This window comes from Henckelia pumila, chromosome 1, assembly GCF_033568475.1.
Source record: "Henckelia pumila isolate YLH828 chromosome 1, ASM3356847v2, whole genome shotgun sequence".
NCBI classification, from domain to species: domain Eukaryota; kingdom Viridiplantae; phylum Streptophyta; class Magnoliopsida; order Lamiales; family Gesneriaceae; genus Henckelia; species Henckelia pumila.
Window position 1 is genome coordinate 19,747,559 of NC_133120.1, and position 72,089 is coordinate 19,819,647.

Sequence of the window (72,089 nt, forward strand, 5' to 3'; positions counted from 1 at the left end):
ACAAACTAACCAAAACAAATTCATAGCACTTATGCAATCAACAAGACTCATCAAGAAGTACTATGGATCAATGGCCTCAGCGTTGATTTAAAAAAAAATCAAATCCAATCCCATCTAACCTACTAACACTTGAAAAATTATGTAACAAGAAAAATATGTCAACCTCATAAATTTATAAACTCCGCAACTCACGTTTCAAAATACTCTTCTCCGAATTCAATTCAAACATTCACAGATCATGAGAAATTTTCAAGGTAGCATAGGACCAAAGTTAAAGAAATTCAATCAAAAACACTCACAATCAGGTTAATTCAAATAAAAATAGTGTGTGCATGTTTCGATAAAAAATTCATACTCATTAAGAGTGTCAATCGACAGTCCATAGGCTAAACTCTCGCAACCCCTCTCCACTAGTATATTGGGCGACTGTGACTCGGTCAATAGGACTCGATCGGCTTGTAATGTAAGGTCTGGCTTATGGCTACAAACGAAGGAATATGAATTCAAAAGAGGGAGTAAATTATTTTCTATCTCTAATTTCCACTCTTTTTCATTCACACTTCTCACTTTTTCTTCAACCCATTGATTTTTCATCTTTTCTTCATTTTTATCAGATTTATTCCTTTTTTTTCACAAACATTTTTTTCACAACTTTTTCATCTCTTTTCAGTACTACCCTCCCCCCCCCTCCTTTTTTTTTCAATTCTTTCACCACACCATTTCATTTTCACAAATATAAAGTAGAAGCATATAAAATTTTAACATTCAAAATACTCCCTCAAAGGTAGGAAATAGTGTTTAGGCTATTCATAGGTAGTAAATGTAGGACCTTTAAACGATGCCGAATGGGGGTTTATCACACGTTTACACACATGTCATTCGTTTTTCAATAAGGATCAAATAAGGTACTACGGATAACATATCAATGGGTAGCTTGAAAGGCACAAACGATTTTTAGAAAAATTGCCTAAATCATTCCTAAGTCATAGTTATGCCCGTATTTTTCTTCGAGGGGTGTCCGAACTAGTTCTAGACCAATCTCAATCGATAATTAAATCGTATGAATGTCAATAAGTGCAGAAATAACAATCATCAACAGTAAACAATGATTTTAAACAATTTTCATATGTACCTCAAGTACTAATATACGTGTAGGCTCAACAGGGCAACTAAGGAAAAATATTTTCTCAAAAAAAATCAGGCCCAAAGATTTCAAACAATGCCTCAATCATGTCTATGTCTGTATGTTTCAAAATTCTGATTCAAGCACAAATAATAGAGTATATAAGAGTTTAATCGTCTAATTGGTTCCATTAGTCAAAAATTTGTCAGATAGGCAGATATTCATGGATTTCAGTTAAAAAACAAAAATTTTATCATCATTGGACATCTTTCCACTTCCTTCTTGATTTCTTGAAACATTCATTTAACAACTTAACAACAATAATTACTTCAAATAAAAAACCAACCACTAAAACACATCACAAACAACACAACCTAAAATCTAAAGCAAACTACTCAACACAAACAACAACAACAAAAACTTTCATTGAATATAAAACACCCCTACCTTAGGTAGCGACCGTCAGTGGTCACCACCATCCTCATAATCAAAAGGAGGGTGCTGCTGCTGTGGAGGTGAAGGGAATGGATATGAAGAACTCACAGCACCCGGAAACTGATGAGCCAGTGCCGATGTAAAATACATCATGTAATTCATAAAGACACTGGACTTCTGTTGAAATGTCTGCAAGGACTGATGTTGTTGATGCATCGCCTCCTCTAGATAAGTAACTCGATCAGTCAAAGTAGGAGGCGCAGCAGGATGGGGTATTGCTTCTTGTCAAGCAGCTGCTCGAGCATTGAACTCCCTTCATTCAGCACGTTCACGTATCTCCGGCTCCGCAACAAATCACCTCAAAGGAACACAAGGAATCGGATTTCGTACTCTCAACAACTCCTTGCTGTCAGACCATTGCACCCCCGCAGCAACACATAAATTAGTGATCAAGGACAGTAAAGCAAGACCACCGGTAGTTCGCCCGACCACCACCTTAGAAATCGTATCTTGACAAATCTGACCCAAATCGATGGTCTTACCCATGAGAATACAATAAACCAAAAGCGCTCTCTTGTGTGTAACTTCATGGTCATGATCAGTGGGCTTCAATCTCGCACAAACAAAGGTGTACCACCGTTTTTCATCGTCCACCAAATCAATTTTCTTCAAAATGTGTGGCATATTCTCTTGAGCCAAGCGCCACTCAGCTCCAGATACACATAACCGCCTCAGAACAGCATCATGATCAACTTACTCACCCTTGAACTTAGCATATTCATCATGCATTAAATGAGAAATCTCATAAACAATGTTTATGGTGTGTGCATCGAAATGCACCAATTTACCTCTCCCTAATACCTGCATCCCATCATTTCTCACTTTCAAATTAGCGTAAAATTCTCTAGCCAGAGACATCACAACATCCATAGGTGGTTTGAAAAAAAGTAGCCCAATGTCTCGCAAATACCTTCCTCCCAATCGCTCAAACAGGATGGTCAGAATCAAAACCCAACGTCATATCGAATCCTCTCTCGGCCAGCATACTCTTAGTGATCAGGAATTTTTGATAGTGTTCGACCGCTTTCTCATCCCAAAAATGATGATCTTCATAGGCCGGAGTGGATGAAAAAGATGCCCCATGTTTTTGTTTTCTTTTAGGGGCCATTTAACAAACACCTTCCAAGCACAATACAATACAAGCTTTTGACAAAGTAAAATTCACACAAATTCCCCCAAACTTGCTCTTTAATCACAAGAACAATCCACAAACTCCAAATAAAAATACCACTTCACAATTTGCAATCAAAACAACACTTCACAACCCTCCAACATCAATAACTCAAATTCAATAATTTCAACCTCCGTTTAGTAACTAAAAAACTTGAAATAGAAATCACCACCACAAAGAAGAAACTTACTCCGGATTGTGAATTTGGACCAAGCAATATTCCAAACTTTGAACCAAAAAAAATTGATGAACGCCCCTGTTGAACCTATGAAACCAACCCGGCTTGAAAATTATGGTATAAGGAAGAAGAGAAGATATGTATGGGAGAGATATATGGGATGGGAGAATCTTGAAGGATAATCAGACGAAGAACATGAGGCGTGAGAGTGGAATATTAGGGATTTTAAAGAATTAGGAGAAAAGGGTATGTGAAGTGCCGATCTGTTTTCAAACCTTTAAACTAGTCGCGCAGGCGCACTAGGTGGAAGGGAAGGGCGCGCAGCACATTCGCATTCCAGATAAATTTGTTACAGACATCGCGCAGGCGCACAAGGTGGAAGGGGTGGGCGCGCATCACATGCGCATTCACATAATTTTCTGAGGCATCACTTGCGCGGGCTCTCAAAGGGAAAGGGGCGGGCGCGCGACTTGTTCGAAAAAAGGATTTAATTTCTTCCATAAATTGCATGGGCGCGCCAAAAAAATGGGGTAGGCGCGCGTCTTGTTCGACTTTCAAAAATTCTGAAGCAGCCATAGCGCGGGCGCGCATAGGAGATGTGGTGGGCGCGCAGCAGATTTTAATTACAAGTACCAGAGCCTGAAAAATTTTGAAAATGGACAAGAATTAGGCTTCAAAAATTGAAAATAATGTACTGAAAATAATTAAATAACAAAAATTAAATAAATTGAGAAGAAAAGTGAATAAAATAAAGAAAAAAGCTTGGGTTGCCTCCCAAGTAGCGCTTGGTTTATAGTCATCAGCCCGACTTTCACCGGTCTTAGGCGATCTTCCCCTTCTCTTTCACATGCCAAATATATTCCACAAACCACATTTTAAATTTTTCTTTCTTTTTTGTGGCCTACTTCTTTGGTGAACTTGGCTCTCTCTTCTTGAATGAATCAACCGCAATATCAGCTCTTTGACAGCCCTCCAACTTCACAACCTGCTCAATCATACATAATTCCTCGATGGGTGGATTATGTGCCTTCATGAATAGATTAAAAATTACTCGTTCGTCTTCCACACCCATCGACAATTCACCCTTCTTCACTTCAATTTTTGCATCCGCAGTGGCCAAAAATGGTCTCCCAAAAATCAATGGCGAGGCGTGCTCCTCTTCTATATCCAAAATCACAAAATCCGTCGGAAAGATGAATTTATCCACCTTGATGAGTACATCTTTCTACGAAACCACGTGGATACTTGATGCTTCTATATGCCAACTGCAAAGTGATCGATGTCGGCTTCATCTCTCCAAGATCCAATGACCTATACACAGAAAATGACATTAAATTAATATTGGCCCCTAAATCACATAGTGCAGTAGTAATATGAGATCCACCAATTGAACAAGAATAGTAAAACTCCCTGGATATTTAAGCTTTTGTGGCATCTGCTTTTGTAGCACAGCACTGCATTCTTCAGTTAGATTGACAACTTCATTTTCATGCAACCTCCTTTTCTTGGACATCACCTCTTTGATGAACTTTTCATAGTTTGGCATTTGTTCCAAAGCATCAAAAAACGGGATGTTGATATGAATCTTATTGAAAATTTCCAAGAACTTGGAGAACTGCTCATCTAAGGCCTTTTTCTTGAACCTTTGAGGATATGGGAGTTGAGGCTTTTACATCGGTTTCTGCTCAGGTTCAATCTTCTTCTCCTCGACTTTCTACTCTTCAACAACAGCTTTATCTGTCCTATCAGAAGTCTTGCTCTCACGGTTGCCTTTTTCATCATCCACTTGTTTCTCATTCCTTAAAGTGATAGCATTGCGCTACTCCTTTGGATTTATCTCTGTATTGCTCAAAAACTGGCCTCGGTTGTTATCTTTCAAGGCATTCGCCAGCTGCCCAATGCTAGTCTCCATGGATTGCAAAACAGCGCCTATATTAGCCACATGTGTCTCTAAGATGTCCAGGTGAGACTCAGTCCTCGACATCCTCTTGCTCGATTCCTGCACAAAATTACTAACTACATCCTCCAAATAAGGCTTACCTTCACCCTTCTTTGTATTGAATCCCGAAGGAGGATTCAGCACATTTTTATTGTTAGCGTAAGAAATATTTTCATGATTTCGCAAACTAGGGTGATAAGTATTGGGAACAGTATTACCTCTGTAGCCTTCATATCCTCGGTAGCCATTAGGATTGAGATAATTCACTTCCTCTGGGGGATGGGATCCTTCATTGGCAACTGAAACTCCAGATGAATCTGCAACGTTCACCTTATTCAAAACAGCTACTTGTGTCGTCAGTGCAAATAATTGGGCATTGATAGATGTAAGAGGATCAACGCTATACACTCCCACGGGCTTCTTGACACCCATACGCTCAGATGGCCATCAAAAGCTATTGATCGTCATTTTCTCCAACATTATCATAGGCCTGTACAGGGTCCTTAGCAAAAATGGTGCCTCCAACAGCAGAGTCCACCGACATTCGATTAGGCACGTTCAGACCATTATAGAACAAATCGATTTGCTCTTAGTCTGCAAATTTATGGTTAGGACAACGTCTAAGTAAATCCTTATACCTTTCCCACGCCTCGTAAATGTTGGAGAACGGCGATCAGATCAATCAGAATTGATACCCGGTGCAGCGGAAGTTTAAAAATTTTATATGGAACGATTCCATAATGGGTATCAAAACTTTACGATTAAATTGTGTGTGTAAAAATTAAATAACAATTATAAATTTTTACCTCCAATCTCGAATCAAGATTATGGACACCAACAGATTACTCTGCTCTTGTTGTATCTCCCAGGAACTGATGGACGAACTGTTCTTCAATCAGGTCCACGAACAGAGATTTAATCCCTCTGATAGATTGAACTAGAAAATCTATCAGAAGTTTCTACGAAGAGAATTAACGAATTTGATCTGTTAAACCAGACTGCAAATTCAAAATTCACAGGCTGGATTTTCCTGAGCAGAGAGGGTAGGGGGGGCGGCCACTTTTTAATAAAACAACTAGGGTTTTCGAAAATTGTGAGCCTCTGTTGTGTAATTTCTGTACCGCAATAACTTATTTATAATGTGGGCTGCTAACAGCTTAGGACCCATTAGTCATAAGTTCAAGCCTGACAAGCAAAGCCCGCATGTTCAGAAATTAATATAAAATTCATCGTGACTCTGATTGATAAACCGATTTTACCAATGTTCACAGAAACCATTTCTGCACCTTTTAAAGTCAAGATAAATTTTTTTGAATTCGAATTCAGTGGTTTCCAAAAATGCCCATCCCTATGTCATTTTAGGAAATCTTACTCCTCTACTCTTAAATAAGAAGTCCCACTTCTTTGTTCATTAAATTTAACTCTTTAAATTTAACTATCTCAACGGGGATTAAAAATCCATTACTCTATGTGACCCTCAATGGTTCAGGGATACAGCTAGCCGTGGGCTCACAACTCCTTGTGACTCGGAACAACAATTTCCGACTTGCCCATCGAATCATGGTAAGAGCGCCTAGCAACATCGCCCCATGATTCCCTAGGTATCACTGATAGAGCCTACAAGAACCAATAGATTTTGGTTAGCGTACAGTACGGTCCCTTCATCCATATATCCCGATCGAATCAACAACCATTGGTAAATCGAGAGTCGTTCGAGATTCGATAACTATGCAATGCATCTTGAAGATCAAATAGTGACATCGCATGTGCTACTAAGAAACCATTTCTTAAAACACATCACGTACTCTGGCCAGAGATTCGTCACACTAATATCTCCTCAGATTGCATAAGATATCCACACTCGCAAGTATGTGGTGAATCCTTGACAACAAAGCATCGACTCCTATATGTGTCGTAACTGTACCCAATCCCGACACCTGATGACCCCAATAAAGTCGGTAAACGAGTCAAAGCACAGTACTAGCATATAGAGTCTCAATGATGTTTCAAGTAGTAAGGACTAATGGTGTACAACCAAAACCGCGGACTTTATCCACTCGATAAGTGATAACCACTTGGAAAGTCCGGATAGGGTAGTTCGATCATTCATCGTATGAATATCCATTTGCATGCTTCGAACATCTCTATGTTCCTTACCAATGAAACGTGGTACTCTGCATCGCAAATGCTAGTCTCAAACTCGAGCGATCCTTATCCTTATTAACGGACGGCTCAATCGACTAGGAACAGTTTAGAATATACAGTGACTATAAGATGTTTTTCATGATAGACATCCCCATGTACTACCACATCTTACATATACTATAGTATATTCAAGGTCTTTATCAAAACAACAATAGTATATCACAATATCACAATATGAAGAAAGATAAAGTTATTGCCATTAATAAAAGTGTAAATTATATTAAACAAAAGATTGTTTATACAAAGAGTCATCAAAGCCCTTAGCCACAAGTTGGCTCACCGGGCACCCACTCTTTCAATCTCCCACTTGCCCTAAAGCCAACTAGTCATACTATGTAGACCCATTGCTTCGCGATGTTTGTCAAATAATGGTCCTGGCAAGGGCTTAGTAAGTGGATCAGCGATATTGTCTGCAGAGGCCACTCTTTCGACTGTGATGTCTCCTCTTTCCACGATCTCCTGGATGATGTGGTATTTCCTCAGTACGTGTTTGGATCTTTGATGAGACCTTGGTTCCTTTGCTTGAGCAACGGCACCCGTGTTGTCACAGTACACCGGGACTGGACCAACAACTTCAGGAATGACGCCCAACTCTTGGACGAAATTCCTCATCCAAACGGCCTCTTTAGCAGCAGCTGATGCTGCAATGTATTCTGCCTCAGTGGTGGAATCCGCTGTGGTGTCCTGCTTGGAACTCTTTCAAGAGACAGCACCGCCATTGAGCATGAACACAAATCCAGAGGTTGACTTCGAGTCATCCACGTCACTTTGGAAGCTAGAGTCGGTATAGGCTTCCAATTTTAGTTCTCTTCCTCCATATACCATGAACATATTCTTAGTCCTTCGTAAGTACTTAAGAATGTCCTTCAAGGCTTTCCAATGCATTTGACCGCGATTAGCTTGATATCTGCTCGTGACACTCAGAGTAAATGCTACATCCGGTCTGGTAGATATCATCCCATACATGATACTACCTATGGCTGACGCATATGGTACATGTGTCATTTTCTCTATCTCTTCATCAGTCTTGGGACACATTGACTTGGATAGAGAGACTCCATGACACATAGGTAGATGTCCTCTCTTGGACCCATCCATTGAAAACCGTTTCAATATGGTGTCGATGTAGGTTGCTTGAGTGAGTCCTATCATTCTCTTAGATCTATCTCTATAGATCTGTATCCCTAGAATATAGGATGCCTCGCCCAAATCCTTCATCGAGAATCTACCTGATAACCATATCTTTGTTGACTGCAACATCCCTACATCATTCCCAATGAGTAGGATGTCATCAACATAAAGTACTAAGAATGTCACAGCATCCTTAACTACTTTCTTGTACACGCATGGTTCCTCCGGGTTCTTGATGAAACCAAAATCCTTTATTGTTTCATCAAATTTCTGGTTCCAACTTCTTGATGCTTGTTTGAGACCATAGATCGATCTCTGAAGCTTGCATACCTTATGCTCGCTTCCCATGGATGTGTATCCCTCAGGCTGCGTCATATAGATCTCTTCCTTAATGTTTCCATTAAGAAATGCAGTCTTCACATCCATTTGCCTTATCTCATAGTCATACCAAGCAGCTATGACAATAAGGATTCTTATGGACTTGAACATTGCAACTGGTGAAAAGGTTTCATCATAGTCAACTCCTTGTCTTTGAGTATAACCTTTCGCCACCAATCGTGCCTTGTAGGTCAATACCTTACCATCAGGCCCAAGCTTTCTCTTGTAGATCCATTTACACCCTATTGGAACAATTCCATCGGGAGGATCTACTAAAGACCAAACTTGGTTTGTATGCATCGAATCTATTTCCGACTGCATAGCTTCAAGCCATAAATTTGAATCCGCATCAGAAATTGCTTCCTTGAAGTTTCTTGTATCACATCCAACGTCGGGTTCATCTTGATCCCCTTCAAGAAGAAGACCATATCGAATAGGAGGTCTAGAAGTCCTCTCGGATCTTCTAGGTATAGGCATGTCCATCAATGGTTCCTGAGGTGTAGGATCATTATTTTGTATTTCGGGTTCTTCTCGAATTTCTTCAAGTTCCATCATCTCGCCTTTCTTATCCAATAAGAACTCCTTCTCCAAGAAGGTGGCATTCCTTGAAACAAACACCTTTGTTTCAGCAGGATGATAGAAATAATATCCGATTGAATTCTTCGGATACCCTACAAAATAACATAAGGTGGATCGACTATCCAACTTATCTCCCACTGTCTGCTTCACGTAAGCAGGACATCCCCAAATCCTCAAGTATGAATACTTAGGAGCTTTGCCATTCCATAACTCGTATGGTGTTTTGTCCACTGCTTTAGTGTGGACGTTGTTCAACAACAACACCGTCGTTTCAAGCGCGTAGCCCCAAAACTAAGGTGGAAGCTCAGTGAAGCTCATCATGGATCGAACCATGTCCAACAAAGTTCGATTACGACGCTCCGATACACCATTCAGCTGAGGTGTCATAGGAGGAGTCCACTGAGAGAGAATCTCATTCTCTTTTAGATAGTCCAAAAACTCGGTACTTAAGTATTCTCCACCTCGATCCGATCGAAGTGCTTTAATACTTTTACCTAGCTTGTTTTCTACTTCAGCCTTGAATTCTTTGAACTTTTCAAATGCTTCAGACTTATATTTCATTAAATATAAATACCCATACCTAGAATAATCATCAGTAAAGGTAATGAAGTAGGTGTGGCCATATTGAGTACCAATTCTAAATGGACCACAAACATCTGTATGGATCAAATCCAACAGATTTTGACTACGCTCAGGTTTCCCTTAAAAGGAGATTTAGTCATTTTTCCTTTCAGGCAGGACTCACAAGTAGGTAGAGAGTTAATATCAGACATATCAAACATGCCCTCTCCCACTAGCTTGTTCATCCTCCTTGAGGAAATATGACCTAGCCTAGCATGCCATAGGTTTGCCGGGTTTTGACTATCGATTTTCCTTTTGTTTGTTGTTACCGGTTTATCAACATAATTTATTGGAACGTCTTTTAATTTTAAGTTATATAGATCGTTTTCAAGTTGTCCATTTCCAATCAAACATTCATTCTTATAAATATTGCAAATCTCATTCACAAAATTGCAAGAATAACCATCTCTATCAAGCATAGAAACAGAAATAATGTTTTTAATCAAATCTGGAACAAATAAAACATCTCTCAAAAGTAACTTAAAATCGTTCTGCAAAATTAAATAAACGTCTCCCATAGCCTTGGCTTCAACTCTAGAACCATTCCCGAGCCTTGACTGGGTCTCACCCATCCTTAGCCTATTACTTCTTGTCATCATTTGCAACTCATTGCAAATATGAGATCTACATCTGGTATCCAATACCCAAGAAGTAGTATTAAGAAAAACATTTATTTCAATGTAAAACATACCCTTTGCAGTTCGCAACTGCTCGAGGTATTCCTTGCAGTTATGTTTCCAATGACCGGGTTTCTTGCAGTGATGGCAAACTTGTTTAGACTTGTCCAATTTTGCATGTAACATTTTGCCTTGAGATCATGGTCCAACCATTTCTCTAGATCGGCCAACCTTTCGGCAGTTACATCAGCCGGGGCTGTTTTCGGAGAAGCCTTTTCTAACACTTAGAAAATCTTTTCCGAACTTAGGACAATCTTAACTTATGGAATCATTCTGTATTGTTTGCGCCAGTAAGTTTGTTTTGTTGGAGAATTGAAACATGTTGATTATGAAGATTCATCATATTGATGTACTGAGATGAAACAGACAATTATCGATGATTGTTTAATTAATTTACTAAGACATAAAATAGGCGAAATTTATTTTATGAATCTCACTCCCACTATTTTAACGGTTTCACTACCCTCTAGTGAAAACGGGAAACTATTTTCCTTAGTGGGAACATGGAGTCCAATTGACAAACTATGGTCCCGAATAATATCAGCCAACCATAATTTTCAAAAGGTAGAGCCCAATTGCTTTCAAAGCAACCTCCACGTTTTTACCTCATGTCCAATAAGGGCCCAATAATATTACGCTGTTTATTGTGACATGTCAAGATGACCCATCAATATTAAGTTGTGATGGACGGTCGCCATGTGGATCCCCCAATAATATGAGCCGATCCCATGGGAGTTCCACCCAACTTACAACATGTGTCGATCCAATGTACAGCTTTCCGACGAACGGGCCCCCCCAATAATATGAGCCGGACCGTATCCGCGGGTAGCATCTCATACATTGATCGTTGATGGAAGGTAGGAACATTTAAACAATTTTAAATTTCCTTTATTTATCTTGATATCAATTTTAAATCATATTTAAAATGAGGGATTTTAATTTTGAAAATTTGTCTCATCATTTTAAAAATTTGTATGCTTGCGGGATTCATACAATTTTGTCTAAAACATGCATACAACTATAATATCATATATTATATAGGATGATCGATTTCATTTCTAATCGATCCGTGGTTGCCAATCACGAGTCTAAGTCCAATCCTAGGTAATATGCAGGTATGCAATGCAATCCTATTACATTGAGCTTCCAATTTACATTTTTTCTGTCTTTATTGTCTGCTGGGCCCACCTCCGTCTTCAAATCTTCATCTCCCACTAAGTCTAATGTATTTACAATAAATAACCATGACAAGTAGGGGATACATTTTAAGGGGTGGGAACGGGCCATAAACCAGACCCACTTTTATTACATATGACAATTCATATTGGGCCATAAACCAGGCCCATTAATAAATCCAACAACAATAAAAATAAATGTAAATTCCTAACATACACCTACAAAATTGGTCATGGCAATCGATCATCCTTATCCAATAATATTTAATTCAAAATTAATTTATTGGATAACATGCAATGACAATTTAAATTAAAAGGATAAAATCATATTCCATATATAAAATCTTATTCTACATACAAAATCATATTTTATCTTTTTATCAAATAAAATCATATTTTACATATAAAATCCAATTTTATACATAAAATCATATTTTACTCAATATTTCCATAAGATCATATCTTATCATCAATTGTACCAAAAATAATTAATTTCATAAAATCTGATTTAACGGATAAAATCTATAAATTTTCCAAAAATTCAAATTTATCCAAAAATCAATTTTAAAATTTTCGGACTCGAACAATTCGATCCGACGCCTCGTGGACCAATCAAAAACAATTTTCGATCGGACCAAAAATAGAATTTTAACATATTAAAATTTTAATTTTAAAATTAAAAATTAATTTTCGCGGGCCGCCCGGGACGCTCCCAGGCTGCCCGCGCCCCAAAGGGGCTCGGGCCGGGCTGCCCGTGGCTGCCCCTAGGGCAGGGCCGTGCGCTGCCCTGGGCAGCGATCACGTCGCTGCCCGGGGCAGCGACCCTCACTGCCCGTGTTTTTGCCCGAAAAATTTTATTTTTTAAAAAAATATTTATTTTGTTTCAAAAACCGAGGCTTAAAAATTTTTATACAATCGATTAATTTAATCGCTTGATCTGAGCAACCTGGCTCTGATACCACTGTTGGAGAACGGCCATCAGATCAATCAGAATTGATACCCGGTGCAGCGGAAGTTTAAAAATTTTATATGGAACGATTCCATAATGGGTATCAAAACTTTACGATTAAATTGTGTGTGTAAAAATTAAATAACAATTATAAATTTTTACCTCCAATCTCGAATCGAGATTATGGACACCAACAGATTACTCTGCTCTTGTTGTATCTCCCAGGAACTGATAGACGAACTGTTCTTCAATCAGGTCCACGAACAGAGATTTAATCCCTCTGATAGATTGCACTAGAAAATCTATCAGAAGTTTCTACGAAGAGAATTAACGAATTTGATCCGTTAAACCAGACTGTAAATTCAAAATTCACAGGCTGGATTTTCCTGAGCAGAGAGGGTAGGGGGGCGGCCACTTTTTAATAAAACAACTAGGGTTTTCAAAAATTGTGAGCCTCTGTTGTGTAATTTCTGTACTACAATAACTTATTTATAATGTGGGCTGCTAACAGCTTAGGGCCCATTAGTCATAAGTTCAAGCCTGACAAGCAAAGCCCGCATGTTCAGAAATTAATATAAAATTCATCGTGACTCTGATTGATAAACCGATTTTATCAATGTTCACAGAAACCATTTCTGCACCTTTTAAAGTCAAGATAAATTTTTCTGAATCCGAATTCAGTAGTTTCCAAAAATGCCCATCCCTATGTCATTTTAGGAAATCTTACTCCTCTACTCTTAAATAAGAAGTCTCACTTCTTTGTTCATTAAATTTAACTCTTTAAATTTAACTATCTCAACGGGGATTAAAAATCCATTACTCTATGTGACCACCCTCAATGGTTCAGGGATACAGCTAGCCGTGGGCTCACAACTCCTTGTGACTCGGAACAACAATTTCCGACTTGCCCATCGAATCATGGTAAGAGCGCCTAGCAACATCGCCCCATGATTCCCTAGGTATCACTGATAGTGCCTACAAGAACCAATAGATTTTGGTTAGCGTACAGTACGGTCCTTTCATCCATATATCCCGATCGAATCAACAACCATTGGTAAATTGAGAGTCGTTCTAGATTCGATAACTATGCAATGCATCTTGAAGATCAAATAGTGACATCGCATGTGCTACTAAGAAACCATTTCTTAAAACACATCATGTACTCTGGCCAGAGATTCGTCACACTAATATCTCCTCAGATTGCATAGGATATCCACACTCGCAAGTATGTGGTGAATCCTTGACAACAAAGCATCGACTCCTATATGTGTCGTAACTGTACCCAATCCCGACACCTGATGACCCCAATAGAGTCGGTAAACGAGTCAAAGCACAGTACTAGCATATAGAGTCTCAATGATGTTTCAAGTAGTAAGGACTAATGGTGTACAACCAAAACCGCGGACTTTATCCTCTCGATAAGTGATAACCACTTGGAAAGTCCGAATAGGGTAGTTCGATCATTCATCGTATGAATATCCATTTGCATGCTTCGAACATCTCTATGTTCCTTACCAATGAAACGTGGTACTCTGCATCGCAAATGATAGTCTCAAACTCGAGCGATCCTTATCCTTATTAACGGACGGCTCAATCGACTAGGAACAGTTTAGAATATAAAGTGACTATAAGATGTGTTTCATGATAGACATCCCCATGTACTACCACATCTTACATACACTATAGTATATTCAAGGTCTTTATCAAAACAACAATAGTATATCACAATATCACAATATGAAGAAAGATAAAGTCATTGCCATTAATAAAAGTGTAAATTATATTAAACAAAAGATTATTTATACAAAGAGTCATCAAAGCCCTTAGCCACAAGTTGGCTCACCGGGCACCCACTCTTTCAGTAAAGCTGTTCAGAGTCCATCTGCCTGAAGGTGCTGATCTTTATCTTCAGTTGGGTGGATTTAGCAGGTGGAAAATATTTTGCAAGAAATTTAACTGCCATCTCCTCCCATGTAGTAATGCTTCCTAGCGGCAACGACTTCAACCAACTCCTTGCCTAATCCATGAGAGAAAAAGGAAATAACCATAAGCGAATAATATCCTCAGGAACACCGTTCATCTTTACCGTGTCAGTAATCTCCAAGAAGGTCCGTAGGTAAAGATGAGGATCAGCAGTTGCACTCCCATTAAACTGGTTCTGCTCAACCATGTTGACCAAGGCCGGCTTTAGTTCAAAATTATTGGCATTTAGGGTCCCTCGAGTGATTTCAAAATAGTGAGCCTGGATCGTCGGCCTAAAATGGTCTCTAATTGGCACCAAGGGAGCTTGATTCACATTCTCTTCAGCCATTTTATCAACTTCTTCTCTTCTCGCTCTTCTCAAAGCACGTGCAGTTCTCTCGATCTCCGGATCAAAAAGTAGAGAATTCGCACTTTGAGATATTCGCATAAACTGCAATGAAGAACAAAAAAAGATCAATTAGTAACTTAAAATAAAATAAATAAAATCTCTAAATTAAAATTAGACTAATTGGTAACAAGACTAAACAAAAATCAATAATTACTCCCCGGCAACGGCGCCAAAAACTTGTTGCGATATTTGTGCTCGCAAGTGCACGGTGTCAAGTTTTAATAAAGTAGTGAATAGAGTATCGTTCTCACGAGGAGTAAAGTGAAAATATTCAGTGCTTGTAATTAAAATTGTCCTAATTTTATTTAAAAAATCAATTATCAGAAGGTTTGCAGAAAAATAAATATAAGGAATGGATTTTTAATAGCACGCACACAAAGTTCAGAGATTAATCAATCAGAAGAAAAATGATTAAGAGGTTTAGATTTCACCTGATTTCAACAACAATAACTCCTAATTAATTTATTTTCATGAATTTCATTCAATTAATAGCCAAAAACACTTATATTATTCTATTTTCCTCTCCTGGGCAACAAATAGATTTTATCAACTACAGTTCAATTTCAATATCCCTATTAAGAATCTAATTGCAGTGATCTATGCAAAACGATGTTCTCTTTAAAGCTCTGTTAAAATTATATACTCTATCGAGTTGTATAAATAATTAACAGTGTAATTTCTATTGGTTCTATTCAAAATCGCCTCTGTCGAGTGCCAGATTTCAAATAAATATTATAATTAAATTAATGATCAAGTAATTGAAAAGACATTCAAATCTAGAAAAACAATTAATCTAGAAGAATTCAATCCAATAAAATCAAAAATTCATGAAAGTGTCTACACCAGGTTCCATCCGACCTCTAGAGTCTAAAAATTTTGTTCATAATAAAATTATGATAAAACCAAAACATATTCATAAAAGTAAACATCAATTCAGAAATAAATATAAAGGAAGGAAAACTAAGCGGAATCTTCGATGTCGTGTCCCGTCTATCAATCTTCGAACTTTGTTGATTGATGTTCTTTGCTCTCAAAATATCGATCCAAATTCTCTAATCTCCAATGATGTATTGTGGCGGCTGATAACCCTCTGTTTTTATCAAAAAAAATCCCTTTTATATGACCTCCAAGTCGTCCAAGAAAAAGCCCACGAAAATACCCGAGTTTGCTTACAAAATCAAATTCTCACATATGAAAATCCCGTCGCACGGGTGCGCTTCATGTATAGCGCGGGCGCGCTGCACTTACGCACAACATTTTCCAAACAATTCCTCACAGCGCGGGCGCGCTACTTCACAGGCGCGGGCGCGCCTCTACTTCGAACTTGAGCATTTTCTTCTACTTGTTCAAGTCTTGATTTCCACTCTTTTCTCCAATCTTTTGGCTTATTTTCACTTGAACTTATCAACTCCATTATTTTCTACAAACACCAAAAACAACAACAAACTCACTCAATATCTTCCAATAAACCACAAAAGTTATATAAAATCATAAACAAATTAAGTGCACAAAATGCACTTATCAGGTGCCATCCTATACGGAGCTTTAGATATATGTAACGTACCTGGCACTAACTCAATATTGAAATCAATCTCACAAGCTAGAGGTAAACCCGAAATTTCATCTAGAAATACATCAGCAAATTCTCGTACAACTGAAATATTCGTTAATTCAGGAATAACTTTCAACATATCCAGTGCATATACAAGAAATCCTTCAGCATCTTTCTGCAATAACTGCGCTATAGCTAAGCTAGAAATCAAAGGAATCTTGTCTTGAAAAACCCTTATCATAGAATATCCAGCCATCTGCCATGTCTGGTCTAAATCTAACCACTTTGTGAAACCAATCAACTGTAGCCCTATACTTGTTTTGTGCATCGATGCCAATAGTGCAGTCAAAATCGGATACACCAAGTACTATGCAATCAAGTTCAATGACATTGCCATCAAATTGTAATTCACATCCCCGGACTACGCTCACCAAAATCTTATACTTCCCCATTGGAGATGAAATAGAAAATACAAAAGGCAAAGGCTCAACAGATAAATTGTGCAATGCAACAAATTTTTCAGCTATGAATGTATGCGATGCACCAATGTCAATTAACACATAAGCAGGATAACCAGAAATAACACAGTTACCTGCAATCACATTGTTAGGTGCAGCCCGAGCCTGATCCTCCGTAAGTGCAAAAACTCTGGCTTGCTTTCTAGGAGGTTGGCTTACTGTTGCAAAATTTTTGTGCCCGCAAGTGCACGGTGTCAAGTTTTAATATAGAGTAAGTAGAGTATCGTTTCTACGAGGATTGAAAATTTATATTCACACTAAATACTGTAATTACAATAATCTCAACTTTGTTTAAAAAACAAAGTTTTAAATTTTAATAAACTAAAATAAAATAAAGAATCCAGAATTTTAATGATGGCTTTGGGTACACAATCTAAGATAGGTTCTAGATACAAGATATCACTCGATTTTCATTTATGAAAATCATATCAATTGATTATATTATCTATTCTTTTATAGGCCAAGAACCCTTAATTTTTATTTACTGCTTCTTCCAAGCGCCGAGTAAATGTTATTATTTTAATGCTAATTTCGATATCACTATCAGAAATCAAACAACAAAATAATTTAATGAAGTTCTATGCTTCTCTTTCAATGACCTCAAAGGAATTTGTAAGCCTCCCGAACTCTACAAAAATCCTAGGTTGTGTTTTTCTATGATCCTATTCAAAATCTCCTCTCCCGAGTTTCAGATTTCAAATAAATTTAACATTCAATCTATGGCCAGTAAATTAAAAAGCAATCAAATCAAGAATACGCAAATAAATTTTTATGAACAAATAATAGTAGGCAAAATAATATTCAAAACATGAAAATCAAATCAAGATCCGTCAATCTCTAGAAACAACCAATAATTTTATAATGAAATAATTAAACACATAGACATATTCAAAAATCTCATAATAAATCAAGGCAAATAATAAAAATCATAGAGTAGAGTTGATTCTTCGTCTCCAGATGAATTTCCTCTATCTTTTGATTTGATTATCCCATGTCGTTTGCCCTCACGTCTCAAATCTGTGTCCCAAGCCTACTTGTATGCGTATTTGTTTGTGGTTCTATTTTTTGGGTGCCTTCTCTTCTCCTCTCAATTCTCCTCTCTGTTGTTGCCTACTTGAAGTCCTTTTTATATGTCCTCGAAGCCCGTCAAATAATGTTCGACAAATCATGTATTTTAAAAACTAAAAAATCTACAAACTTCACGCGCCCGCGCTGCTCTTTTGGTTTTTTAATTTTTTTCTCGCACAGCTCTAGCGCCTAGGCGCTACCTGTAGCTTCCTTTTCACCATCTACGCAGCCTTCTTGAAAAATTCATAACATAAGTTCTAGCCATCGGATCAAGCTGAAATTTTGACAGAAGCTTAAAACATCCTAAACTTCAATTTTAATGGTGGAGATCGGATTTGATGTTTCAAAAATTCCCAGTAATTTTCTGAAGTTGCTACTTTTTATTTCATTTTTCAGCTTTTTCTTGGTAATTTTCCTCCAATCCTTGCATCTCACAAAAACAACAACAAATACGATAATATCCACTCGATACATCACAAAAATCCAAGTAAAATTATATATAAATTAAGTGCATAAATTGCACTTATCGCTTCTGGTTCTCTCCATGTCTGCTCTACTCTGCTCAACTAGGATATTGAAATGAATGCACAGATTGAGATTGCCTGTCAGGTTGTGTTGAAAATCTTGTGTTACTACCACTCTGTGACGTTTCAGATCCACGTGTAGGACACACTCGTGTATAATGTCCTAGCCTATTACAAATTGCAATTACCTGTGACTCCTTTGCAATTATCACTGGAGTGTCTTCCCCCAAATTTGTTGCAAAACCAATCAGAATACCCTGAACTCTGAGCTGAACCAAATTGTCTCGAACCACTAGATCTCGAAGAACCGCTCCCAGTCCTCTTGAACTGCTTACTTTCGGGCTTAAAACAATAACGTTCTTTTCTAGTGCTACCACTACCGCCGCCCTCATACCTGCTTTTTTGTTGCTGTGGAAATGGTGCCTGAGGTTGCACTGGTTGTGGTTGTGGCTGTGATGAAGATTGTGGCATGAATGAAGTTCCTCTCTGTCTGATAATACCATCTTCGGCTCCTTTGGATTTGTCGAGGGCATATGCAAAATTATTTACCAAAGTAAAGACATCAGGATTAAGGCCATTGATGAACTGATCGGCCTTCACTTCCTCATTGTCAACAATATGAGGTGAAAATCGGAGTAAAGTAGAAAACTTAGCAACATAATCTTCAATATTCATGTTACCCTGTTTCAGATTAGCAAACTCTGCCTCTTTGTATTTTCTGTATGACGTAGGAAAGAAACATTTGAAAAAAATAAGTTTTAAACACATTCCAGGTAATAACAGTACCTCGATTTTCCAAAGCTTTCTTTGTCATAATCCACCAACTTTTAGCCACATCATGTAGTTGATGTACAATCAGTAGAACTCGACGATCATCATAATAATCAAGTGACTCATACAGTTTCTCAATATCATCAAGCCAGCTTTCACATACTACATAATCCTCCGTACCTTTCAAACTCGGTGTCTTGAATGACTGAAATTGCTTCAACAATACTTCCATTGGAGTAGCAGTCATATCTATAGGAGTAGCAGTAGTACTTCCTTGCTCAGCTGGAGGTACCTGTGGAACATTACGTTCTCTTCGGGGAGGCATAGCTGATAGACTCAGATTATGCAACCAATCAAACACATTAGTACAATCCGAGTTCAATCCATACACTGCTCTTCAAACTTGTGAGCATACAATGTCCCATCACACACCATTTTCTATTTTACATGTTTAGCAAATAAGCTCATAGGCACATAATTGCAAAAGAATATACAGGCTAGAATTCAAGAAATCAGTCAATGCATCAAACTCTTGCACAACCCTGAATTTATGTGACTCAATCTACCTCGCTCAACTTCTAATGTTGACTCAAGAAAACTTAAGCTCTGATACCAAATGATGTGGGACCCCGGGTGCGACATATAAAACGACAACGCAAAACAATTCCAGGACAAATTTTTTTTTCCATGGACAGTACCTCGCTTGAGCCACAAGAAGTAGCGCTCGAGCGAGACCAATTCTGCAAAATGGTAAACATGAAAGTTGTAGATCTTTGTCTTGTATTTCCAATGCCGCCAACCTCACCCTAATCAGAATTTTCAGTAAAACGTTATACTCATTCTACCAAGATGTGTTGGTGCAAAAATTTACAAAATAGTCCACACACGGACCCTCACCCGGACCATGCACAGACCCATGCACGGGCCCCGTGCCACCTTCGTGCTAAGATCCGTGCATGTGAGCACGAATCAAAATAGTAGGGTTGCAGATCAGAGGACACACGGACCGATGAACGAAGGTATGTACAGGGTCCGTGCCTTGCAGTATTTATTCTTCCCAAAAATGATTTCAATTTCAAAAATGAAATACAAAAACCACACATGTTATAAACATACCCAAAACATGATCCAACATTATATACAACACAATATTTCAATATCTAGACTATGCCAAAACTATATCATGCGTTGGATACTTTCAAAGTATGTTTTGACATCATTCTAAACTCAACCCGAAGCACCACTTCTAAACTTTTCCCAACACTCATGGCCTCCAATGACTCGACCCTGAATCACTTGTTGCAATGCACACACACAAAAAAACAAAAGCAACAGCTGGAAAAACCGGTAAGTATAAAACTTAGTATGAAATAACGGAACGTACGATACAATCATTTAAATGCATTTAAACTTAAAACCAAATTTATGAGATGCATGAATAATGATAAATTTTCCCAATGATAAAGGCTCAACAAATGACACCTATTGAGATGCTAAAATGCATCAACTCATTATCAGGCTAAAACTCATCACTGATGCTATATCGGAGTCTAAGTATCAATGCTATAACTCATCAATGATACTAGTATCGAAGCTTATAACTCATCAACGATACCATGGCAACTATGAAAGAATGGTTAGTCTCAAAATTCATAATGATATGATACCATACACAATCACCCCATAAATAGCCTAACAAGCATGCTATAAAACTCAAGTAATGCATATTACAACTCATGACAAGCAAGATAGAAAAATTGTATGATTTAGGGATCGAGAAGGCGAACTAATCTCAACGATCATTCCCTTACTCAGTCATCATCGTATCATACCTTATTCTTGATAACGAGCTAGCTCAATCCACAAGATACAAGATAGCAAGCTCGTTTCAACTCTCATTCAATCAATTATGAGAAATCCCAAGGGAGAATCACTCAATTCATTATCAATTCCTTGATGACTCGACTTCTAAATTTGTCTCGAGTTTGATTAGCTTCAATTCAAATGTCAAAACGTAGCTCTCGGTGCAATGATCGCAGATATACGATCAATTCTGAATTCTACCGGGCAAATGTTGAAAAATCAAAAATTTGAAAAACTGAAAATGGCATGCAAGAAGAATTCTGAATTCCCTAGCTCCTAGCTGCTAATCACATTGAATAGGATGTAGAGCAAGTTTCAAGATGAGATATATATATATATATATATATATATAAGAAATTTGCAGTTTAGTCCCTTAATTCTTTGCTATTTGCAAATCATTCCTTCAACAAATTTAATATTTCTAATCCAGTCCTTTAATTTAAGAATCTTGGAATTTAAGTCTCAATCCCATAAATTCTCAAATTAATTATTTTCGGGGCTTGACAGAATGAACTGGAGAAATTGTTCCACAATTAGTTCTATAGAACTGAGCCAGAAACTAGCATCGATGATTTATCCAGGTTAACTCAGAAGTTCGGGGAGACAACATGGTTATTCATTGAGAGTTTCAAGAAATTGAAGAGCCGGTGTAATGTGTTCCTACCAGAACCTGAGTTTGTTAAGTTGGAACAAAGAGGATTGGACTTTGAGTTGAGGAAGAAGTTCCAGGGAACCGAATTTCGTGATTTCTATGAAATGGCCGTTAAAGTGACCGAGTATGAGAAACTCTTGCAGAAGGAATCATGCAGAAATAAAACCACTGTTGGTTCATACTATTAGGATGTGGAGGATGTTGCATTAGCGGAAGTGGGCAAATCTAGTTCTTTTATATGTCCATCTCTGAGCGCAAAACTGGTGAACCTACGAAACTAAGTTCATCGGTGATGCAAGGTCAGAATACCATTCATTTCACTATTGATTTGTCAAAAACAGAGGAGATCTTTGATTTTATTGTCTAGGAGAAGTTCCTCACATTCCCTGCGGACCATCAAGTTCCAAAGAAAGAATAACTAAAAGGAAAAGAGTACTGTAAGTATCATAATTCTTTCAATCATACAAACAGTTCTTGTTGGGCATTTAAGAATATCATCCAAGACAGAATCAACAAGTGAATAATGATAAGCACAAATCCTATAGTATTTTTGGCACTCTATTTTGTCGTATTCGTGCTTATCTGCATTTTTTGTTCCTTGTTTTGCACATAAATCGTCATATTTTCTGTGTTTGTAGATTTGACTGAAATTTGAGAAGGCTTGAATAATGAAGCAAAAGTCAAACTGTAACAACCGGAAAATACATAAATCAATTCATGATTTATTAAAGGAATTTTTAAATGAATTTTAAGTTATTTCATTTTATTATTATGATTTAAAGTTTATTCTCAATTAAATGCTCTTATGTATTGTGTAAAAGATTTAAAATTCGATATTCATGCGTTAAAATGTATGTTTATTTATTGTGTTAAATAATTTTATTGGAATTGTTTATGGACCGAGAATACGAGACTAGCCTATGAACAATATCGTAGAGAATGATTTTAAGAGTATTTTGAGTATAATATTACTATGATTTTATTTTAATCATCGAGGAGAGAAATTTTATTAGTCCGAGTTAAAGAGTGTTGGACTGACTACGTTTTAGGTAGCGAACACACGTAATGTATTAATTTTCTCTTTTCCCCACCTATCTACCCAATTCCTCACTCATAACTCCCTTGTCCCCCTCATTAACTCAATTGTTCTCCTCCTCCCCTCAACTCACGCCTACCCCCTTTCTTATTATTATTTTTACTTCTTCTTCATTTCTTTTTCTTTTCTTCTTCTTGGTTCTATCGGTTTTTTCATCCATGGTGAGTTTAAGCTTCTAAACTCCGTCCGCGCCAAGGTTAGTCCATTGCCGAGGTATCCCGATCTTTGTATCTAAGGCAAGTGCAAGTTTTTAAAGCTTTTGAAATCCATTAAATCTATTATATTTTTTGATAAAAATTGATGCATCATGATGTTTATAAAGATCATGTTGTGTGATGGTATAAAAATCGTGAAATGTAAATCGTTCTCGTTGGTTTAGAAGCAAGTTTGAATAATCGAGTTTTATACTTTTGCATAAATTTATGTTCTGAAAAATGGAAGTTTTGTTGTGTTCTTGGAGTTTAAAATTGATGCTTTATGTTGAGAACGATTTTTAATGTGTTGTGAAAGTTTAAGTGTTAGATGTTTGAAGTTTAGATAGAGATGTGAAATGCTTTCCAAAGCTTTTGAAGTTAACACTTGAAATGTGACATGTGTTCGGTGGCACCGGATTATTGAGATTTGTTACAATTTTGAGGATAAAAACTAGTGTACTAATCCAAATGATATGAGGCCAATTTTATTTGAAATATAGCTCATATATCTATAACTTTCATGTTTTGAGTTTTGTCAAAATCCATTTTTAAGATTGGCAAAAATCGCCCCGAAGTGTATTAAGTGTTTTGTATTTTAGGCAGTGACATAATTTGGTAGAAGGAGTATAACATTTTATTTAAAAATCAAATTATGGTAAAACCAGCAACATTTTAAAGCTAGGACAAAGGGCTACAACTCTCATGTTTACTTTTCCAAAATAGAGTTTGAGAGCGAGCAAACACCCCCACCTGCGCAGGGCATGCGCGCAAGCGCCTGAGAAGTGGCGAGGCCGCGCATGGCCTTCGAAATTCATGTTTTTTCTAATGTTATTTTAGGGTCCTAAATTCATGGTTATGATATTTTAAGGCTTTTGAAATATATTTAAGAGTTCTTATGCAAGAAGTTTCAGGTTTTAAGTGAAGAATGAAAAGAACAATTTACGTTGACCGATTACATTATGTGATGCATGGACATGTCTAAGTTTCAATCATGAAACCTATGTTCAATATGAAAGTATGATTTTTATCATCTATGATATGCATGAAGTTATCGAGTAAATATTTATGTTCATGAAATGAAAGTTAAGACGGAAATTGTAATGTTTCAATGATGCTTCATAATGAATGATATGTTATGATGATACGATGATCGGGTGATGAAATGAATGATGATGAAGCATGAATGAATGAATGTTATAATGAGACATGATGATACGATATGATGATGCATGAAAATATTTTGATGTCTTATGTGTCTTTGTGGTGGCAATACGGGATTCGATCATCCGGATTGGGCCCTGGAGGAGCCTTTCCAAATATGTGCTCACGGGTTGGATATATGTACGGGATTCGGTCCTCCAAAATGAGCCCCAGAGGAGCCTTTCCAAAGAACGAATGTTATGAGGCGTAAGGCCATACGTTTTTTGATCAACATGAAAAGATAAATGTGCTCATTATAACGGTGGCCACAATTTCACATAATTCGTCACCCAAACGTTAAGTTTTTATGATTATGTTCATTTTGTGTGATATATATTATCAAGTTCATTATGTTCATGAGGTTTTAAGTGCATATGTTAAAGTATAATATTTTTGAGACATGCATGAACTTATTCCAAGATTTTTATAGTTATGTATGTAGGTTTCCATGATTAAGTTCCTTTCATATTTTAAGAGTTTTGAAGATCATGTTTACGATTTGAAGTTTAAGGTTGTTTTTCAAGTTCAAGGTATCATGTTATATATGCGCATGTTCTTTTAAGTTTAAATTATTTTGAAACCATGATGATATTGGTATGCATGTTTTTAATCTTGCTAAGTCTTTAGATTCACAATACTTAAATGATGCAGTTGGATTAACATATTTGATTTAAAAGCTTTGGTAGATCAGCTATCAAAAATCCAGCAGTCTTTACCTCCGCCAAATGAGGAAAGTGTCTCAATCAAGTATTTATTAAAGACTACAAATCAGTAGAGAATATTGAACTCCTCATGCCAGGACAACAGTCAAAGGACGGCTGCATTTATTGAAAAAAATAAAAACGTTGGAATTCAAAACACTATAAATAAGAGAGAAGGCTCGGAGTAAACTAACGAAGCATTGTCAAAGCATTTCTGAGTCATCTTCTTGAGCAGTTTTAACCATTCAAAAATTACTTGGTTTTTGTTTGGACCTGTTTTTTAAAAACGTTTTTAATGTTTTATAAGTAGAAAAAATGTAAAAATTGTGTTTCGATTAATTTTTGAAAACCATCTTGAAAAATATTTTTTAAAAACATTTGAGAGGTGTTTTTTTTTTTTTGTATTTTCTAAGAAACACGCGGGTTAAAAAAATTGGGTCAAACAATAACGAATCGAGTACAGTGCTAAAGGGTCATTTCCTTCGGGTTGGTTAAAAAAATAGGATTAGTTTATAGATTATTTTTAAAAAACAACTTTGACTATTTTTTTAAAAAGAAACAAGGAGTTAACCCATTTAACTTAAAATTAAATATAATATTAATTAGTTAAAATAATTAACAATACCTAATTTGTTTATTTTTCGCAAGAAAAAGCTTTCATCTTCTTCATCTTCTTTTCATCGGGCTGCTCTGATATTAAATATTTTGGATCAGTTGAATGTAATCATTAATTCAATATCCAAATCATTTTTTTTAAGCAAGTGTTGATAAAAAAATGATGTGTTGAAATAAGTTGGATGAGATCTGTAGCGCAGAATTTCTGGGTAGACCATAATTCTGGGTCTACCATGGTCAGGGTAGACCCAAATGTAGACCATGACAGACCATGGAAGACCCAAACTTCTTTTGGGTAGACCCAGAAATTTTGGGTCTGCCATGGTCTACCACCATGGTAGACCCAGAACTCTTCCAAATTCTGGGTAGACCCAGAATTCTCTTGGGTAGCCATGGTCGATCATGGGTAGACCATGGATATTTTTTTGGTTGACGGTAGGCCATGTATTGTATTTATTTTCAAAAACATGTAAATATAACATAATCGTTAAATAATTTGATTCTTATATTAAAGTATGTATAGTCATATAACATAATTGTAAAATTAATCGATTAATATGTTACAATATGTATAATCATATAACATAATCATGAAATCAGTCGATTCATATGTTACAATATGTATATCATATAAAATAATCGTGAAATTAGTCAAATTATATGTTACAATATGTATAATCATATAACATAATCGTGAAATCAGTTTATTCTTATATTAAAATATGTATAATCATATAACATAATAGTGAAATCAGTTGATTCTTATATTAAAATGTGTATAATCATATAGTATAATCATGAAATTAGTTGATTTATATGTTACAATATGTATAATCATATAACATAATCGTGAAATTAGTCGTATAATATATTACAATATGTATAATCATATAACATAATCGTGAAATCAATTTATTCTTATATTAAAATATGTATAATCATATAACATAATAATGAAATCAGCTGATTCTTATATATTAAAATGTGTATAATCATATAACATAATCATGAAATTAGATGATTGATATATTACAATATGTATAATCATATAACATAATCGTGAAATCAGTTGATTAATATGTTACAACATGTATAATCATACAACATAATCGTGAAAATAACAGATATATATGTTATAAATTGTGGATTCATATGTTAAAATATATACAATTATAGAACATACTTGTCAAATTATGGATTCATATTTTAAAAACATGTACGATTATAGAACATATTTGTGAAATTAACGGATTCATATCGTAAAATATATACGATTATATGTTAACATGCTTGTGATATTAGCGAATTAATATTTTAAAACAAGTATGATTTTAAAACATACATGTGAAATTCGCGGATTCATATGTTAACATGTACGAATATAAAACATACTCTTGAAATTAGTAGATAAATTGTTAAAACATGTACAATTATCAATGAACATTGGACAAAATTGTGTAACTACGTGTCAAAATTGTGTAATTATCGGTCAAACTTATGAAATTAGTGGATTCATATGTTAAAATGCGTATGATTATAGAACAAACTTGTAAAATTAGTGGATCCATATGTTGCAACATGTACTATGTCAACATTGGTCAAAATTATGTAATTACGGATCAAAATTATGTAAATATTGGTCAAACTTGTGAAATTAGCAGCAAAAAAATTATTTGACTACCTAATTTTTCTTGAAAAATAGATCAATTAAAAATACAAATAAATGCGTTACAAATAAACATGTATTATGAAATTGATAATCCGCCTAGCCCATTATGTTTCACATCCTGAATTTAATGAAACCTAATTTTTATGCGCATGTATTTTCTGCGGCGCACTTTGCTTCTTTCCGCGCGCTGCGAAAACGTCAAGAGCTGACCCAAGCATACTCATGCTTGGGTCGACCCAAACACTTGTGCTTGCGGTCTGACCAATTTTGGTCAGACCCAAACATGTGACCAAGCACATGTTTGGGTTTGAATTGTTAGACCCAAACATGTGCTTGATCAGTCCCAAATTGAGGGAAAAGAGAAGAGAATTGAGAGAAATGAAAATGACGGGAGAATAATTTAAAATTAAAAAAATAAATAATAATAATAGTTAACTGAAGGACAAAATATTAAATCGTGAGATCAATCCTTTTTCTTAAAAAAATAAGAAAAGAATCCCTTTTCCCCAATTTTCCCCATTTCCTTATCTCACGTAGGGATGACAAATTTTATATAAATCCCGACCCATCCCGATTCCCAACCCGATCCCGTCCCGAAATTTTTTCGACCCAAAATTGTTCCGACCCGAGTGGTCGGGATTTTTTCCGACCCGATTAATTTCGGGATCGGGATCGGCTACTCTTCTCGACGGGATTCCCGACCCGACCCGAATATAAAAATAATATTTTTTAATTAAAAAAATAATTTTTTTAAATTTTATGTTTTAATATTAATGTTTTTATAATTATATACCATATAATTTTTTTATATTTATCTTTTTTAATATTAACATTGAGTTATAAATTTTTATTTTGTTTTTTTATTATTACAAATAATTATATGTTTTTTTTATTAATTAAGTAGTTGTTTTAATTTATTTGTAATGTTTTAAAAAAAAAATTAGTTTTTTAATGGTTATATATAAAGAAATTTAAATTTATTTGTAATGTATTAAAAATTGTTTGATTTTTTTCATAATTTTTTTTTAAAAAATATTTTCGTAGAATTTTTTTTTAAAAAAATATTATTCGAAATTATCCTCCCGACCCGATGGGATCCCTAGGATCCCGACATTTCTCGGATGCCAGATCTGGATCGAAAGAAAAAAAATATTTTTATCGAGACGAAAATTGGATAAAAGAGTTATTGGACGGTCCAACCCGATTCCAGTCCCGCTCCCATGTCCATGTCATCTGATGGAACCCTAATTTTGTCGCTCTCCATCCGCGGCTGCTCTCACCACCATCCCAAAATGAAAATAACTCTCATTTCTTCCATAAAATGAAGTCGTAATGGATAAATAAACCCATCAGGTGATATATATGTTAAAAGAATCTTATTTTTCTTTAATTATGTTCGTTGTTTTTCGTTTGTAGATGAAATCCTGTTTTTCATTTTCCGATTCTTATACTTGATTCTGTTTGTTCATTCTGTATTCTCGTATTATTTCGGGGTGTTCGTTTATCTGATTCTTCTATTTTTTCGGTTGAGGTTTTGAGAAATTGGTGTTTTTGGTAGTGTTGGGTGATTGAAATTCCACAGACGCAGTCATTTTCACGAGCAAGGTTGATTTTTATATTTGTTCTATTACATAAGAATGTACTATGAGAGCACAATTTGAATGTATGTTTGTATAGTTTAGTTTTCACTTTCATTTGCTGCTTACTCGGCCAATTTGAATTGTAGTTTTCGTTTTCAACTCATCTGTAATTTATTTGTGGAATGCTCATCTTAATTCGTGCTCACTTTTCATTTCATTTCTCACTCACTCTTAAACAGTCATTCAGCCATGGCAGCTGCACAGAGAAGACTCCTAAACCTTATTGTTCTCTCCCTAGCCATTGCTTTCTCTCTTCTCCTTGCCACTTCTTCGGCTAAGGTTTTTTTCGAAAAGAGTTTCCACGGTATCAGGAATTTCATGTATAATTAATTGCATTTGGTTACGTTTTTGTTATTTTCACGCAAGAATGTGGATTTCATTCTAGGACCTTGGACTATATCTGTGATGATTTATTCCTCCAATTGCGCATCTTGTTCTGAAAATGCTCGACACTTTGTTTGATTAAGCTATGAGATGATGTATTTGGATTGTACATGTTTAGGCTTACTGTTGGATAGTGGGTTATTGGGGCTGTCTAATTTATCTGATCCGTCAAACAACCTTAAAAGCCAGAGCCATTTACGAGATGTTTGTTTATGATGCAGTTATGTAATTGTGTTTGCATTTTTACTGCTATTTAATTTGTATGATGTCAATCGCAGTTCCTTGGGGTAGATCAATTTTATATTACTAGGTTGGTTAAGTAAAAGTAAATTTGCTTGTTTAATTGGAAATCTTGATTCTAGTTTGTATTGAGAGATACATATGTTAACCTCAGTATGCACTCTCCGATCTTCGCTCAATCAGTAGTTGATGTCGGGTGTTTGCTCATACTTGTCACTGCTTCGCAGATACAAATTACAAAATATCAAGGAAACAGAGGCTGCCAAAAAGCTCTTACAGGAGAAGAGGCGTGCAGGTCATGCTAAAGTAGAGTCTAGCATCCCTTCTAGTTTCAGCGCTGAATTTTCTAAACGTGGCAAGGACTACGCCGAAAAATTTAGAAAAGGTGAATGTCAAGTTTCCTCACATCACTCATTATGCAGAAGCTAGTACAGATTCATCTCCAGCAACGTTTACCTGTGTGTTTTCACTATGGTTTGGAGCTTTCTTTTCTGTTTGAATACTATTGTTGGCCTTTGTTCAAATATCTAGTATATCGGTTGAGTTTTACGTATGCGAACATGAGTTGATTAACTTTTTTATGATATTGGCCTTCCTGTCAATCTCTTGGTATAAAAATCTGGTCCCGAAAAGTACAAGTTCATTTCGACATTGCACCTGATACGTACTATATAGCTATGTTTTTAACAACATTAATAAGAAAAGATAGATGCTCAGGGTGTATGAGTCTGTACTCTGTAATAACACCATAACTCATTTCTCTTCATAGATAATCCGAAGTTGTACAAGAACAAAAGTAAAATGACGCGGGTGTGGAATCCAAACACCCTGTTCCAGCTCCAGATGCTGTGGTTAGAAGACTAGCTGCCAGCTATGAGCTCATGCTGGAGCGTTTTTGAGAAAGACAGCATGTAACACAGAGATAACAAGAATGCTTGACAGCTGATACAGAGGCCACTCGAATTTGCCATGATCGAATTTGGTCTAATTTCCGACCAGCTCGGAAAGCATCGAAGCCCAGTTTCTGCCCATCCGCTTCTCTTCCAGTCCTGCCTATCATCATCATATCATCATCAATGGTTTGTTCATTTGCAGTGATTGTCTCAGAAGTAGGCTTCCCCCTTTTTGTTTCCCATGTACAATATATATCCATTATATAATTTGCCTTGCACCTTAACATCATGTTTCATCGACATGTCTTTTAATAATTCATTTCATCGCTTCTTTATCATCGTATAAATATGTTTTTGACATACAATACAGGCTTCATGGGATTAAGGTAATGTACTAGAAGCTCCACAAAACACTACCTAAGAAAATAGATGGTTTTATTTTTTCTTCCAACATTTTAAAGAGAATTTGTAACTTTTAATTTTATATATTTAATGCATTTTTTTCGTTTTTAAATTTTATACATTTAATTGTGCACTAATGAAAAGCAAAAATAAAATCAATCACAAAAATATTTTAAAAAATGAAAATAAAAATGTGTCCATAAAAAAAAGAAAAAAATTTATAAAAAAAAATTAATATTAATTTATTTTATAAAATAGTGGTCCAAACACCTTAATTATTTTTTAACTTTAAAATTGTTTTTCTAAAATTGTTATCCAAACACATTTTTAACTACAAAAACATTTTTATAAAATAGTTGCCAAACACATGTCTATTCTTAAAATAACTTTTAAAACATTTTTTTAAAAAATTTTTAAAAAACTTTTTATAAAAACATTTTACAGCCTTATATATATTTTTAAAATCATCATCCTGGGTATATGTCAGGGACTAGGTTTAGAGCATTCAATTTGGGTTAGGTCCGTCGGATCGGCCCGCTCCGCCACACGATTTAAGTGGGTTGGGTTGAAATTTTGGTGGGCCGCCTGAAGAATTATTATTTTTTATTTTTATTGTGATATATGTATTTTTTAATGAAATTTGTGAATTTTTTTGTATTAATTACTTTATATAAAATTTACACGTATGAAATCAATAATTAAATTTTTTATTAATATTTTTCTATTAATATTTATTTATGAAATAAATTTTATAATTAATTATAATGATTTTTATTTATTTTTATTTGTAGTAAACCAACCCGCGGGCCGGTTCGCCTAACTCGCAACCCACGTTGGGTTGGGTTGGGTTGAGGATTTCCAGCCCGCCGGGATGGTAGGCCGACCCGCCCTCAACCCGCCAAAAGGTGGGTTTTTGGGGCGGGCCGCCCCGCCCCGCCATGGGTTGGATCACCTTACAGCTCTAACTATGTCCTCTCTCTCCATGTGCAACTTTATCTTGTAAAAAACTGAAAAAAAAAATATCTAATTTGAAATGCAATCAATTCAGCGAGAGACAAACAAACAGATCTTAGAAATCCTCACAAGTTCGAGGTAGAGCTAGCTTCCACAACTGAAAAGATTGACTAAAATCCTAAAAAAAACATAGAATTAAAACACGACTTTAACATGACTAACGTAAATTGACTGTTAATAGACTTGTATGTGCACAACAAATTAATCTTTTAAAAGAAAGAAGGTTCATATGAACATAAAGTCCATCAGCATAGCCATATTATATAAAGATCTTAATATTTTTCCGAATGTAAGAGAGTAAATGCATACGAAAACTGAAAACAAAACAGAAACTAAAGAAGAAAAGATTCATTTGTCTCCAAGTTAGGCCACATATGCTGTGATAGTTGTTGTTGCTCTACCCCATTTCGTGCAAAATGTGGTGCTAGAATGTTGTATTATCCCAGCTGGTGTTCAATCTTTCTACGCTACGCTACGCTTGTGAGCTGCAAAAATGTAGGTTCTGCTTTTCATGAGTAGTTTTGCAAAATGTAAAAGTAGCAGTTTGTTTTTATTAAATCTTGAACGTCAGCGGCCGGTTCTCATCTGAATTCGAGACACAACGTAATCGTTCTGCCAAATTAATCACGGAAGGAAACACAAGTTAAAAATACATATTTTTATAGCACCAAAATATTATTAAACATCAAGTTGAAATATAAAGTTTTTACCGCTATGTCACCGGTGCCATATATCATCTCGTAGTCTTGGAGGCCGGTCAGTAATTAATGTACTCTTTCATGACCCAAATAGGTCTCAAGTTCGATTTTCGCTGACTGCGGGTTCGTTTCCTAATTTATTTAGGTTGATTTAATTACTTTATTTGCTCGAGACAAGTACGTCTCGAGTCCATGCTCAAGTTCCGTCGGTTGTGCGAACAAGTTTATTCTTTAATGTTATAATTTGATGTAATTTGATATCCGATGTACTTGTACTAAAAAATAGTTTATGTGACATATGGGGCACCCACCCATTCATTCACATCAATAAATGTCTAAATCCAAATATATACCATTTAAAATAATCTGCTTTGAATTAGTTGTTGAAAAGATTTATGAAATATGCATGTCATATATACCTATCAACTCCCGCGGATTATAGTCGAAGATGTTTGCTTATACACATTATTGGTGCGTATAGAGGAAGCGGCTGATTGCTTATCCAAAATTATTATTGGCGCGTGTAGAGGAAGCGGCTGGTTGCTTATCCAACATTTTGTTCAAGAATTCGTTGATGAGAATGTAGTGTTCAGGGGTTGAAGCGAAAGCCGACCGGAAGATGGAATATTATATATAAGGGTGTATTCAATCCAGAGTTTTAAAATGATTTTTAGTGACTTTTTAAAATAATAGATTTTTGTGGAGTTCATGGATTTTTATTGACCTTTATAGAATGTCACGGATTTACAAACAGATTTTCATGGATTCTTTGTAGAATTTTCGCAGGACTTTTATAAAGATTTGTAAACTTTTCATATAATTACATGAACTTGTATCTGTAATATATCTTATTATTTTTTATTTTTTTCTTTGAAGTATTAATTATTTGACATAAATAATAACTTTATTTGAATTTTTTTTTAATTTACGGATGAAAATGAATTTCATTTATTTTAAATGTATATATTGTTGGTGATCGGTTAACTCGTACCCGGAAACGCTGCGAAAATTTTAAAATTTTTAACAAAAGAGATCCGAACACTTGTGTAGCATTCAAAATCAAACAACCATAGGGTGTTTAGAAGTTTTACCTATCAATCTCAAAGATTGATTTATGGCTCCAACCAAGTTGATAAACAACTAGGCTCTTGAAGTGGTAGACACTATTTACAAGCTTCCAAGAGCACACCTTGCTCAAAATGGATTCAACACTTTAAGCCTTCGAATTAGGTCCACGACTAGACGATCTAGATCCGCTCTAAATATGCACTAGAATATTTAGAGTATTTTGCATTGAGATTTTCCTTTTCTTTTTCCTCAAAAATTGAAAGAAAACTGGGAGAAAAAATGTGGAGAAGTGTTCGCCATTCCACATGTAAAAATGGAGGAGAAAAAATGTGTATATCATGATATGATCAAAGGGCACACAAGAGGTCATGCATGGGAATTGTGTCATTCAACTTAACCTTTAACATTTCTTTTATAATATATATAATCATCATATATATATATATATATATACATATATATATATATATATATTATAAATATTCACATGACTTTTGAACTTAATTTTAATTAATTATTAAACCTAAACTCATTTAAGTTTAATCAATTAATTAAATCCAACTTGAACTCATTCAAGTCCACTAGTATATAATTATTCAACACTATATCAATTTGAGCTCTACTACACTCAATAGTGTTTAATTAATTCAACACTTGAATTAATTTAATTATTTGTACATTACAAAGTCTACTAGTGTAAAATTAATTCAACTCTTGAATTAATTAATTAAGTTCAAAATAATAATAGTTTAAAAAATCATCATTTTCATAAACTAATTATTTTAAGTTAACTTTTAATCTTGAAACACATTCACAAATTAAAAGTTACTTTTTCATTTATTTTCCAATTTAGAAGTCAAACTTCTAATTTATTTTACTTATAAACTCCTTTATAAGTTGTTCAATACATTGAACAAATTTTAATCTCAACGGGATCTAGAAAGCTAGTACGTGTGTGACCCTCAATGGTTCATTGATACAACTAGCAGTGAGTTCACATTTCCATGTGATTTGGGATCAACAAGTCCCTTATATGAGCATACCCTATATAGCTCTATTCTTATTGATCAACTCCTTGATAATAAGAACGTCAGAAAACTCAAGTTTGATAGTACCCAACCAGTCATGTTAAACATCTAGCAGCATCGCTTACAGGACTCCCTAGGTATCAAATGATAGTGCCTGCAAGAACCAATCAATTATGGTTAGCGTACAGTACGGTCCCTTCAACTCATATATCTCGATCGATTTGACAACCATTGGTTTATTGAGAATTGTCATTGAATCGATAACTATGTGTCATGTCATAGTTGTATCGAAGGTGTAATTCAAGAAACCCCTTTCTTAATTACCACATACTCTGATCAGATATTTCAAGCTATGTATGCATGAGATCACATAGGATATCCATACCCCTTTCTTAATCGACTCCTATATGTTCCGTCATAACACCCAACATTGCCACCTGATGACCCTAGTTGAGTCGGTAAACAAGTCAAAGTGAAGCACTAGCATATAGAGTCTCCATGATATCCCGGGTCATAAGGACTATTGTTGTACAACCATAAACTAGGAGTTCTCCACTTGATAAGTGAGAACCACTTGGAAAGTCCTTTAGGGAGGGTTGTTCAGTGCACTCTACAAGGAGCACCTATTTGCATGCTTGAAAATCTCTATGTCCCCTACCAATGAAACATGGTACTCACATCGCAAATACTAGTCTCAAGCTCGAGCGGCCTTTATCCTTCTTTATGGTGGCTGAATCGACTAGGAACAGTTTAGAATATACAATATTTCAAATATGAGTTTCATGATAGTCATCACATGACCATCTCATATTCTTTCTAATATATGTATAATCAAGGGCTTTATCTACGCAGCTAGAATGGGTATAAAGATAAAGATGTGCCAAATTAAATAATGTCAAATATTAATAAAATAAATATTGTCATATAAGATTTCTCTCAAGGACCATCGACTAACACATTGGCTCGACGGGCACCTACTCTAACAATCTCCCACTTGCACTAGATCCAACTACCCATATTCTTCAAACCCATTGATTCACGATGATTTTCGAACAATGGTCTTGGTAATGGCTTAGTTGTGGATCAGCAACATTATCTGCGGAGGCGACTCTGTCTAACGAGACCTCTCCTCTTTCCACAATCTCCCGGATGATGTGGTATTTTCTCAGTACATGTTTGGATTTCTGATGAGACCTTGGTTCTTTTGCCTGAGCAACGGCACCGGTGTTGTAGCAGTATACCGGGATTGGATCAACTCCATTAGGAATAACGCCCAACTCTTGGATGAAATTCCTAATCCAAAAAGCTTCCTTTGCAGCATCGGATGCAGCAATATATTCTGCCTCAGTGGTTGAATCTGCAGTGCTGTTTTGCTTGGAACTCTTCCAACAAACAACATCACCCTTGAGCATGAATACAAAATCGGAAGTTGACTTCGAATCATCAACATCGCTTTGGAAGCTAGAGTCGGTATAGCCTTTCAATTTTAGTTCTCCACTCCCATAAACCAAGAACATATTCTTAGTCCTTCTCAAATACTTGAGAATGTCTTTCACAGCTTTCCAGTGTGGATTACCAGGGTTCGATTGATATCTACTTGTAACACTTAGTGCAAAGGCCACGCCAGGACGTGTAGATATCATCGCATACATGATACTACCAATTGCAGATGCATATGGAATGTGTGTCATCGCCTCTATCTCTGCATCATTCTTGGGAGACATGGACTTAGATAGAGACACGCCATGACACATTGATAGATTTCCTCTCTTAGACTCATCCATCGAGAACCTCTTCACGATGGTATCAATGTATGTGGACTGGGTGAGACCAAGCAATCTTTTCGATCTATCCCGATAGATTTGTATTCCCAATACAAAATATGCTTCACCCAAGTCCTTCATCGAGAACTTACTCGATAACCATACTTTAGTTGATTGCATCATTCCTACATCATTTCCAATGAGTAGAATGTCATCAACATAAAGTACCAGGAATGTCACAGCACTCCCACTTACCTTCTTATACACACAGGGTGAAACACCTACTACTAATAAAATGCGGAAAAACTTTTTTTTTTTTAAATAATACTATACATATACGCCCATACATATATGTATATAAAGATAACATATATTTCTTAAATAACCTGAAAAATATTAAATAAATAAATAAATCCTTAAAAATGTTTCATGCATCAATTTAAAATGATAAACAATGCTGCTGAAAAATCTCATATGCGGAATAATAATAAAATAAAACATGTTTCAAAATTCCATCATAATAGACTAAATAACTGCGACGGTCACGGGGTCCACTGCTCCGTGAGCTCATACGTCCTCACCACCGGTAGGAGCTACATAAATGTCATCATGCTCACCTGCACCATATAAGCGTAGTGAGCCTAGGGGCTCAACATGTCTAATCCTTTATAACAAGGTTAAAAATAATGCATCACGTAGATACTAATACATATACATGTACATGAGCATGCATGGAAACATTTTTCATAACATAAATGCTGAATCATAAATCTTAAACATAACATAACTTTCTTCGTCATACATAACATAATTGAGCATGTCATAAACATAAAAACTGAGTATGGTCATATCCATGAATGTGACTAATAATTGTGCCGACTGATCAGTCTAAAGAACCATCGTACGTGGCGGTGGATAAATCCACCTCTATGTTGGTAGTAAACTACCTCTGTGCCAGTGGTAAAACCACTTCTATGCCGGTAGTAGAACTACCTCTGTGTCAGTGGTAAAACCACTTCTATGCTGTCACATCACTTCAATTTTCATAAAAATATTTTTCATGCTCAATTCTTAATCATAAACACATCATAAAATATTTCATGTATGCATGCACTTAAAATATGTCCGTAATATATATCTAATTAATTTTAATAATAAATATACTTTTACTTAACATAGACTTCATGCATAAAAATAATTAAATATATATTCCGAACTTAGTTTATTTTCATGGGTTGGTCCAGACTGCTGGTCTCCCTACTAAACCCCTTAACTGACTTAAAGCCTGTTAACTAACTTAAAACCCATAATTAAATAATTAATTTTTAAAATTATAATTTTTACTAAAATAAAATACTTAAATATTATTGGGCTTAAATGAAAATATTTAGGCCCATTAACTAATTAACTCATATAAACTCCTGGACTGGCCCAATAAAATCACTGACTGGCCCAAAAATTCCTATGGGCCCACGAGCCCATAAAAATCATTGGGCTAACTTAAAAATAATTTTTAAAGTCCAAATAAAATTATTTGGAAGCGCAAATAATTTTATTTCTAATTAATAGGCCCAAAAACCAATTAAAACATAAAATACTTAAAAATTAAATTACTCGAGCCCGGCCCACTAAACTCGGACCCGGACACACCTGACCCGACCCACCATGACCTAGACCCGACCCAGCCCCAGCCCCAGCCCAAATCCCGAACCCCCTCCCTCTTCCTCTCTCGGCCGCGAGCAACAGGCCTTCTTGGCCTGCTGCCGGCCAGCTCCGGCCGCCCCTGGCCGGAGCGCCGTCGCCCAGAAGTATCCCACGTCTGGGCGGTGCTAACCCACCATGGCTCAACCTGAGCCATGGTCCAAGCACTGAGACCGAACCACTCTTCCCAGCAACCCTAAAACTGCACTACCTTGACCCTTCTCGATCCTAGCCTTGAACCAGGCCAACTCCAGCCCTTAGCCTGACTATGGTTCCCTTCCTAGGACCCTAGCCCACCTCTGACCCGAGCCCTAGCCTCTGGACCGAGCCATGCTGAAGAAAAACGTGAGCCATGCCAAGTAGACACTCAAACATGCATCAAACATCCATGAAATTGCATAATTCGAAAATATCTGATAAAAATCTGAATAAAACCCAACATGAATGGTTAATAGCTTATATGGTGTTCAAACGAAAGAATAAACATGCCTTAAACGAAGATAGATTGAGAAACGAGACAATAATCGCGTGTACGGCGCTCCGAGACGACGAACGAACCAAAGACTCCAAGAATCTATGAAGGATCGGCTATGGAGATTACTTTCTGCTGAACGTGAGAATGGGGGTGGGAGGAGATGGGAGTTGTCGGCTGAGTGGGGTTAGGGTAAGGTAGGTTTTTGTTTTAAATTTTTGTAACTAGGAATAATTTAGGATAATATAACATAAATATAAGATTTTAAACTCTTAAAAATACCTACTAATCTGATAACTAATCAAAAATCCCGAAATACTAATTTATAGTATTTTTAAAAATTAATAAAAGACATTAAAATGACTTATTTTGGCTAAAAATCAACTCTTAAATAAATATATAATTAAATACTAAAATTTTCTTGACAAAATACCTTAAAATAAGATTTTAAGGCTCATAAACTCATAAAATATTTTTGGCTAAGAATTTTGGTATCTCGTCCGTCCACGGTCCCGTCTACGCGATCAAAATAATAAATATTCTCAAAAATCCAAAAATACCATAACTGCGGGTTAAATGATAAAATAAATTTAAATCATGCATATAATTCACATAATAACACATAAACGTCATTTAACCCAAATATAAATTTTTTAAATAATTATTTTCCCTAATTATGCATGCGAATTTACGTATTAAAATTTTCGGGTGTTACACAGGGTTCCTCAGGATTCTTAGTAAACCCAAACTCTTTGATTGTACCATCAAATATGAGGTTCCAACTCCTAGATGCTTGTTTGAGACCATAAATAGATCTCAGAAGTTTGCATACTTTATGCTCACTTCCAATAGATGTGAACCCTTCAGGTTGAAACATGTAAATTTCTTCCTTAATATCCCCATTAAGAAAAGCTGTCTTCACATCCATCTGCCATATTTCATAGTCATACCATGCGGCAATGGCTAGAATTATCCTAATAGACTTGAACATTGCGACTGGAGAAAAAGTTTCTTCAAAATCAACTCCTTGCCTTTGAGTATAACCTTTTGCTACCAATCACGCCTTGAAGGTCACCACCTTCCCATCCGTCCCAAGTTTCCTCTTGTAAATCCATTTACACCCTATAAGAACAATTCTTTCAGGTGGATCCACAAGATTCTACACTTGGTTCGAATACATGGAATTCATCTCAGATTCCATAGATTCAAACCATTTGGATGAATCGGCATCAGATAACGCTTCCTTGAAGGTCCTTGGATCACATCCATGGTTAGCCTCATCTTGGCCCTCTTCAAGAAGCAGACCATACCTCATAGGTTGTCTTGAGATCCTCTCGGATCTTCTAGGAACTTGTATCTCCTCTCTTGGCTGTTCGGGTATGGGTTCTACAACCGTGGGTGTTTCTCGAATTTCTTCTAGTTCTATCATCTTCCATTTTCTATCCAATAGAAATTCCTTCTCCAAGAAGGTTGCATTCCTAAAAACAAACACCTTTGTTTCTTTTAAATGATAGAAATAATATCCAACCGAATTCCTTGGATATCCCACGAAGTATCATAAAATGGATCGAGCATCCAATTTATCTCCCACTGTCTGCTTCACATAAGCAGGGCACCCCCATATTCTAAGATAAGAATACTTAGGAGGCTTTCCCATCCATATCTCATATGGTGTCTTATTAACTGCCTTTGAATGGACATTGTTCAACAACAGTGCCGCTGTTTCAAGTGCATATCCCCAAAAGGATGGCGGCAACTCCGTGAACCTCCATCATAGACCGAACCATGTCAATAAAAGTCCGGTTACGACGTTCCGAAATACCATTCAACTGAGGTGTTCCAGGAGGAGTCCACTGTGAGAGAATCCCATTCTCCCTAAGATACTCTTGGAATTCAGCACTCAAATATTCACCACCTTGATCCGATCAAAGTGACTTGATGCTTCGTCCCAACTGTTTCTCCACTTCATTTCTGAATTCATTGAACTTTTCAAAAGCTTCAGATTTGTATTTCTTCAAATACACATATCCATACCTAGAGAGGTCATCGGTAAAAGTGATGAAGTAGGAATGTCCGTGCTTAGTGGTGATGCTAAGTGGGTCACACACATCTGTATGGATCAAATCCAACGGTCTCTTGGCCCGCTCCACATGGCCCTTAAAGGAAATTTTGGTCATCATTCCTTTTAAACAGGGTTCACAAGTAGTAAGAGAATTAATATCAGACATATCAAACATGCCTTTTCCCACTAACTTGTTCATCCTTCTTAAAGATATATGACCTAATCGAGCATGCCATAATTGTGCTGGATTTAGAGTATCTTGTTTTTTTTTGGATGTTGTTGATATCTCTTGGACATTATACATAGGAAAATCTTTCAATTTTAAATTATAGAGATCGTTTTCCAATTGTCCTGTACCAATTAAACATTCATTCTTGTAAATATTGCAAACACCTTTGCCAAATAAACAAGAATATCCATCTTTATCAAGCATAGAAATGAAAACAATGTTTTTCACCAAATATGGTACAAACAAAACATCTCTCAAAATTAACTTAAAATCATTGTTCAACAATAAGTAAACATCTCCAATAGCTTTGGCAGCAACTCTTGCCCCATTGCCCATCCTCAAGAAGGTCTCACCATCCCTGAGTCTCATACTTCTTGCCATCACCTGAAAATCATTACAGAGATGTGAGCCACAGCCGGTATCCAATACCCAAGAAGAAGAATTAAGTGAAATGTTCACTTCAATGTAGAACATACCTTTTTCAGAACCAATCTGGTCAAGATATTCCTTGCAATTACGCTTCCAATGTCCAGGTTTCTTGCAGTGATGACAAACGTCACTAGTCTTGTTAGCCTTAACTGGTGTGGCTACCATAACGGGACTCGGAGCTTGCCTCTTCAAGGGCACATTCTTTTTGGGAGCATGGAAATAACGCTTCTTTCCCTTCCCATGCGGTCTATTCTTTGAACCAGATGAAGATCTCACATAAAGAACCGGCTTCTCTTTCTTGATTATGGATTCAAACGTAACAATCATGTTAATCAACTCCTCAAGGGTCGGATCTAACTTGTTCATGTTAAAATTCACCACAAAAGGGTCAAATGAGCTTGGCAGTGACAAGAGCAACACGTCCTTGGTCAACTCAGATGGTAGCACAAGATCCATGCTATTGAGTTTCTCTACGAGCCCAATCAACTTCAGGCCATGCTCATGGACCGAAGCCCCATCTCTCATGCGCAAAGTGATCAGCTCCTTGACAGTCGCATGTCTAAGCGGACGTGTTTGTTCACCAAAGAGTTCTTTGACATGAAAATGAATGTCAACAGCATGCTTTGCACTCTCAAAACGCCGCTGTAGCTCATCATTCATAGAAACCTGCATATAACACTTGGCTTTCAAGTCATGGTCACACCAATCCTTGTAAGTTTGTAGCTCCTCAGTGCTACAATCAGTCAGAGCCTTATCAGGGGGCGACTCATCAAGTGTATATGCAATCCTCTCCGAGTTCAAGACGATTTTCAGATTTCTTAGCCAATCGAGGTAATTTGGACCGGTCAGTAAATGTTTGTCGAGTATTGTAGATAACGGATTGCGAATTGATGACATTGTCAAAGAAACTTTGTACTGAAAAATAATAACAGATAAATGTCAATGACTATTTTAAAATATTTAATAATATATAAAGTATGGACTTTAACTTTATAAATTTTTACTCCCACTGTTTTGACATTTTCACTACCCTCTAGTGAAAACGGAAAACTCATTTCCTCAGTAGGTACATAAGGTCCAATTAGCCAATCATGATCCCGAATAAAATCAGCCAATCACAATTCCTAAAAGGTAGTTTCCAATTGCATCTCCATGCAACCCTTACGTAAACTTTTGTCTCACGCTTGATTAGGACCCAATAATATGACGTCGTTCATCTTTACGTGTCAAGCCTTACCCATCGATATCGAACCTTAATGGACGGTCGCCATGAGTTCCCCCAATAATATGAGCCGAAGTCATGGGAGTTCCATGTAGTTCACATCACCATGTCAATGGATGTCGCAGCTTTCCGGCATCCAAGCCCCCCCAATAATATGAGCCGAGCATTGAATACGGGTAGCGTTCATCATGCACCCATTATCGATAGAAGACATGGAAATTATAAACAAATTTATAATTCCCCTTTTCGGGCTTGATATAAATTTTGAATCTAATTCAAAATGAGGGTTTTTAATTTTGAAAAGGTCTCATCATTAATTTTAAAAGTTTTGCCATGTTTGTTCGTACGTTTGCCGGATTCATGCAACATTGTTATTATAAAATAATAACATACATACTTATTATTTATAATATATCATGCATATATTATAAACATTAAATTAACAAGGATGATCAATCGCCCAATACTATTTGGCCCGTGTGGGCCAAACACGAGCCTAGGTCCAATCCTAGGGAATGCATGAGATGCAAATGTAACAATTACATAAGCTTCAAATATTTACATGTCTTGGATCTTCATAATTCATCATGGTCCACCATCTTCCAATCTTGATCTTCCAGTATCAAATATTTTATATTAAAATATCCATGAAAAATAGGGATACATCTCATGGGGTGGGAACGGGCCATAAACCAAGCCCACTTTATAATTTGATAATTATTACAACCATTCAACACAAAATATCCTAGCATACACCTATCAAATTATTCTTGGGCTTTTGATCATCCTTCATACATAATATCACATACCATACACCATCAATTAATTATCACAATAATTAATTGATTAAATATTATATTTCTTGGTCCAATCACTAACTACCACAATTATAAATTAAATTAACAAAATAAACAAACACCTTTGTTTACTTTCAAATTAATTTATTTATAACCAAATTTCTTGTACATCACAATTTACTATAAATAATCAAAGTCACACTTTAACTATTTATTTTATGAGAAAAATCATATATTATAAAGTTTATTTTTTCATAAAAATCAACTATAATGTTTTTAACAATTTAGGGCCTATGACACATGATATTCCAAAACACCTTTTGGAAAAACTCAAGTCGTCATAGTCGTCACCGAAACTCCGTCGCCGGAATCCGGCAAAATTTTTTTTTTATTTAAAAGTAGGCAGCCCCTAGATACCCTTCGGGCAGCCTAAACAAAAAAAATATTTTTATAAAAACAACCCAAAAAGTTAAAATATTGATATTTCTCATGCGGTTAGAAATTGACCTCAATATAATATGCAACAAATGCTACACAAAAGAGTAACCTAGGCTCTGATACCGCTGTTGGTAATCGGTTAACTCGTGCCCGGAAACGCAGCGAAAATTTTAAAATTTTTAACAAAAGAGATCCGAGCACTTGTGTAACATTCAAAATCAAACAACCATAGGGTGTTTAGAAGTTTTACCTATCAATCTCAAAGATTGATTTATGGCTCCAACCAAGTTGATAAACAACTAGGCTCTTGAAGTGGTAAACAATATCTACAAGCTTCCAAGAGCACACCTTGCTCAAAATGGATTCAACACTTCAAGCCTTCGAATTAGGTCCACGACTAGACGATCTAGATCCGCTCTAAATATGCACTAGAATATTTAGAGTATTTTGCATTGATATTTCCCTTTTCTTTTTCCTCAAAAATTGAAAGAAAACTTGGAGAAAAAATGTGGAGAAGTGTTCGGCCATTCCATATGTAAAAATGGAGGAGAAGATATGTGTTTATCATGATATGGTCAAAGGGCATACAAGAGGTCATGCATGGGAATTGTGCCATTCAACTTAACCTTTCACATTTCTTTTATAATATATATAATCATCATATATATATATATGCACACGTCGATATATATATACATATATATATATATATTATAAATATTCACATGGCTTTTGAACTTAATTTTAATTAATTATTAAACCTAAACTCATTTAAGTTTAATCAATTAATTAAATCCAACTTGAACTCATTCAAGTCCACTAGTATATAATTATTCAACACTATATCAATTTGAGCTCTACTAAACTCAATAGTGTTTAATTAATTCAACACTTGAATTAATTTAATTATTTGTACATTACAAAGTCTACTAGTGTTAAATTAATTCAACTCTTGAATTAATCAATTAAGTTCAAAATAATAATAGTTTAGAAAATCATCATTTTTATAAACTAATTATTTTAATTCAACTTTTAATCTTGGAACACATTCACAAATTAAAAGTTAATTTTCCATTTATTCTCCAATTTAGAAGTCAAACTTCTAATTTATTTTACTTATAAACTCCTTTATAAGTTGTTCAATACATTGAACAAATTTTAATCTCAATGGGATCTAGAAAGCTAGTACTTGTGTGATCCTCAATGTCTCATTGATACAACTAGCAGTGGGTTCACATCTTTATGTGATTTGGGATCAACAAGTCCCTTATATGAGCATACCCTATATAGCTCCATTCTTATTGATCAACTCCTTGATAAGAATGTCAGAAAACTCAAGTCTGATAGTACCCAACCATTCATGTTAAACATCTAGCAGCATCGCTTACATGACTCCCTAGGTATCAAATGATAGTGCCTGCAAGAACCAATCAATTATGGTTAGCGTACAGTACGGTCCCTTCATGCTCATATATCCCGACAGATTCGACAACCATTGGTTTATCAAAAAATGTCATTGAATCGATAACTATGTGTCATGTCGTAGTTGCATCGAAGGTGTAATTCAAGAAACCCCTTTCTTAATTACCACCTACTCTGATCAGAGATTTCAAGCTACGTATGCATGAGATCACATAGGATATCCATACCCCTAGGTATGTGGTGAATCCCCGACTATAATGCATCGACTCCTATATGTTTCGTCACAATACCCAACATTGCCAGTTGATGACCCCAGTTGAGTCGGCAAACAAGTAAAAGTAAAGCACTAGCATATAGAGTCTCCATGTTGTCCCGGGTCATAAGGACTATTGGTGTACAACCATAAACCAGGACTTATCCACTCGATAATTGAGAACCACTTGGAAAGTCCTTTAGGGAGGGTTGTTCAGTGCACTCTACAAGGATCACCTATTTGCATGCTTGGACATCTCCATGTCCCCTACCAATGAAACATGGTACTCACATCGCAAATACTAGTCTCAAGTTCGAGCGGCCTTTATCCTTCTTTATGGCGGCTGAATCGACTAGGAACAGTTTAGAATATATAGTATTCCAAATATGAGTCTCATGATAGTTATCACATGATCATCTCATATTCTTTCTACTATTTGTATAATCAAGAGCTTTATCTACGCAATTATCATGGGTATAAAGATAAAGATGTGCCAAATTAAATAATGTCAAATATTAATAAAATAAAGATTGTCATATAAGAGTTCTCTCAAGGACCATCGACCAACACATTGGCTCGACGGGCACCTACTCTAACATATATATATATATATATATATATATATATGAGTTTCTTTCAAGTGCACACCTACTATGCCCACCACCATGCCCACCAATGATGTGACACTATTCTATTGGATGTGATAAAGATGTGATAAACTGTAGGTCCAATAGAATAGTGCCACATCATTGTTGGGCATGGTGGGTGGGCACTTGAAAGAAACTCTCTCTATATATATATGTAACAAAATTTAAAACTAAAAAATGTATTTGCAGATGTGTAAAATTAATTTTATTTAAAAAAACATATGAAAAACTATAAATTATTTTATCAATTATATTATAAAAATTTATTTGTCAATTTTTATTTTTTATCATGTTTGTTATCCGACTATTTAAATATTTGAATTAAATCATGTTTTATTTTTTTGAATCATATATTATTATCATTAAATATTATAAATATTAAAAAACATAAAATAGTTCAAAAATTTCAAATTTTTGAATAATATTTTTTATTTTGATTTTAAACTATCCCAACATATATATATATATATATATATATATATATATATATATATATATATATATATATATATGCATTCTGAATATGAGAGAGAGTGAGATAGAGATGAGTGAGAAGATGTGAGAAAGAGAGAGAAATTATGAGTTTTAATTTTAAAAATCTATCCAAATATTTGGGTTAGACCAAAGACATTTTTTTACAAAGAGGGACTCTCCTGTGAGACTGTTTCACAGTGTGACGGGTCAACCCATTTAAAATACAAATACCCATAATAATAATCGGTTCTTGTTCATAATAATTAATACGGAGCAAATTGGGCTCGCCAAGGATTCTTCACTTCCGCGGCTCCGCCTAAACTCGTTACAGCAAAAAAAGGGTAAACCTTCTTCCATAGTTCAATTCTCCTCCATCTAATGCTTACGAATTTCTCTTCGATTTGATTTTTTTTTTCAATTTCACGATTAAGTGATGTCTTTAGGCCACAAGATTTCAGAAGTCATTGATTTCTAGTTTTTTCCCAAAATTTACGTACAAATTTAGGGTTCTTATTTTCCTGACTTTAGATGGACATCATGACACTATTTCAGTTTTCAATTTTCTTCATTTCATATCTGCTATATCTTTGAGATGAATTCTTAGGTTTTTTTTTTTTATCACAGGTGCTACTGAAAAGACTAGATACCTCTAATATAATTATTTTATTTAATAAAGAAAATATGGGATTTTCGAAAAATTTTGCCATGACTTGTTTGAAACTATTTAAAAAGCCAACCTGTCACAAGCAGCAGTTCAAAAAAATAAAATAACCACCGAATAAAATCCGAATCAGAATACCATGAAATAAAAGTAAGTTAACCCCGCTTGATGCGGTACGACATATGGATAAGTTTACATGCCAAAAGTTCAAAAGCAGGGAAGACTCATCCTGCGAATAACTTTAAATGTTTAAATTACTACGATTCATTATTACATATCACCAGAGTTTGCGGAACTAAAAGAAAAACAGTGACGGTCAAGGGCCTGCACCACCAGTGGCCTCACCCTGGGGATCCTGCTCCTCAGTACCTAGGAAATCGTACTCACCTGAAAACAAATAAGTGGAGTGAGTCTAAAAGACTCAGCAAGAATATGGGAGGGGGGGGGGGGGATAACGAGTAATACATAAATACAAGCACAGGAAGATTAAAAATAACTTGTAATAAAAATACTTTTATGCCCTGAAACTTAAATAAATGATTTCTGAATAAATGACGTGAATATGAATGAAACATATGCATGACTAAGTCAAACATAAAAAATATAACTGAGTAAACTTTACGGAAACATATACATAAACATTTGAACTTAGATCCTTGAATTGTGACTCTGTGATTTCGATCATGATCATGGCTGCAGTGCACTATGCCGCAGGGAGGTCAGAATAATACCCAACCCAATCTTTCCCTGAATTCGGTAAGGGAGGCCAAGATATCTCTCAGACCCACACGAACACGTGCTAAGATAAGGAAACCCATAATGATTTGGTAAGGGATGCCGAAACATCTCCCAGCGCCACACATATACGTGAATAAATGTAGTCACAATCATCTCACTTCGTTCGTATAAACGTATTTTCCTTTCATACTTGAATATGGACTTAGCATGCATATGTAGATAGTACGTGAATGTAAATATTACTCAATAATCATGCATATGAGTCACACAAGGATGATCCGGATGGTGATTTAGGAACTAAACCAAAGGATGGAAAATTTAACCCATAAATTGCACTTACGACAAATTCGAGCGGTTTACCCATAAAATTAATAACTTGCTCGTTTCTTAACCAAAAAGGATTCTGCTTGAAACCACTATACTACGACACTTAGAACTAAGTATGGAGATTATTCTTGGGATTTATTTCCGAAGCATTCGTTTTCAAAAGAACGGTTTCCGGGCAGCAGCCCCTTAGCCTCAAATACATTTTTGCGCCTTATCAACTAAAAATCTAAAACTAGACCCAAAATTAACCGAATTGATTCCCTCTTGAACCAAAATATTCCCAACATCCTAGACTAATCTTAGTCCCTAGCCCTTGGCCAAAACTCGAGTTTAACCCCTGCTAAAAAATCAATTCCTGGACAGCCCCACAACCTCACTAAATTTCTGCTCCAGTCCTATTTTATTCTCGATCAACACTTAGATGTTTGACCCCTAATTTCCAAGCCAATAAACTTAGGACCAAGACCCATACTTGGACTCACTCATGCCCCATAATATCAGTGATAGTCATGTTTTGTTCGCATATTTTGTCGTTATTTTGTTAGTAGTTTGCATGCATTTATTTGTTTTTGTTTATGATTTATCTTAGTTTTGTCTTTTGCATGCATTTATATTCATTACATACTCCCGGGTTTAATGTGTAGGGGATTTCAAGTTGAAGAAAAGGATGGCAGAAAATCGAAGATTTTTGGGCGCTCGATCGGATGAACTCGAGCGATCGAGCGCCGTGTCTGTTGAGGCAAAACAGAGAATCAGATATTTTTGGGCGCTCGATCGGATGAACTCAAGCGATCGAGCGGCCAAGAATTTGCAAAACAGAGAATTGAATATTTTTGAGCGATCGAGCGCCCGTATTCCTGCGATCGAGCGTGCGAGGCTGTTCGGGAAGGATTTTGTAATTTTGGAGACTCTTTTATTTTGGACTCTAGACTTTATTAAGCTTTTAATTCCGTTTTGAGGGATTATTATTAGACTTGGACACTCTTTCTTGGCGGCTAGGTTTAATTCTTTTAATTTTCTCTCAAGTTTTCTTCTTTTCTTTGAATTTTTCTTGAGTTTTTATGAATCGTTGTAGCTAAAACCTTTTACTTGGTTGAGGGAGACGAAACCTTGATATATTTTATTCATGAGATTCGATTCGTAGTGTTTAATTCTTGTTAAGTATTAATATTTGATCTGGTTTATTTCATGTTTGTATGCGAGATTTTAGGATTGGCCATCTTAGGATTTTGTTTTGCAAACGATAGCTAAATTGGAATTCAAATCCGTAATTGTTTGAATAATCTAATTTGCGAAGCAACTACGTTTGATATTTTCTGCTGTTGAATCTATTAAATTGTAGGATCAATTATTGACTAGGCTAAATACAATAACTGGTGTTTGTGTTGTCTAGGTTCGTCAGTTTTACTAGTTTGAATGCTACCGTGGATTTAAATCTGATCGCTGGTATTGGGTTAATTTATGGGGTAAGTGTTAATCTAGAATGCTGTTTTCTAATTAACTAAAATTTTGGTTAAACAGGAATTTTATTTTCAATGACGAATATTTAATAGGGTTAATTATTTTTAGGAAATCGATGATTGAATGAATGAATATCAAGGGTGTAGTCAACCGATACCAAGTCTCGTCTTATATTGATTTCTTCGGTTTAATTTTCAATCTTGCATGATAGTGATAATTTGAATATTTAATTGCTTAAATTTTTAGTAGTTAATCCAAATTTCAAAACCCCTTATTTATTTAGAACGCATTAAATTTACCTTTCCTCGTGGGAACGATCCCTACTCACACTACTACATTTTTAGTGATTATCTGATTGAGTTGGGTAATTTGGGCGTGACACGATTAAGCGCTACCAAAATTTGGCACCGTTGCCTGGAAACGGTGTTTAATTTATTGCGTTCTATTTCTTTTTATTTTGTTCTATTTTATCTCACTCTCGTCTCTTTTCTTTGTTTCTAGTTCTCTCTTGTTCATGCTTTCAGGTGATTTTGCTGAAGAAGGTTTTCTCTACGACCCGGAGATTGAAAGAACTTTGTACAGGCGAAGGAGAGAACTCCGTAGGCAACAACAAGAAGCCGCTGCTCGAGCTGCTTTTCCAGAAGAAGAAGAGATGGATGTTAATGCAAATCAGAGTCTTCGACAATTGGGCACTCCTGACCCCAATCAACAACCTTTATGCATTAATTTTCCTACTTTAGAAAATAATGCTACTTTTGAGCTCAAATCTGGATTAATTCACTTATTACCTTCCTTTCATGGTCTTGCAGGTGAGGATCCAAATAAACACCTGATGGAATTCCATGTGGTTTGCACGAGTATGAAACCCCATGGAGTGACAGAGGAGCAGATTCAACTGAGGGCTTTTCCTTTATCTTTAAAGAGTGCTGCTAAGGATTGGCTGTATTACTTGCCCTCTGGTTCCATCACGACGTGGACAAAGATGAAAAGAACCTTTCTGGAGAAATATTTCCCAGCATCTAGAGCTGCGAACATCCGGAAGGAAATCTATGGAATCAAGCAATACTCTGGAGAATCACTGCATGAGTACTGGGAGCGGTTCAAGAAGCTTTGTGCTAGCTTTCCGCAGCACCAGATAAGTGAAAATCAATTAATACAATTTTGCTATGAAGTTTTGTTACCTCATGACAGGAGTATGCTAGACGCAGCAAGTGGAGGAGTTTTTGTGGACAAAACTCCGATACAAGTGAGGAATTTGATAGAGAGTATGGCTGCCAATTCTCAACAATTTGGCACCAACAGGAATGAGCATGTACCAAGGAAGAACAATGAGGTAAATGTCTCTTCCCTTGAACAACAATTGATTTAATTGACGTCTCTTGTGCGTCAGATGGCTGTAGGGAATGGACAAACTGCAAAGGCATGTGGAATTTGTGCTGCAGTGAGACACGCTACTGATACGTGTCCCACACTTCAAGAAGAATCAGTTGAATAGGTCAATGCTACTGGAGGATTTCCTGGACCGCCGCAGAGGAAATATGATCCCTATTCCAACACGTACAATCCTGGTTGGAAGGATCATCCAAACCTGAGATATAGGAACCCTCAGACAAATCAATCAGGGCCCCAAGCACCACCACACAATCAAGCTTATAGGCCCCCGTATCCTCAACAATAGCAGCGACCTCAGATACTAACACCAGGTGAATTTCTCGAAAATATTGTTAAGGATCTTGCCACTAATACTGTAGCTTTTCAACAGGAAACAAGAGCAAGTATCCAAAACTTGAATACTCAGATGGGACAACTCGCCACCGCCATCAATAAGTTGGAAACACGGCATTCCCATACTTTACCATCTCAAACAATCCCGAACCCAAGAGAAAACGCAAGTGAAATCACTCTAAGTAATGGAAAGGATTTGAAGATCAAGGAAAAAGAAGTGGAGGCTTCAACCAAGGAGAAGCCACAAGAAGAACCGAAGACGACTGATGGAGAAGCATCCAAGGAAGAAGCGTCAAGAGGTAAGTTTCCTCCACTTTCTGAATATAAGCCTGTTGCCCCTTTTCCCTTAGCACTTTAGGAATCTATAAAAGATGAAGGGATAAAGGATCTTTATGAGATTTTTCGTAGATGTGAGGTAAATATTCCGTTGTTAGATACTATTAAGCAGGTACCTCGATACGTGAAGTTCTTAAAAGAATTGTGCACATCAAAGAGGAAACAGACACTGAAGGGTTGTCAAAAAGTGGAACTTGGTGAGAACTTATCTGCTGTGATCCAACGAAAGTTGCCCGCAAAATGCAAGGATCCAGGTATGTTTTCTATCCCATGCACTATCGGGAACGTTAGACTTGAGAAGACCATGTTAGATCTAGGAGCATCAATTAATGTTATGCCATATTCTATTTATGCATCCTTGAAACTTGGTCCATTGAACAAAACTGGAATTATTATTTAGTTAGCGGATAGGTCTAATGCATATCCTAGGGGAATAGTAGAAGATGTGTTGGTGCAAGTGAATGAATTGGTATTTCCTGCAGATTTTTATGTGCTAGACATGGAAAACGGTGATCATAATAGTCCTATTTTGTTAGGCAGACCATTTTTGAAAACTTCCATGACCAAAATTAATGTTCACAGTGGCACACTCACTATGGAATTTGATGGAGAAGTTGTGAAATTTAATATCTATGATGCCATGAAATTTCCTGATAGTGATGATTGTGTATTTTCTGTTGATATTGTGAATTACTTGGCACAATATTATTGTGAGCATGCAGGAAAAGATGATCTAGAGGTGGCTATTGTTGCACCCATTCAGCATGAGGACGAAATTGGATTCAGCAAAGAAGTGGTAGAGATGGAAGGAATTCACAGCGCTCCTGAGCTACCTCAGTCAGGTAATATCTCTTACATATCTTTACCAATCTCTAATACTCGGCGCCTTCCATCTGTTTTGCAGGCACCAGTGGTCGAACTAAAGACGCTGCCAAACCATCTTAAGTATGTTTTCCTTGGAGAAGGAGAAACATTACCAGTCATCATCTCAAATAGTTTGGAAGCCGATCAAGAAGAACAGTTAGTCAAAGTATTGCAAGAGCACAAGACTGCTATTGGATGGACCATAACAGACATCAAGGGAATCAGCCCTTCTACATGCGTGCATCGAATTTTAATGGAGGAAGGAGTGAACCCCTCGCGTCAGCCACAAAGGAAGTTGAACCCACCCATGATGGAGGTGGTAAAAGCTGAAATTGTGAAATTACTTGAAGTTGGGGTCATCTACCCAATCTCTGACAGTCAGTGGGTTAGTCCAATCCAAGTGGTACCCAAGAAAACCGGGATTACTGTGGAGAAAAATAAGTATGAAGAGATGGTTCCCACCCATATTCAGAATGGGTGGAGGTTTTGTATATATTATAGGAAGTTAAATGCGGGAACCCGAAAGGATCACTTTCCTTTGCCATTTATTGATCAAATGATTGAACGTTTAGCATGTCATCCTTACTACTGTTTTCTTGATGGGTATTTTGGTTATTTTCAGATTGCTATTGCGCCGGAAGATCAGGAAAAGACAACATTCACATGCCCGTTTGGAACCTTTTCATATCGACGAATGCCTTTTGGGCTCTGCAATGCACCGGCCACTTTCCAACGGTGTATGGTTAGTATTTTTTCAGATTTTATTGAGCATATATTAGAAGTTTTTATGGATGATTTCACTGTCTATGGTGATTCATTCGAAAACTGTCTGTCTAACCTTGAGCTTGTCCTTAAGAGATGTGTCTAAACCAATTTGGTCTTAAATTCTGAAAAATGTCACTTTATGGTTGGGCAAGGTGTTGTATTGGGGCATGTCGTTTTATCTAAGAGGATAGAGGTTGTAGTAACCCATATCCAGAATTAGCGATTAATGAGTATATTAATCATGTAATCATGTTTAGATTAAGTAAAACATGATTAAAGAAATTCCAAATGGGTTAACGGAGTCCAGAAATGGATTCAGGACACTCGAAAATAGCCGGGAAAGGTCCCGAAGGTCCGGAGGGTTCGAAAGCTCCGAACCAAGTTAGGAGACTCCGAACTGGATCGGAGGATCCAAACTCAGGATCGGAGGCTCCGAAGTGGATCGGAAGCTCTGTCGGTGAGATCGTACGGTCCGATCGGGACCAGGACACGTGTCATTGCTTACATCAACAAGGTGATGTCATGACTGATGTAATATTGGGCGATCGGACGCTCCGAAGATGGGATCGGAGGTTCCGATCGTGTTCGGACATTCCAAACCGGGTTCGGAGGCTCCGAACTTCGTCTATAAATAGGGGGCCGAGATTTCATTTTCAAGTGCACTTTTCCCTCTCTTCTCTCTGATTCCTAGGCCTTCTAACTCAGATCTAGGGAGATCTAGGCATCCTATTGGGAATCCGGAAGTGGCATAGCGATCCCGACGTCGAGGCGAAGATATGCCTAAGTTTTGAGGCAATTGTCATCAGCGGGCTGACGATGGACGCATGTATAGCTATGGTGTCCTTAAATTATTTAGGAGTATGCAATAGCTTAGTTAAGGCTTTTAGAGCTTAAATAATTATGCATGGATATTTGCATTGTAGAGCTGATATAGGCTGGGAACCTAGAGCGGGACTGCTAGGAACTGCCTGTATTAAGGTACGTAAGTACAGACTGAGATAGCCAGCGGGTTTTGCATGCTTATATGTTGCATTTGTGTGTCATATTATTATGCAGCATGTGCATATCATATTGTGCCTGTCCATCTTGCGAGATGAGCCATGTAGGGCCGCTCAGCCCTGTCTGGACGGGTGATGTCTAGTGCCCAGTGACTGACGGGTCATGGGTAGTTAGCATCTGAGGACACAATCCACTTCCTGTAGGAATGAACAGTGTACGCAGGGTTTGCTCCCCGGGTTGTACCACTCATGTCATATGCGCCTTTACTGAGCAGTTGTATACAGTTATCCCAGATATGGATACCCTATCATTTGCATGCATCATATTTGTATGTTTTACCCAGTGCTTTCGTATTGAGCTTAGAGCTCACGTCCAGTTTTTTCTGTGTATCTGGACACCCCATTCGACGGGGCAGGTGTAGGTGCAGGATTGAGCACCAGGAGCTTGGAGTAGCCAGTGACCAGTGAAGACAGCAGGATTAGCTGTAGGTTTTTCCTTTAGGCTATTTATTCTATTTGGTTGTATAAATCGAATTTATTTAACCGGTTGTATTCTGCCGGTCTGTTTTTATTTAAGTCTTCCGCAGCGATTTATTTAATTCATGTTTAATTATGCTCTTAACTCTGATTAGGTAGCGGATCCGGTTAGGGTCGCTACATTTATTGGTATCAGAGCATATGCATGCAGGAGACTTGGGATATAGTAATGAGACTTTGGGTTATCCTTATAGGATGGATGAGACCTTGGAAGAGGTGATGATGCGGCGATTAAGTTGCCTGAAGACTATCATCATCGGCAGGATTCCTGAAGATTTAGCTTATGGGATACCAGCAAGTGCGGACAGGAGTGATGGATCATGTCCGAGTTTTCAAGACTTCTACTCATGTGGATCCTAGCTTTGAATCGAGTACCGGATGCCAGAGGCAGTGGCAGAGCATTGGATGGGATGCACTTGATGCTTGCATCTGTATCGTCCATACCATGATAACACTACTCTGAAGATTCTCCAGTCGTAGTTGGAGAGATTGTCAGATAGACCTTCACCAGAGAATGCCTCGAGTGCCTAAAGCATGACAGGTTTTGAGCGTGAGGTCTTTAACCTCATGCAGTACATGGTTTTATCGGTATGCTGATATCGATGCTTTCGGTAGGCACACGAGAAACTTCAAGTTCAGAAGCATGATTTGGTTACGAGAAGAACGCTGATGGTAGCTCGTGAGCAGAAGGGGTCGACTGACATGCACTGACGCAGAGCATAGCTGGTTAGCCATCACGAGCCATTTCTCCAGAGTTCTTCGTAGGAGGACATGTAGAGAGACTTGGTCGGGAGTATGCTTGTATCGATGCGTGTGTCGATTAGAAGCTTCATGCTCAAGAAACGAAGAATAGTACGATGATTTGAATACTGTATTGATGTAGTTGTAAACAGTATTTCAGTTGTAATAAATCATCATACTTTGGTTGTATTATTTCAAGTCGATTGTACATTTCATTGTATTTTGAATACTATATGTATTACATGAGATTGTAAAAAAGAGAATTGTACATAACTTGAAATAAGTGATACATGTTTTATCTATCCATCAATTCGTGAATGATTGCAAGTGATTTTGCTAGGATTGGCATTGTTTTAGTTGATTAGTGTTCAACTATTGCAGCTTATGGGATTTGAGTGGGCCGACTGTGACAGTGTGACTTGCGGTTAGTCTAGGCGTTTTCCTAGGATTGACCTAGTTAGTCAGTGGACTATGTTAGTGCCAGCGATGAGTGGACTCATCTAGAGGCATTAAGGGTATTGTTCGGTTTAGAACGTTGAACTTTGTTCTAGGTTGTTTCCTTAGAATAGGCTGTCTGACCTTTGTTAGGTTGACGCTTGTGATGATGGGTTTTCATCAGGATACCAGGTCCAGTATATGCTGAGAGTTGTGGACTATGACCAAGACTAGACGTGATGGGGCGCGACCCTATGCCAGTGTTACTCTGGGAGTCCTTGTACTTCAGAGGTTATCTGGGAGCCTTTGTGCTTCAGGATTGGCGGTGGGAAGGCTACTCAGTCTAGGGATTTGGTAGCAGTCACGAAAGGGTATGACCTTGGATTAAGATATCAGGTTTGATATCGATGGTTCGATATCGTCTGGTTTGCCAAAGATATAGTTTGAGTATTCTGCTGTAGGAACCAATCATGGAGGGATTTTCTTGACAAGTGTGTACTCTGAGCAGATAGGTTTTAACCTTTGGGTTACTGCTAGACGTGCGGATCTAGTAGGTGGATGGATTATACCAGCGATGACTAGGGGTTGTCATCAGATTTGTGGTTAGAATTTCCTTGTGATAGGAATTATCCAAGATATTGGATGGGATGTTGTTACGAGACTTTGACTCGAATACGAGGACTACACCATGATGATTGGGGATATCATCTGACTAGTATCATATTAGAAATATGATTGGATTTTCCTGATATGAGACTTATTCAGGAGGGGAGAGTAAAGACTATCTGAGACGTTGACTCGGAGGTGAGTATTTCCAACGATGTTAGTCTTTCATCAATAATGGGGTTGTATCAGACGCTAAGGATTGTATAAGACTAATTGAGGCATGAGGGAAGCGTGATGCCAGTATACACTTGGTGGTGATTCCAGGTGGGACATGGTGGTAGGCTACCTCGGTCTTAATTTGTTGAACAATCTTAGCGAGGGATATAATCAAGATTGTGTCCGAAGATTGTGGAAATCTTTGGGATTCTTTAGTTATTCTTCTTGGACTTGACGAGCCGTGGTGTTCATTCTGAATGAACGAGGTAAGGATAGTGAGTCCAGTGGTTACGCAAAGTACTGTCTGATATTTTCAAAGATTGAGCGTAGGATTTTCCATGGGATGGAAATGGGCTTAGTTTATCTTGATGTTTGCCTTGGGTGAACAAAGCAACGATTAGTAGTGCTAAGGTGGCACGGAATCTGTGCTAATGACTACTAGTGTCAATTGGCTAACTCTGTTAGAGTTAGGTTGATTAAGTTCAGCATACGAGGTAACTGTCAGTAGTGAGGCACGAGATTGTATCGATAGACTACTAATTGCAATTTACTGGTTATCAATCATGAGTGTGTTGAAACCAAAGCGATTTTGGTATTCCAAGTGTTTGGAAATAGTTTTTCGTGGCAGCTGAGTCATGGTTATTGATTGAGCCACGCAGGTTTAGATGATCAGTGGTTGTCTGATCGAATGAGCGCGAACATCAGTAGTTCAACGAGATCAATAGGGTAAATCCAATCAGTGATGATTTGGATAGAGCAATCGAAGAATACTTGGGGTAGTATTTTGTCGCTTAGTGCTTAGGAGATGAGTACATGGTACAGTCTCAGAGCATTCGACAATTTGGATGATTTAGAATCTCTAGGTTTGCCAGAGACGAATCTATCGACAGATTGCAATTGACTTGTATGGTCAAGTTAGGTGATAATTTGACGATGGAGACAAGCGAAGGAATTGGTAACTCCCTGGATAGCTTTCTTGTCATGATGTCTTAAGTATGCCGTTGGGTTTAGGATCCAACAAGGATTGGATGCTTCTATGGACATTAGTTGTTTGATTGTGGGATGTGACATTAACCGGGATCTAGTTCTCGAGGCCCGGCAGGGGGTGTCATTAATTTTCAGCGAGTGATGTGCGATGTGTGATTGAGATAGTCAAGGGTCGACTTAGTAGCCAACGAGGTTTGCCTTTGGGATCGAAGATTTCGCAAGATCGTGACGGATCGAAATTGTAGTGATCCTGCATGGTATCACCTACTAACTGGAAACTTGTAGCACCAAGAGCTTTTAAAATTTGAATATCATGCCTAAAAATTATTTTCAGTATTTATATTTTTAATTTCTTGAAGTTAATTGTTTAAGTTTCAGTTAAAGATAGCATTGCTTGACTTATTTGAATTAAATGCCTTGAATTGTTTAGTTAGTGAGTTTCTATCCCGGCAGGCGACGATGGTGGGCTTCGGTGGTATATTTTCAAGACTTTCGTTTTTTTAAGATTTTAAGTTAGAGGAAAAAGGGGATTTTGGCAAAAAAAATGTGAATTTTGAACTTTTAAGGGGTCAAAAAGCAATTTTATCATTTTCTTGGATTATTTCCTAAACTTTTCATAGAATAGGATTTTATTAAATCCGGGCTAGTGTAATTTCAATTAAAATGTTTAGAGTTAAAGTTTTCAACTTAGAAGTTTTTAAAGGTGCAAAAGTTTTGAGGTAAAAAGTTGTGATAGTACAGAAGCACTTTTACAAGTCCTTTAGCACCTTTATAGTACAAGATACATACACACACACACAAAACACTACACTCTTATATATATATATATATATATATATATATATCTTGTACACAACACAATAGAAACCCTAGCCCCCATTTTAAACACACAGCCTCCCCCTTCCCCTTGTTGGATTTCTCTCATGGCCTCCCCTATCTTCCACCTCTAGCCGTCGACGCCGCCGTCCACCGCCGCCTACCTCGCCGGAGAAGCTTCCCAAGGAGCTTAGCTTGAAGTTTCAGCTCCCCTTCCCTCTTTTATTTCGGTTTTTGGTTGATATTTTGTAGAGGCAAGTATAAATTGTTCTTGGGCTTTCATTCAAGCAATATCTATCCCCACCCTTAAGTTTCTTTTGCAAAATTTCGAAATGCATGATGTATATGTATGTAGTGTTCGGTTTTTTGCATGATTTAGTGGAGGTAGGGCTGTTTTTTTTAAGTATTGCATTTGAGTTGTGTTTATGTGATTAAATGATGAATTTAGAAGCTATGGCATGGATTTTTATGATTGGGTTTGCATAATTTCGAAAATTCAGAAGCGAGGTGCCCTAAATTTTGAAGTTTTGCATGTGTAAGGGCTGGAATTGAAATGATGTTGAGGCATTTAATTGATTTGCATGAGTCTTGATTGATTACCCAATATTTTGAGGATTTTGATGCTTAAAATTTGAAGTTTTCGAAATGTGAGGTGAAAGTGTGGTTGGGTGTTGTCCAAGTGCTTGGGAAAAGTCCTAAGTGATGTTATTTGAGGTGTATTGATGTTTGGTATGGAGAAAAGTTGAGGAAAGAGGGTTATGGGGTTGAATTTTTGAGTTAGAGGTAAGTTGGGTGTTGTTGAGTGTGCAGGGCAGTACTGTTCACGGGGCAGGGCAGGTCTTGGCTGAAGTCTGGGCAGTGTTAGGGCTGTACCATAGTAAAGTTCATGATGTTGTGGTCGTGTCGGTATAAAATGGGCTTATTTCGGATAAGTTTGGACCAAGTTATGAGTCTTTTAAGTTGGAGGTGTAGGTGCAGATTTTTCTTTGTAAAAAGGGGCTGTCCAATTTTCTTGTCTTGTCAATTAGCTCGTTTGATCATTTGATGTTACCACCTATTCCTAGGGGTAATTTGAAGTGTTTGTTAAGTGTCGGTACAAGCGGGACGGGTTTTGGTTAAGGCATGACAAAGTTTAGGGTCTTACGGTTCTCTTGCTCGGGCTAAGTCAAGTTTGAGGGAAATTGTTGAGTGAAGTGTTTCTTTTGTCTTAGGGGCAGCCACTCATCCACCTTACACCCACATTTTTGAGTTGAGTCTCATGTCTTAAAGGTTGCCTATTCGTGTGCATATGACATGTTCTTGAGTTTCATAAAGTGAAAGAAAGTTTTCTTGTTTTGCATGCTATAAAGAGGTGTGAGTCGAGTCTTAATGAATGAAAAGGAAAAGAAAGTAAATGTTTTTGAATGAAGTGATTTGTTTGTGACAAAGAGGGGTGTTGCTAGGGCGGGGGATGCCTCGGTCTACTCACCAAGAGGTTATAGAGGTTTAGGTAGGGAGCAAGAGACATCTTGTTTATCCTTGCCACAGAGGGCAATGTGGGATCGGGAGTAATCTCGGTCTCCTTGCCACAGAGGGGCAATGTGGGATCGGGAGTTATCTCGGTCTCCTTGCCACAGAGGGGTTAAGTTCGTTGGGAGAAATCTCGTCATCTTGCCGGCATAGTGCACTGCAGCCATGATCATGATCGAAACAGAGGGTCACAAATCAAGGAACTGATTTCTATGAGGAAAAAGAAAAGGAAAAGAAAAGTTTAAAAGTTAAAGTTTCATTATTTCAGTTGACTCGTCTTACGTTGATGTCAGTCAGTCATGCATGAGGTTAAGTAAAGTATGAGGTTGATGTTAAGAAAGTTGAAAGTCTTTTATAGCGTGAGTTCATCAGTGCATGTTTTCTATACCTTCTAGTTTCATGCATATTACATTTAAAGTTGAGCTATTGCATCACGTATTTTAAACCCTTGTTATTACACTGTTTATACTTGTTGAGTCTTTAGACTCACTATGCTTGAATGTTTGCAGGTGAGGAGACTGTTGTTGAGATGGAGGGGCATGATCTACTGGGATGAGGCCATCGGCGGTGCAAGGCCCAGTGACCGTTGCTTCTTTATGTTTACGTTTTTCCGCACATTACTCTGTTATGTAATAATGAAGAGTTATTTGAGTACTTTCAGTATTTATAGCCAGGATGTGCATTCCCTGTGCTATAGTTGATGAATTTGTAGTATGTCTACACCTATGCATGTTTATGATTATTGCGAACTTTTAAATGCCTTAGTTTACTTTATGCTGTAACCGGGAGGTGGTTACTAGGATTGCATGTTTATGATTAGCGCACTTGAGTTTTTAAGTCAGTTTTTCTTTCCTTATTTGAATTGTTGACTGGGTTAAGATGGCTTGTTTTCTTTGCAAACAAGTCATGGCAAAATTTTTTAAAAATCCGCAAATTTTCATTTAAATTATTTTTAGTCTAGTAGTTAGGGTCGTTTCATTTGGTATCAGAGCACGGTCTTGGTTTGGGCTGAGCCTACTGCCGGTTGCTGAAACTCAGGGGATCTCGCCTCAAAGTCTGTAAGATTTAAGTTTAATGTCTCTATCTGTTTAAGTTTTGATGTATTAGTTTCTTGAGTTATTGAGAAATTTAAATTTTAAGTAAAAATATTTTCTAAGGCATGAAATTTGAATGTTGGGTTTTCTCAATGCGTTTAGATGGCTCGTCGTCGTGATCAGCGTGCAGTTACGCCTCCACCACCGCAGGTGGATGTAGGAGGACAGGTGCTAGCGGGATTGGCCCGCATTCTCGAGCGTCATGTGGATGCTCCTAGAGCTGGAGTGGGGACTGTTTATGAGCAGTTCCGGAAGATGAATCCGAAGGACTTCGCTGGGACCACTGATCCGTTGATAGCGGAGGGTTGGATCCGTTCTCTGGAGGTGATCTTTCGCTATATGCAGCTGGGAGATCCAGATAGAGTGAGGTGTGCTGTGTTTCTCCTCCAGGATGATGCCGCCCTCTGGTGGGAGGGAATGGAGAAGATTGTGAACCCAGCTACTCTACCTTGGACTGAGTTCAAGAAGCTGTTCTTTGAGAAGTATTTTACTGCTGATGTGAGAGCCCGTTTGAAGACAAAGTTTATGAGCTTGAGACAGGGATATTTGTCGGTGGCACAGCTTGTGGTGAAGTTCGAGAGGGGCTGCCATTTTGTGCCTTTGATTGGAGATGACGAGAAGGAGATCAAGCTGGAGCACTTTCTTGTGGGGCTTCGACCCGCCATCCGTAGGGATGTACTTATGGCGGAGCCAGCTGATTATGCTTCAGCGCTGAGGCGTGCCTTGAGGTCCGAGCAGACACTGAGAGATATTAGCGCGGAGGCGCATGGCAAGAGGCCCTTCCCTCATCAGGGCCACTCTCAGCAGCAGCAGCACGGCAAGAAGCCGTATCATGGACCACCGAGACAGCAGGGACAGCAGGAACCACAGGGGCGTCAGGCCCAGAAACAGGCTCCTCCCAAGGCTGGGGAGAAGCCTATTTGCCAGGTTTGCCACCGCCCGCACTTTGGGAGATGTTTGAAGGATGCTGGAGTTTGCTTCAAGTGCAAGAAGCCAGGCCATATCTCTACCCATTGTCCAGAGCTGAGGAGGCCCGTGCAGGGCAGAGTGTTCGTGATGGAGGCCGAGCAGGCCGACCCAGACACTACTCTTCTCACAGGTAATATCTTAACTTTTGGGTTAGAGCAGTTAAAGATTTGTTGATGCATGCGACTCTAAGTCTTTGCTTGTTTGAGGTTTTACTCTAGTAACTTGTTGCATGTCTTAGGACCTTTGACTGTTTAGCATGAATAGTATCTTGTTTGGGAATTGTTGAATTAGAATGAGCCTAAGTAGAACTCGTGGTTTTAACTTCAACCTTTTCGTCGTTGTAACTGCTGCTATGCAGGTAGGATTGTTGTGGCAGGAGTAGCCACGAGAGCCTTATTAGACTCAGGGGCTACCCATTCCTTTATATCGGAGTCTTTTGCCCTTGAGAGGGGCATTCAGAGCGAGGAATTGGAGGTCGGATTCTCAGTTACTATCCCCTCAGGAGAAGAGCTATCCACCAGGAGCTTGGTGAGAGATCTTGTATTGCTTTTGCAGGGTCAGTCAGAGGTAGCAGACCTCATAGTGCTACCTTTGCCAGAGTTTGACCTGATTCTTGGGATGGATTGGATGACGAAGAATGTGGTGATGATAGACTTCCAGCAGAGATCAGTGCTAGTCAGGCCTGAGGGCGAGGAACCGTTTTGGTTTGAGGCTGCTAAGAGCTTGAGGAAGACTCGAGTCATTTCTACCATGCAAGCTCAGAGGCTTGTACTTAGTGGGTGCGAGTCATTTCTAGCCAGTTTATCTTTGACAGAGCTGCCAGAGCGACCAGTTATTTCTGATGTGGCTGTCGTCAGGGAGTTTGAGGATGTGTTCCCTAGCGATGTTGTGGAAATTCCGCCCGATAGAGAAGTAGAGTTCTCTATAGATTTGATTCCTGGTACTGTGTATCTCCAAGGCATCGTACAGATTGGCTCCTACCAAAATGAAGGAATTAAAAGAGCAGATTCAAGAGTTGCTTGACAAGGGATTCATACGCCCTAGTTTCTCCCCATGGGGCGCACCAGTTCTCTTCGTTAAGAAGAAGGACAGTAGTCTAAGATTGTGCATAGACTACCGAGGTTTGAACGGAGTGACTGTGAAGAACAAGTACCCATTACCTAGGATCGAGGACCTCTTCGATCAATTGCAAGGTGCATCCGTCTTTTCGAAGATTGATCTTCGTTCAGGTTATCACCAGTTGAAGGTGAAGGAGTCAGATGTGTCGAAGACAGCTTTTAGGACTCGTTACGGTCATTACGAGTTCCTTGTGATGCCGTTTGGGATGACGAACGCGCCCGCGGTTTTCATGGATCTTATGAACCGCGTGTTTCAGCCTTACTTGGACCGCTTTGTCATTGTTTTCATCGATGACATCCTCATTTATTCGAAGGATAGAGTGGAGCATGAACAGCATTTGAGGACCGTTCTTGAGGTGCTTCGAGAGCACAAGTTGTTGACCAAGTTTGATAAGTGTGAATTCTGGTTGGAGAAATTTGCTTTCTTGGGTCATATTATTTCTAAGAACGGTGTGTAAGTAGACCCTTCAAAAGTTCAAGCAGTGAAGGAGTGGTCTATACCGAGGAGCGCGTCTGAGATTCGCAGTTTTCTTGGATTAGCCGGATATTACCGAAAATTTATCAAGGGTTTTTCCTCCATTGCTGTGCCTATGACAGCGTTGACTAAGAAGAACGCCAAGTTTGTTTGGAGTGCCGAGTGTCAAAAGAGCTTTGATACTTTGAAGGAAGCTCTTACGACAGCGCCAGTGTTGACCATGCCATCCGGGCAAGGTGATTTTGTGGTGTATACTGATGCTTCCAAGTTGGGATTGGGAGCAGTTCTGATGCAGCGAGACAGAGTTATTGCCTATGCTTCTAGGCAATTGAAGGAGCACGAGAAGAACTACCCTACTCATGACTTAGAGTTGGCAGCGGTAGTGTTTGCTCTTAAGATTTGGAGACACTATCTTTACGGAGAGAAGAGTCAGATCTTCACAGACCACAAAAGCCTCAAGTACTTCTTCACCCAGAAGGAGTTGAATATGAGGCAGCATAGGTGGTTAGAGTTGGTGAAGGACTATGACTGCAATATTAGCTACCACCCTGGTAAAGCTAATGTGGTTGCAGATGCTTTGAGCAGGAAGACTGTTGTGATTACCTCCTTGTCAGTGTCTAGACCGTTGCAGGTTGAGATTCAGAGGTATGGTCTAGAGTTTTATGCAAGTGGTAGAGCTCCCAGATTGTCTTCACTAAGTGTGCAGACTAAACTTTTTGATCGTATCCGTGCAGCGCAGTCAGCTGATGAGCATATCAGGAAGTGGAGACAGAGAGATGAGGAGAAAGGCAGCGGTTTGTATGCTGTGGTAGATGGGATTGTGAGGTACAGAGGTAGATTTTGGGTTCTCGCAGGTGATTCTCTGCGAGTTACTATCATGACAGAGGCACATACATCGTCGTACTCAATCCACCCCGGTAGTACGAAGATGTATCGGGATCTTCAGCAGCTTTATTGGTGGCCAAGCATGAAGCGTGACATTGCTCGTTTTGTGTCCGAGTGTCTGACATGCCAGCAGGTCAAGGCGGAGCATCAGAGACCTGCCGGATTGCTTAAGCCTCTCCCTATTCCGGAGTGGAAATGGGAGAATATCACCATGGACTTCGTTGTGGGATTGCCGAGGACAGTGAGAGGTTCGAATGCTATTTGGGTTATTGTAGACCGTCTCACTAAGTCGGCGCACTTTTTACCGGTGAAGATGACTTTCACGATGACTCAGTTCGCAGAGTTGTATATCCGGGTGATAGTCAGACTACATGGTATTCCAGTCTCCATAGTGTCTGATAGAGATCCACGGTTTACTTCGTCTTTTTGGAAGAGTCTTCATTCCGCATTGGGTACGAAGCTACTTTTTAGCACCGCCTTCCACCCGCAGACCGATGGCCAGTCGGAGAGGGTGATTCAGATTTTGGAGGACCTTTTGAGGGCTTGTGCTATTGACTTTCAAGATAGTTGGGAGTCGAGACTACCACTAGTGGAATATGCGTATAATAACAGTTTTTAGTCCACTATTGGCATGGCTCCCTACGAGACACTTTATGGGAGGAAGTGTAGATCTCCAGTGTTGTGGGATGAGATAGGTGAGAGATTAGACTTTGGTCCGGAGATTGTTCAGTTGACCACCGAGGTAGTAGCTAAGATCCGTGATAGGATGAGGACTGCCCAGAGTAGGCAGAAGAGCTACGCAGATCACAGCAGGAGAGATTTGGAGTTTTCTGTAGGTGATCATGTCTTTATCCGTATTTCACCCATGAAGGGTGTGATGAGGTTTGGGAAGAAAGGGAATTTATCTCCGAGGTTTGTAGGACCATTTGAGATTCTTGATAGAGTGGGGACGTTAGTGAAAGAGTGGGTGCCCGGTGAGCCAAATTGTGGCTAAGGGCTTTGATGACTCTTTGTATAAACAATCTTTTGTTTAATATATTACACTTTTATTAATGGCAATGACTTTATCTTTCTTCATATTGTTATATTGTGATATACTATTGTTGTTTTGATAAAGACCTTGAATATACTATAGTGTATGTAAGATGTGGTAGAACATGGGGATGTCTATCATGAAACACATCTTATAGTCACTGTATATTCTAAACTGTTCCTAGTCGATTGAGCCGTCCGATAATAAGGATAAGGATCGCTCGAGTATGAGACTAGCATTTGCGATGCAGAGTACCACGTTTCATTGGTAGGGAACATGGAGATGTTCGAAGCATGCAAATGGATATTCATATGATGAATGATCGAACTACCTTATCCGGACTTTCCAAGTGGTTATCACTTATCGAGTGGATAAAGTCCGCGGTTTTGGTTGTACACCATTAGTCCTTACTACTTGAGACATCATTGAGACTCTATATGCTAGTACTGTGCTTTGACTCGTTTACCGACTCTATTGGGGTCATCAGGTGTCGGGATTGGGTACAGTTACAACACATATAGGAGTCGATGCTTTGTTGTCAAGGATTCACCACATACTTGCGAGTGTGGATATCCTATGCGATCTGAGGAGATATTAGTGTGACGAATCTCTGGCCAGAGTACATGATGTGATTTAAGAAATGGTTTCTTAGTAGCACATGCGATGTCACTATTTGATCTTCAAGATGTATTGCATAGTTATCGAATCTCGAGCGACTCTCGATATACCAATGGTTGTTGATTCGATCGGGATATATGGATGAAGGGACCGTACTGTACGCTAACCAAAATCTATTGGTTCTTGTAGGCACTATCAGTGATACCTAAGGAATCATGGGACGATGTTGCTAGACGCTCTTACCATGATTCGATGGGCAAGTCGGAAATTGTTGTTCCGAGTCACAAGGAGTTGTGAGCCCATGGCTAGCTGTATCCCTGAACCATTGAGGGTCACACAGTGTAATGGATTTTTAATCCCCGTTGAGATATTTAAATTTAAAGAGTTAAATTTAATGAACAAAGAAGTTGGACTTCTTATTTAAGAGTAGAGGAGTAAGATTTCCTAAAATGACATAGGGATGGCCATTTTTGGAAATCACTGAATTCGGATTCAGAAAAATTTATCTTGACTTTAAAAGGTGCAGAAATGGTTTCTGTGCACATTGGTGAAATCGGTTTATAAATCGGAGTCACGATGAATTTTATATTAATTTCTGAACATGCGGGCTTTGCTTGTCGGGCTTGAACTTATGACTAATGGGCCCTAAGCTGTTAGTGGCCTACATTATAAATAAGTTATTGCAGTACAAAAATTAGATACAACAGGTCACAATTTTCGAAAACCTAAGTATTTTCTATCAATAGTGGCCGCCCCCCTCCCTCTCTACTCGGTAAAATCCAGCCTGTGATTTTGAATTACAGTCTGGTTTAACGTATCAAATTCGTTAATCTCTTCGTAGAAACTTCTGATAGATTTTCTAGTGCAATTTATCAGAGGGATTAAATATCCGTTCGTGGACCTGATTGAAGAACAGTTCGTCCATCAGTTCCAGGGATATACAACAAGAGCAGAGAAATCTGTTGGTGTCCAAAATCTTGATTCGAGATTAAAGGTAAAAATTTTATAATTGTTATTTAATTTTTACACACACAATTTAATCGTAAGGTTGATACCTATTATGGAATCGTTCCATACAAAATTTTTAAACTTCCGCTGCACTGGGTATCAATCCTAATTGATCTGATCGCCGTGTTCTCCAACAGTGGTATCAGAGCCAGGTTGCTCAGATCAAGCGATTAAATTAATCGATTGTACAAAATTTTTTTTTTTAGGCCTCGGTTTTTTAAACAAAATAAATATTTTAAAAATAAAAATATTTTTTCGGGCAAAAACCCGGGCAACGATTGGATCGCTGCCCGGGGCAGGGGCAGCGATTGTCGCTGCCCTAGGGGCAGCCGGGCTGCCCGGCCCAAGCCCTACGGGGCGCGGGCAGCCCGGGAATGTCCCGGGCGGCCCGCGGAAAAATTAATTTTTAATTTTTAAATTAAATTTTAATATATTAAAATTCTATTTTTGGTCCGATCGAAAATTGTTTTGATTGGTCCACGAGGCGTCGGATCGAATTGTTCGAGTCCGAAAATTTTAAAATTGATTTTTGGATAAATTTGAATTTTTGGAAAATTTTAATATTTTATCCTTAAATTGAATTTTGAAATTAATTATTTTTGATACAATTGATGATAAGATATGATCTTATGGATATATTGATAAAATATGTTTTTATTTATAAAATTGGATTTTATAGATAAAATATGATTTTATTTGATAAAAAGATAAAATATGATTTTGTATGTAAAATAAGATTTTATGTATGAAATATGATTTTATCCTTTTAAATTTAAATGCCATTTCATGTTATCCAATAAATTAATTTTGAATTAAATGTTATTGGATAAGGATGATCGATTGCCATGACCAATTTTGTAGGTGTATGTTAGGAATTTACATTTGTTTTTATTGTTGTTGGTTTTATTAAAGGGCCTGGTTTATGGCCCAATATGAATGTCATATGTAATAAAAGTGAGCTTGGTTTATGGCCCGTTTCCACCCCTTAAAAATGTATCCCCTACTTGTCATTGTTATTTATTGTAAATACATTAGATTTAGTGGGAGATCAAGATTTGAAGACGGTGGTGGGCCCAGCAGACAATAAAGACAGAAGAAATGTAAATTGGAAGCAAATGTAATAGGATTGCATTGCATACTGCATATTACCTAGGATTGGACTAAGACTCGTGATTGGCAACCACGGGTCGATTAGAAATGGAATCGATCATCCTATATAATATGTGATATTATAGTTGTATGCATGTTTTATACAAAATTGTGTGAATCCGACAAGCATACAAAATTTTAAAAATGATGAGACAAATTTTATAATTAAAAATCCCTCATTTTAAATATGATTTAAAATTGATATCAAGATAAATAAAGGAAATTTAAATTTGTTTAAATGTTCCTACCTTCCATCAACGATCAATGTATGAGATGCTACCCGCGGATACGATCCGGCTCATATTATTGGGGGGGCCCATTCGTCGGAAAGCTGTACATTGGATCGACACATGTTGTAAGTTGGGTGGAACTCCCATGGGATCAGCTCATATTATTGGGGATCCACATGGCGACCGTCCATCACAACTTAATATTGATGGGTCATCTTGACATGTCACTATAATCGGCGTCATATTATTGGGCCCTTATTGGACATGAGGTAAAAACATGGAGGTTGCTTTGGAAGCAATTGGGCTCTACCTTTTGAAATTATGGTTGGCTGATATTATTCGGGACCATAGATTGTCAATTGGACTCCATGTTCTCACTAAGGAAAACAGTTTCCCGTTTTCACTAGAGGGTAGTGAAATCGTTAAAATAGTGGGAGTGAGATTCATAAAATAAATTTCGCCTATTTTATGTCTTAGTAAATTGCTTAAACAATCACTGATATTTGTCTGTTTCTTTTCAGTATTTCATAAGATGATTCGCGTAATCCACTTTTCTCGATCCTCGAACAAAATAAGTTGACTGGCGCAAACTATACGGAATGGTTCCGTAAGTTGAAGATTGTCTTGACTTCGGAGAAGATGCTCTACGTGTTAGAAAAATCTCCTCCGAAGGAAGCACCAGCTGACGTAAGTCCGGAGGAGTTAGCCAAGCTTGATACATGGTGGGACCATGATATCAAGACCAAATGCTATATGCAAGCCTCGATGTCTGATGAACTCCAGAGGCGATTTGAGGACACCGTGAATGCTGCTGACATTCACGTTCAACTCAAGGAACTTTTTGGGGCTCAATCGAGGGCTGAAAGGTTCGCTACTGTAAAGGAGCTAATGACGTGTCGCATGCGTGAAGGGACTTCGGTCCGTGATCATGGGGTACGAGTGATTTGGCTCATACAGAAGTTGATAACCCTTGATTTGGTGTTGGAGCATGAACTCAACGTGGACTTACTACTTCTGTCTCTTCCTTCTTCGTTTGACGGATTTGTGGTAAATTTCAATATGAACAAGATAGAGGCCTCCCTTGAAGAGATGGTCAATATGCTTGTGACATATGAATCCACATTAAAGAAGGATAAACCGGCTTTCTTGGTGGGCTCCTCTTCTTCTGCTAAGAAGGGGCCAAGTACAAAGGGTAAGAAACGTTCTGCCCCACCCAAGAAAATCGAACCCGAGAAGAAGTACAAGACAAAGGCTTCAAACATGGAAAAATTCAAGGATGTTTGCCATTACTGCAAGAAGCCCGGTCATTGGAAGCGTAACTGCAAGGAATATCTAGAGCAGTTGCGAACTGCGAAGGGTATGTTCTATATTGAAATAAATGTTTCACTTAATACTACTTCTTGGGTATTGGATACCGGATGTGGATCTCACATTTGCAATGATTTGCAGGTGATGACAAGAAGTCGTAGGCTTAGGATGGGTGAGACCCAGCTGAGGCTCGGAAATGGTTCCAGAGTTGAAACAAAAGCCGTGGGAGATGTTTATTTAATTTTGCAGAACGGTTTTAAGTTAATTTTAAGAGATGTTTTATTTGTTCCGGATTTGATTAAAAACATTATTTCTGTTTCTATGCTTGATAGAGATGGTTATTCTTGCAATTTTGTGAATGGGATTTGCAATATTTACAAGAATGAATGTTTAATTGGAAATGGACAACTTGAAAACGATCTATACAACTTAAAACTAAAAGACGAACCAATAAATTATGTTGATAAACCGGCAACAACAAACAAAAGGAAAATCGATAGCCAAAACCCGGCAAACCTTTGGCACGCTAGGCTAGGTCATATTTCCTCAAGGAGGATGAACAAGCTAGTGGGAGAGGGCATGTTTGATATGTCTGATATTAACTCTCTACCACCTTGTGAATCCTGCCTAAAAGGAAAAATGACTAAATCTCCTTTTAAGGGGAAACCTGAACGTAGTCAAAATCTGTTGGATTTGATCCATACAGATGTTTGTGGTCCATTTAGAGTTGGGACTCAATATGGCCACACCTACTTCATTACCTTTACTGATGATTATTCAAGGTATGGGTATTTATATTTAATGAAATATAAGTCTGAAGCATTTGAAAAGTTCAAAGAATTCAAGGCTGAAGTAGAAAACAAGCTAGGTAAAAGTATTAAAGCACTTCGATCGGATCGAGGTGGAGAATACTTGAGTACCGAGTTTTTGGACTATCTAAAAGAGAATGGGATTCTCTCTCAGTGGACTCCTCCTATGACACCACAGCTTAATGGTGTATCGGAGCGTCGTAATCGAACTTTGTTGGACATGGTTCGATCCATGATGAGCTTCACTGAGCTTCCACCTTCGTTTTGGGGCTATGCGCTTGAAACAGCGGTATTGTTGTTGAACAACATCCACACTAAAGCAGTGGACAAAACACCATACGAGTTATGGAATGGCAAAGCTCCTAAGTATTCGTACTTGAGGATTTGGGGATGTCCTGCTTACGTGAAGCGGACAGTGGGAGATAAGTTGGATAGTCGATCCAGCTTATGTTATTTTGTAGGGTATCCGAAGAATTCAATGAGATATTATTTCTATTATCCTGCTGAAACAAAGGTGTTTGTTTCAAGGAATGCCACCTTCTTGGAGAAGGAGTTCTTATTGGATAAGAAAGGCGAGATGATGGAACTCGAAGAAATTCGAGAAGAACCCGAAATACAAAATAACGATCCTACACCTCAGGAACCATTGCTGGACACGCCTATACCTAGAAGATCCGAGAGGAATTCTAGACCTCCTATTCGATATGGTCTTCTTCTTGAAGGGGATCAAGATGAACCCGATGTTGGATGTGATCCAAGAAACTTCAAGGATGCAATTTCTGATGCGGATTCAAATTTATGGCTTGAAGCTATGCAGTCGGAAATAGATTCGATGCATACAAACCAAGTTTGGTCTTTAGTAGATCCTCCCGATGGAATTGTTCCAATAGGGTGTAAATGGATCTACAAGAGAAAGCTTGGGCCTGATGGTAAGGTATTGACCTACAAGGCGCGATTGGTGGCAAAAGGTTATACTCAAA

The 72,089-nt window shown here is 37.5% G+C and overlaps 1 protein-coding gene across 6 annotated transcripts; it reads left to right on the plus strand.

Moving 5' to 3' along the window:
* Positions 1-28,620: 28,620 nt before the first annotated feature.
* LOC140876102 (uncharacterized) lies at positions 28,621-30,913 on the plus strand. 6 transcript variants are annotated; one of them, XM_073279969.1, is made up of 4 exons: positions 28,621-28,768; positions 29,235-29,375; positions 29,907-30,064; positions 30,449-30,913. In XM_073279969.1, the coding sequence occupies exons 2-4, from the start codon at positions 29,245-29,247 to the stop codon at positions 30,541-30,543; spliced, it is 384 nt and encodes a 127-aa protein (XP_073136070.1). In that variant the 5' UTR covers positions 28,621-28,768; positions 29,235-29,244; the 3' UTR covers positions 30,544-30,913. The 6 variants fall into 6 exon arrangements, 2 of the variants coding, with proteins under 2 accessions (XP_073136070.1, XP_073136069.1); XR_012148670.1 differs by lacking the exon at positions 28,621-28,768 and adding an exon at positions 28,781-29,020 and having other exon boundaries at positions 29,235-29,359; XR_012148672.1 differs by lacking the exon at positions 28,621-28,768 and adding an exon at positions 28,781-29,020 and having other exon boundaries at positions 29,235-29,334.
* The last annotated feature ends 41,176 nt before the right edge of the window (positions 30,914-72,089 follow it).

Excerpts from the sequence above, each read along its gene's own strand:
- LOC140876102 (XM_073279969.1), top strand. The coding sequence starts at position 29,245 with ATGGCAGCTGCACAGAGAAGACTCCTAAACCTTATTGTTCTCTCCCTA. Across the intron at positions 29,376-29,906 it reads CACGGTATCAGGAATTTCAT|ATACAAATTACAAAATATCA; the intron begins GTATAATTAATT and ends ACTGCTTCGCAG. Across the intron at positions 30,065-30,448 it reads CGCCGAAAAATTTAGAAAAG|ATAATCCGAAGTTGTACAAG; the intron begins GTGAATGTCAAG and ends TTCTCTTCATAG.